Genomic DNA, 68,163 nt, shown 5'->3' on the forward strand with positions numbered 1-68,163 from the left:
TGACGAAAAGCCTATTCTCTAATAACCGCTGTAAAACGAGCCTGACGTGCTGTTTGTGCTCCTGTAATGACCGGGAGAAAATCAAAATATCATCAAGATAAACAAAACAAAATACATTCAGTATGTCTCTCAACACGTCGTTGACCAGACTTTGGAACACAGCTGGGGCATTAGTCAACCCGAAAGGCATGACTAGAAACTCAAAGTGGCCTAATGGAGTCTTAAAAGCTGTCTTCCATTCATCTCCTATCCCGCACGCGAACCAGATGGTACGCACTACGTAAGTCTAATTTAGAAAAAATGGTGGCCGATTGTAAAGGAGCGAAGGCGGAGTCTAACAACGGCAGTGGGTACTTATTTTTGATGGTAATGTTATTGAGCCCACGATAGTCCACACACGGTCGCAACGACTTGTCCTTCTTTTCAACGAAGAAGAACCCCGCACCTAACGGTGATCGCGATGGTCTGATAAGACCTGCGGCGAGCGAGCTATTAATATACTCCCGTAATGCCTCTTGTTCTGGACGAGACACCTGATATAGCCGAGAGCTCGGCAGCGGGGCGCCCACCTGCAGGTCTATGGCGCAGTCGTACGGTCGGTGCGGGGGCAAAGACCGGGCGCGATCCTTGCTGAAAACCTGTTGCAAATCGTGATAGCAATTGGGCACTCCGTCAAGGCAGATGACTTCAGGGGAATCGGTAGAGACACGCTCGCGCCCCCCTACGGCTGATCGCAAACAATGCTCGTAACAAAACGGGCTCCAAATCTCAATTGCCGGGCGCTTCCATGAAATAATGGGGTTGTGTGTCTTGAGGCAGGGTAAGCTGAGAATAACCGGAACGGCTCGGGAATGCATCAAATAAAACCGTCTGTGTTCGACGTGATTCCCAGATACCTTGAGCTTCAATGGCTCTGTGATTTGTGTCACTACCGCCAGAAGGCGTCCATCGAGATCATGAACACGCTTCTTTTCGGCTAGCTCCTCGATAACACAGCCTATCTCTGAGGCAAGGTCGGTATCGATAAAACAATCATCGGACCCCGAGTCTATCAGAGCCCTGATCCGCCGCGCCCGAGACGCCCCATAGATTTCTCCCTCAAGTTCAAGTCTCTTGGGGTGCCCTGGCCGTGAGTCGACTCTCCGAGGCTCGCGAGATTCAGCGCGGGGTCGTGACTCACAGTACTCGAAGGGCGCAGGTGGTTGAGGTTCCGATGGGCAGGAAGCGGCCCGATATCCCTGTAGGCCGCAGTTGGAACAAGCCTGATCATCGAACCGGCGCCGTCTCTCCTCCGGTCTGGAACTTCCGCCACCCAGCTGCATCGGCTCCTCCCCGGTGGCAGCATTCCGGGCTCGGGGGTGGTCTCCGGACCCAGCTGTCCGAGTAGTCTCGCGGAATGCCCCTCGGTTCGCCGTATGCCGGAAAGGAAACCAACCACCTGCGCGCTCCCGGCTCCTCTCTCTCAGGCGGTTGTCCAGGAGTAGAGAGAGATCAATTAACTCCTCCAGGTTGGTACTGTTGTCGCGGGTAGCCAGTTCATCCTTGAGTAAGGTGTTCAATCCGCGACGAAACAAACCACACAGTGCCCGGTCGTCGTATCCACTCTGGGCGGCCAAAATCCGAAACTCAATTGAATAGTCCGCCATGGATTGTCTTCCTTGGCAGAGCTCAAGTAGCCGGCCTTCAGCCTCTCTTCCCCGCACAGGATGGTGGAACACCCGACGAAACGCGGCCACAAAGCCGGGGAAGGAAGACCGGAGGCTCGGTTGTGCTTCGCTCACCGCAATTGCCCATGACGCCGCCTGACCAGTCAAGAGGCTCATGATATATGCAACCTTCACGTCATCATTAACAAACGGAAGGTTGCTGGTCGAAAACGAGCGAGCACTGGTGGAGGAAGTGCCCGCACTGACCATGCTCACCACCATAACGTGGAGGGTGTGGAAGCATCGGTTCATTAAACGAGGCTCGAAATCATCGAACCTGTGAGCCAGCATGGAAACCGCGCCGCGAAGCTCCGTAACGGCTTGGCCCTGCTGACTCATAAATTGCTCTAGAAGGGACAGAGCGGACAAAACCTTTTCAATGTCTGCGGGATCCATGGTGGCCGGAGTATTCTGTCACGTTGCGCACAAAGCGGGAAAGGAACCGCTTCGTACGCAACAGAAAAACGAGAATAAGTGGATCCCCGAAATAGCAGACACTGACAAGGACTTCGTCACAAAATAATATTTCTTACAAACAAAAACTCCGTCTCATAGAAAAACAGAAAACGCTGGTAAACAACAAGAACCAGGAAATACTATAAACACGACAACAGAAAGCGCTTGCAAAAAACGGCAAGGAGAAAGATTCGGTAAAAACTAGAAATACGCACGCACTAAGAGTATACACAAGGAGACATCGAAAAATGTATCAATTAGCAATAGTACACCCATAGCGCTTTCAAATAGATGGGCAACAGCAGTGGCTCGGCATGGAATACTCCGGCAAGGAGTCAACAGCCGGAGCGCCTAGATATAGCAGGTGTAATCATTGACAAATAGGCAGCAGGTGTGTAGGCAGCAGAATCGAAACGCCTGCCCCCTGCTGTCAATTACGGAACATGACACTCTTTAGTCAGCAGCATTTTACGTGTGAGCGCTCCACAAAATTTGCACCGGTGTAAGATATATCGCAACAAAATACGTCGGTGCAGCACCGATGCAAATGTGTGCCGTGTAAACACCCCTATAGATGAAACTACCACAAGTCTTTTGAATGTGGAAGGAAACCAGCCGAGCTCGTGACAACTGATGCAAGAACAATTAAATGAATTCAAATTAGATTACCTGTGCCCACTGTAACAGCCACTGGAAGACGACCATGCTGCACAATTGCTCCTTTAGACATCACCTAAGTCCACATAAAATCAAAGTGTGACTTTACCCACACAGACATTTGAAACTTGTGTGTATTCAGTTTGCTTTTTACACAGTAATCCAATTTCTAGTACAGACTGAAGTTGTCAATACTGAGAACGACTGAACTCACCAAGTAGAAAAAGTCTAAGCTCTCCTGTCTCTTCTTGAGCTCCTGTCCCTGAATGACGTACTGAGCTCGTACCGTGGCATCTTTGTCACAGGGGATCTTACCGCTGACCTGCATGAGCTTCAGAAAACTACTACTCTTTGAGTAGAATGCTGATACGCCATGGTAGGCTGCCCTGTACTCGGGTCTCTGTATATCTGGTAAATACGGCTCATCATCATCGACCAGTTTGGACTTGGCCTATTAACACAAAAACAAGACAATGGTGAGATTCTAAGCCACCGGCAAATTTCGGGTCAGCCGAATCAACTTTGATCGCTTCTGATAACTTGTTTCTTCCTAATATATCCTTCCATTGAAAACACTGCAGTTATCCAATAGCAATTTAATTTTGTATACGTCAGCATCTTTTTTTCCTTATGTTATATTTCTTTCTTCTTTTCATGTTCCATCTGCCTCATTTTTATTGGACTTTGTGGCAATTTGATTGTGTGTTCCTGCCTAGCAACAAGTGATCAGTGCACGATGCCAGGAAAAAGAATCAGAGCAACTGCTCTTTCTGCTCTATAGTTCCATCCATCCACCCATTTTCCAATCTGCTTTATCCTCACAAGGGTCACAGGGGGTGCTGGACCCTATCCCAGGTGTCTTCGGGCAGTAGGCGAGGGATACCCGGAACTGGTTGCCAGCCAATCATAGGGTACACACACAGACGAACAACCATCCGCGCTCACACTCACCCCTTGGGACAATTTGGAGTGTTCCATTAACCTGCCATGCATGTTTTTGGAATGTGGGAGGAAACCGGAGGACCCAGAGAACATGCAAACTCCACACATGGAGGCTGAGCCGGATTTGAACCCTGCACCTCTGCATTGTGAGGTCGACGCGCTAATCACTGGACCACCGGGCCACTCTCTGCTGTGTAGTTACAAAATATATTTCAGTTGCAAAGTTTCTGCCATTTATACCTCCAAATGTATTTTTGAACGAAACAGGGATGTCAGAGGACAGTAATGTCATTCCCATGGTTCACATTTTGTGCTTCATCTAATGTTGTCATATGAAAACACCAATGAGTTGTAATTATATCTCAAAATCGTTGACGTCCTGCATGATGTCATGTGATATCGCGAGGACTTGTGAGACGCGTGTGTGTGTGTGTGTGTGTGTGTGTGTCTCAGTGACACAGCAGAAGAATAAAAAATTTGAGTGAAACTCTCCTACATTCTCAAAGCCAACCCTTTTTTATTTTTCATGAATAAATCTTATTTTCAGGGAATTTAAGACTTTTATTATCAACCTTTTTAAAACATATTAAACATTACATATTATAGCAGGTGATCATTTTAAACAACAACTTAAAATGGTATGCAATCTCAAATGGTATGAGGAAGCATTTATGGGTATTTTTGTCTCTGCAGAACTTTCAAATCAAATGTGTTGGCTTTCAACAGGCACGAAGCACGGACACATCCAGTGACGATATCACGCCAGTTGCAACGGTTCCACAACAAATTTGTTTTCTGTCATCTGCCACTGCAGTTAACAGTAATCTCACTGCCCTCAGCGGTAGGGCGGTTTTTCTACCATCATCATCTGAATGCAGCACATGCGATGCATATTTTAAACAGTTTAAATCAGTTTTCCAGAGTCGTTACATCCCTAGCCAGTGCATGAATATTAAAAATGAAGAGAAGTTTTCTTCTGGCGGCCGACAAACAAGAAAGCCACTGTTCCCAAGTTCTAAAATTATTAATTTTATGATTCAACATCTGCTTAATGTTCTTCTAATGATTTCTTACATAAAAAATACTGTTCGGTACACAGTTGCAAGACAACAGAAACTTGTCATTTTACTAGTAGCTTTCAGCTAACCAGAATATTAACAAATCTCCTCTTGATACACTGACAGAATTTAACAACAATGCTTAACTACTGCGAAAACCTGCTTTTCATACCTGCAAAACTGTTCTCCTGCCTCTCTCTTTTATGAGGATGAGAGGAAAGGAAGTGGCAGTCGCAGAGCGGAGGGGTGTCGAATCAGTGATGTGCCTCTGTTATCAAATACCAACTCCCCAAAAATGTTTCCTCCCAAAGTTTTTGGCGCCCCTTCGGAGCAGCACCTCTTACGCCGGGCATATGGTGGATTTCCCCCCTTTTTGCGTCACGGGTACAAACCTTAAGGCTCACATGGTCCTTCCAGTTGCTGGTGTCCAATGAAAACGAGGCGACGCCTTTTGTGTTTGTGGTGAGTGTGAAGTTCACTGAGTCCGGGGCAAATAAGTACACAGGTTCATTGGCGACGGGTTTTTTGTCCGGACCCGTCATTTTGATCTGCAAACAACAATTAGGACAAATGTTTAGCCATTTAAGATTTCGGATGGACAAACCTGAAAATAGTCCCTTAAATGGCCAGGCAAATGAAACATGTCCACATAATGCACGTCAACAATGTAATATTAGGGGTGTGGTCAAGTACGGTAGGGTCTGGTTAGCGCTTTGGTTTCTTGGACACCATCCTGGCTACTGAAAAGCAGGCGGTGGCATGCCATCAGGGACTGCAAAGCCTTTTCTGCTGCCACAGACGTACTCATGCTCGCCACATCTCGTTCTTTCGGTCACAACCCATAGCTCGTGACCAAAGGTGAGGGTTGGAACGTAGATCGACCAGAAAATAGAGAGCTTCGCCTTTTGGATCAGCTCTTTTTTCACCACGACAGACCGATACAAAGTCCGCATCACAGCAGACGCTGCACCGAGCCACCTGTCAATCTTTCGTTCCCTCCTGCCCCCTTGTGAACAAGACCTCAAGATATTTAAACTCCTCCACTTGGGGTAAGATCTCATCCCTGACCTGGAGAAAACATTGCACCCTTGTGCGACCGTTTCAGACTTGGAGATGCTGATGTTTTCATCCCAACCTCTTCAAACTCTGCTACGAACTACTCCAGTGAGAGCTGGAAATCCTGGCTCAAAGAAGCCCACAGCACCCAAATTATCTGCAAAAAGCAGATGTGAAACACTGACGCCACCAAAGCAGAGCCCCTCAGTAACTCGACTGCGCCTAGAAATTCTGTCCATATAAGATTATAAACAGAATCTTGGCAAAGGGCAGCCTTGGCGGAGTTAAACCCTCATTTGGAAACTAATCCGATTTACTGCCGTTAGTGTGAAACAAACTCTGACATCGGTGGTATAGTGACGGAACAGGGGGTTCGGTACCCCATACCCCTGGTGCACCCGCCACAGACTCCTTGATGGACAAGGTCAAACGCCTTCTCCAAGTCCACAAAGCCCATGTAGACTGGTTGGGCGAGTTCCCATGCACCCTCAAGGACCCTGTGAAGGGTCTAGAGCTGCTCCAATGTTTCACGGCCGGGACGAAAACCACACGGCTCCTGCTAAATCTGAGGCTCAACTTCCCAATGGACCCACCTCTGCAGCATTGTTGGATACACCTTACCAGGGAGGCTGGGGAGTGTGATCCCTCTGTCGTCGGAATACACCCTCCGGTCCCCCTTCATAAAAAGAGGGACCACCACCCCGGGCTACCAATCCACGCAATGTTGCAGAGGTGTGTCAACCAGGTCAGCCCCACAACAACCAGAGCCTTGAGGAACTCCGGGCATATCTCATCAAACCGGGACTTTGCCACCGAGGAGCTTTTTAACCACCTCACAGTTACGGTCATTCAAATCTATCACAGTGGTGTATTAATGAAAAACATCGTCATCTCTCACATCTCTGGATTTGACCTTAATTGCTTCACTGCTTTAAAGTGCAATTTGTCCTTTGGCTTATTGGTTGGACTTGGTTTCCTGTTGGCTTTTACAGTTCAAAAAGAGTGAGTACCTTTCCCTCAAATGGGATGCCAGGCTTGTACGCTTCAGGTACATCTTCAAAAGTGACTGTTCTGATAACAGCACTGAAGCGTGTCCGCCCTGTCCCTTTCAGGATCACGCCTAAATGGGAAATAGGATAATCAATTAGAACCAGTTATCAAGTCATGTAGGTAACGAGATGGTAAGTAAAATATTTCGCCAACTTACCTGTGCCATGCTCTTCCAGTTCAGCATCCACCACAAAACTATCGGCATAAGTATTCTTATTGAGGGCAAAATCTGCCATGCTCACCGTTTCTGTAGCACAGCCACTGTGATCGGTCTGGAAGAGAGTCACAATTTTTTAGACGAATGCAGTTCATGGATTTACACAAAGGGACAGACAACAGAAGTTCGAGGTCAGCTACTCACTGTCAGTTTATATGTCTTGCAGATGTTTGTCTCCGATTGGAAATGCCAGTAAAAGCGAACAGCATTCCGACAAAACACCACCTTGACTGAACCAACAACTGGCTTTCCGTAAGTGTATCTGCACGTAGAAGCAAAAGTTATTTTCTTTATTATTAGTTCCATAACTCGCAGTAATTGTGATTGCTGTTCAGAAATTAAGGGCATTACATTGAAATAGCATGAGTTTCAGGGCTATTTACAAGACATTTTAATTGCTTCAGTTTAAAAATCTTTCTCTAGCTTTCTTTCTTCTTACAAAAAAATGAGGATGAGCAAATGGAATCAGATTAAAACACTTACTTCCCACAAACCTGAAGCGTGACCTGCTGGTCCAAGATTGAAATCACACTCGGGAGGTGAACAGTTACCTCAAATTTGGGCAAAACTAAATCATGAACAAGAATAAATGCTCATGAACCAAGAAGGAAGGTTAAGCGAGCACAAGCATTGCGTCACAACTATAGCAGACCATATTCCTTGATGTCAAAGCTGTGGGAGATTTTCTCTCCTTTGTCCGTGGTGGCGGTAATAACGTAGGTTCCTTGTGTTGCCTCTTCAATCATGGGATGGGAAAGATCAAGGATTCCCGCCGAAACAAATTTATCCAACCACTGAGCAATCCGATTGGAATTGGGGTCCTACATGGACACAGACAAAAGACAAAAGTGTGATGACTGACCCTCTGTCATCGTGGAGTTGCAAGTGACCATCACACCATCACAACTTGAAGGACAGCACAATTCTTTTAACTTCATGTGGCTCGTGATCAGTGAGAATTCCAGCTTTGATCATTGTCGAATGAAAAAAAAAAAGCTTCCATTCTTGTCCCTCTGTGTTGTGCCAAGACTATATGAACATATGCATGCACTTCTTCTTCTTCTTTTCCTTTCGGCTTGTCCCTTTTCAGGGGTTGCCACAGCGAGTCATTAATTTCCATCTTTCCCTGTTCTCTGCATCCTCTACTCTGACTCCAACTACCTGCATGTCTTCCCTCACGGCATCCATGAATCTCCTCTTTGGCCTTCCTCTCTGTCTCCTACCTGGTAGCTCCATCTCTAACATTTTCCTACCAATTTATCCCCTGTCCCTCCTCTGTACATGTCCAAACCATCTCAGTCTGGCCTCTCTCACTTTTTCTCCAAACTTTCCTGTCTGAGTTGTCCCTCTGATGACCTCATTTCTGATCCTGTCCATCCTTGTCACTCCTAAGGAGAATCTCAGCATCTTTAACTCAGCCACCTCTAACTCTGCCTCCTGTCTTCTGCCAATTGCTAGTGTCTCGAGACCGTACATCATGGCCGGTCTCACAACTGTTCTGTAAACTTTTCCCTTTACCTTAGCTCAGGGGTCCCCAACCTTTTTTGCCCCACGGACCGGTTTAAGTCAGACAATATTTTCAGGGACCGGCATTTAAGGTGTGGCGGATTAATACAACAAAATAATATGGTATGAGCTGCATGAAAACTGTTTTGTTTTCGAAATATAATAATAAACACAAGGAGCGTCTAATCTGGTCGCAACACTCTTATCGCTCTGGTAATGTTTAATGCCTTCAAAATACGATACAACGCAAATTCAAAGTGCATGAAAATGACGACTCACCACAGCCCAGAGCTTGATTTTCTGCAATCAGACAGTCCCATCTCGGGGTAATAGGAGACAATGACACCTCAAGTGTGTGGTTTATGTCCAGTCTACTTTGTAATTTTGTTTTAGTCGCTGTTGCTGCAGAAACTCCCCACCTCACACAGGTAGGATGTCGGAAATAGCAACAGTGCTATTGTGGCGATCTCAGAGTATTCAGACATAACTTTGATCCAGTTGTTTCGAACGTAACTTTTAAGGCCGCCGTCATTTGCGATCTCCAAGCAGCTTTTTTACTCATTTTGCGGGCTTCAGCATTTTGTTTTTGAGCGTCGTCGGTCACGTGACCGAGAAGTGTAGTTTGACGTGAGTCAAGCGTGACACAGATGGCCGGTCTCACAACTGTTCTGTAAACTTTTCCCTTTACCTTAGCTGACACCCTTCTATCACAAATCACTCCTGACACTTTTCTCCAGCTGTTCCATCCTGCCTGCGGTCTATTCTTCACTTCTCTTCCACAATCTCCGCTGCTCTCAACTGTTGATCCTAGGTACTTAAATTCCTGTATCTTCGACACCTCTGCTCCCTGTAAACTCACCGTTCCACTGGTCTCCCTTTCATTTATGCACATGTACTCTGTCTTACTACGACTGACCTTCATTCCTCTTCTCTCCAGTGCAGACCTCCATCTTTCTAGGTTTTCTTGTAGCAGCTGTCTACTCTCACTAAAGATCACAATGTCATCTGCAAACATCATGGTCCAGGGCGACTCCTGTCTGACCTCATCTGTCAATCTATCCATCACCATAGCAAACAAGAAGGGGCTCAGGGCCGATCCTTGATGCAGTCCTACCTCCACCTTGAAGTCTTCTGTCCGTCCAACTGCACACCTCACCACTGTTGTACTATTCTCATACATGTCCTGAACCAACCTAACGTACTTCTCTGCAACCCCTGACTTCCTCATACAGAACCACAATTCCTCTCTTGGCACCCTGTCATAAGCCTTCTCTAAATCTACAAATACACAGTGCAGCTCCTTCCTACCTTCCCTGTACTTTTCCAGCAGCATCCTCAGGGCAAATATTGCATCTGTGGTGCTCTTCCTCGGCATGAAACCATACTGCTGTTCACAAATCTCCACTTCCTGTCTCAACCTGGCTTCAACTACTCTTTCCCAAACCTTCATCGTATGGCTCATCAACTTTATCCCCCTGTAGTTGCTACAACTCTGTACATCGCCCTTCTTATAGATTGGTACCAGGACACTCTTCCTCCACTCATCAGGAATCTTGTTCGTGTCTAATATTCTATTAAACAACCTAGTCAGAAAATCAACCGACACCTCCCCTAAGCACTTCCATACCTCCACTGGTATGTCATCTGGACCAACCGCCTTCCCACTCTTCATCCTTTTTAATGCTTTCCTGACTTCATCCTTTCTAACCTGATCGACCTTCTTCTTAATCCTCTCTGGCTCTTCATTCCTACGTTCCCTATTGTTTTCCTCATTTAACAACTCCTCAAAGTATTCTTTCCATCTCCTCAACACACTTTCCTCACTCGTAATGACATTTCCCTCTCTGTCTTTAATCAACCTCACCTGCTGTACATCCTTCCCAGCCTGATTTCTCTGTCTCGCCAACCTGTACAATTCTTTTTCACCTTCCTTTGTGTCTAACCTCTCGTATAACTCCTCATATGCCTTTTGTTTGGCCTTGGCCACTTCTCTCTTCACTTCCCTTGTCATCTTCTTGTACTCCAGCCTGTTCTCTTCTGTTCTCTCACTATCCCATCGCTTCTTCGCTAATTTCTTCCTCTGTACACTTTCCTGAACCTCAACATTCCACCACCAAGTCTCTTTGTCCACCTTTCTCTGTCATGTGGCCACACCGAGCACCTTCTTTCCTGTCTCCCTAATCACTGCTGCAGTAGTCTCCCAATCATCTGGGAATTCCTCAACGCTGCCCAGAACTGCCCTTACCTCACTCCTAAATTCTTCACAACAGTCTTCTTTCCTCAATTTCCACCATTTTATTTTCTTCTCTGTCTTCACCCTCTTCCTTTTCCTCACCTCCATTGTCAGCTTGCACACTACTATCCTATGCTGTTTGGCTACACTCTCTCCTGGCACCACCTTACAGTCGTTAACCTCCCTCAGATTACCTCTTCTACATAGGATATAATCTATCTGTGTGGACCTGCCTCCACTCTTGTAAGTTATCAGGTGTTCTTCTCTCTTTTGGAAATAGGTGTTTACCACGGCCATTTCCATTCTTTTGGCAAAGTCTACCACTGCCTGTCCTTCCAAGTTCCTATCTCTAAGTCCAAACTTGCCCATCACTTCCTCATCGCCTCTGTTACCTTCCCCTACATGACCATTTAAGTCTGCTCCAATCACTACTCTCTCTCCCCTGGGAATGCTCTCTGTCACTCTATCCATCTCATTCCAGAACTTTTCCTTTTCTTCTAACTCACAGCCCACCTGTGGGGCATACCCACTGACTACATTCATCATCACACCTTCTATCTCTACCTTCACGCACATCAACCTGTCTGACTCTCGTTTTACTTCTACTACATGTCTAGCATATTTTTCCTTTATAATCACCCCTACTCCATTCCTCTTCCCATCTACACCATGGTAGAACAGCTTGTAGCCTCCTCCAATGTTTCTAGCCTTGCTGCCCTTCCACCTTGTCTCCTGAACACACAAAATATCTACTCTCCTCCTCTCCATCATGTCAGCTAGTTCTCTGCCTTTCCCTGTCATTGTACCTACATTCAGAGTTCCTAACCTCAGACCAATACTTCTAACCTTCCTCCTTTCCCTCTTTCTCTGTACCAATCTTCCTCCTCTTCTTTGTCTTCTTCTTTGACCAACAGTAGTCCAATTTCCAACAGTACCCTGTAGGTGAACAGCACTGTTGGCAGTCGTTTTTATCCTGGGCCCCGACCGATCCAGTATGGAAATCGTTTTATCAACTCGCATGTTCGTTTTGGCAAAAGTTTTACGCCGGATGCCATTCCTGACGCAACCCTCCCCATTTTTCCGGGCTTGGGACCGGCACTGGGGAACAGTGTACCCCCAGGGGAGGGCACTGCTCCCTAGTGACTGGGTATGGGCATGAACATATGCATGCACAATTTTTTGAAATTCATCTACCAATGTTCCATTGAAGTCTCTCTTGAAGCATCACACCCACCATATTATGTTTCAAATGAGAAACTTTCACTGTTCCTCTCAGCCACTCAAGAGAACATCATGCGTCAGTGTGGCTCAAAACGGGGATTCTTACCTGAAGGTCCACCACTGTGTACTGAAAAAGAACAAAGAAGTCAAACTTATTAGGTGCTAGTATCACAATATCACATACACACATACGTGCATCCATCGTTTAGAGGTGTCAAATTATCGCATTAATTGCGATTAATTAATTACAGTCGTATTTAGCGCATTGTGTTTTTTTACTCGCGGTAATTTAAGTTTTAATCTCTAACTTTCTTGTTTCTGTAGGTGGGTTGCCTTTTTCCAATATCTCTTTTTAATATGTTGGCTTCCTGTGTTCGAGTTGTTGAGTGTGGGAAAACAACTGTCAGTCACAGCCTGAAGCGGACATTGATTGGCTGTCATTATTTTTGGGCTTATTTAGCAAAAGCTGATTGGCTCCCATTGGAGTTGGGCGGGCTAAGTAAGCAGCAGTGAGGAGAGGAGAGGTGAAAATGGAGGAGCATGTGAGAGTTCTCGGCACAATAAATGGACAATTTACATTCCAAAAACACCCTGACGGCACTATTGATAAAGGTAGAGTGTTGTGCCTAATTTGTAAGAAGGAGTTTGCTTACCACCGAAGCAGCTCAAGTTTAGCCTCCTACATCAATGCAAAACACCCAGTCGCAAGTGCAGCTACGGTGAACGTTAGCCCCAAAAGTGTGAGCGATCGAGGGAGCCATAGCAAAGCTTTTCGCCAAACTAAACTCGAGGAGAACATGAGGTATGAAGTCAGCATAGCTGTTGTGTCCTCTGTAGCCTATTAGAAGTGGTTGATGTTTATTTCAGCACTTGATTTTGTCATGGTGAATAGTGTTATTTCTGAAGTGCTAACTTACAGCACTGTACTTTAAGGGTCTGTTTTCTTTATTATCTGAAGCAAGTTTCATGTTCAGTACTTGTATTGCTCAGAAAAATTTTCTTATTGTTTTTGATACGTTAACCTAAGCACTTTCTAAGGACCTGATGTTCTATTTTATTTTTATTTTGTAATTGTTTGGAGATGTACAAAAACAAAACAGTTATATTCCCCCTGGTGGTCGAAACTAAAGGTTGCAGGTAGGATTTGGGATTAGTCTCAAATACAGCAGAAAGCAAATGGCTTGGACTGCATCTGTTCAAGTCTGTATAAAAACAATAAAATACTTTATAATACCACTTTTTTGTGATGTGAATCTTTTGATCTGCCTCAATGCTCAATAATGTAATCAATTTAAAAAGAAAATAGCGGTTTTCGAAGGACTTTTTAGAGGAGATTAAAATATAGATTAATTATCCCAATTAATTACAGATCATAATGAATGAATATCACCATTTTTTTAATCTCTTGACAGCACTACTATCGTGAAACCTTTCCTGCATCCTGTTTCGTGATAACACGATAAGCTGTCCACTGTAGTAACCGCTGTCCCTGAAAGGGTTCATTACAGGTTGTGAGTGGACATTCCACCAACTTTCGTCACCACTTTCCTGTAGTTATCTACGCTCATCAATATTTGTTTTTATGTCAATCAGTTCGCTCAGCCAATGAAATGTCAAGACATGAATGGATGTCAACTTTAGCTTACGAAAACCCCTCCGTTCCTATTCTGATTGGTTAGCTGTGGTGTTATTTCGGAAGGCAATGAAAACGCTGAACATTTCAGGAAAGACACCGTATTGTTCAATATATGCATAATTCAGAGACTGAAAGGGTTCATCCATTTTAACTCAAGTTTTTATCGGACAATGCACTGTATTTAAAAAAAAAAAAAAAAAAAAAGACGGCTGCTCAAAGCAAGCAGGTACAGTATTTAAAACTGCTTGTGTTTCTGGATTGTCGATGAAAGAGTTGCTAAGGTGATATCAAATCAGGGATTGAAAAATAAATTGATGGATGTGATTTTTATTTGTCAAAACACCAATTGTTATGACACAGAATTATTTATTTGAACAGATCAATGCAATAACAGAAATATGATAGATTCAGAGTTCTTTGCAGAAGAAAACTTGTGTTTAATGAACATCGCGTTGACTATTTTGGGAAATGAACAAAACGGCAATTGCCTAAAAAATTGGAACTGTGTTTTTATTTTGTCGGCCAAAACATCTTAAACACCACACCGTTCCCATTTTCTGTTGTTTCACCTCACAAACTGTGTGTGACTATGATGCCATCACTGAGCCAAAATGTCAAAGAAGGAACAGAGAATGCAGTCCAAAAGTATAATTACGAGATAGCATTCTCCCTTAATGGTTGTGGAGAGTGTAGATGTGACATCGGAATGTGCAGACAAGTTTCTGGTGTATACTTGAGTGCTGCATTGTTTACTTTCCATGCCCAAGACTTGACCTTTCATCTTCTGGCAAAACAGAAAGGGCAATATTTTATCTCTGATAAGCATCAAGACTGAGAATGTTACAGAGCGTGCTGTACTGCATAATTTGTACTCAGATGGAGTTTAAATTGGATGAGCAAGGGTGTTGAGATCACTCGTTTTAAAGTATTGCTTTTAGTAATTTAAATTACTATTTAATTTACAACATTCCATTAAATATTTCTAATTTCAACTTTGGGCCCTGCAAGATTGATGACTGAGCTACCGTTAATACTGTAATAAAACATCACCCTCGCTGTTAGCTGGCAGGTTTTCATTCAAATAAAAGAAAACCAAATCAGACAAATTCAGCATGTGGTAAAACAGGGAAAGAAAAAAAACTGTGCAGTACTCTCAATCCGTTTTGGCAGATCTTCAACATGCACTGCAGATCGTTTCCCCACTAATGGAAAAGGCCTTGAGCCTGTATTGATTCAGATGTTTGGGTCAAATGCAGTATGAGGCAAATGAACTCTGACAGCATGTTTATCACACTACTCCACACAGCGTATCACACCCACGCCGGCTTCAAAAACCAACAAACAGCCCTCCGTTCACCTCCCACTCTCTTGAACAAAAATAGTGGCTTGTTCTTAACATTTACCAGAAATCACACCAGACAAAGTTCACCGTTACATCCACTTTAACAATCACTCAAACGACAGAAATCAATTGAAAACTTACCAGCCGGTCCACAGGGATGAAACTGGAATCCATGGAAACAATTCGGAACTGCACTGTAAAGAAACGGCAAGTATTCAAGCACTGCATTGTATACATTACAGGGAGGGAAAAGCACATTTGACAACATTCATTTATCCTGCTGTGAATGTCATAATTACAAATAGATTATACACAGTTTTAGACATTAACGGTGGCCGGATGGCCCGTGGGCAGTGGGCTGCAGTGTCAAAAGCCTATTCCCACCTTTGGACGCTGGCCCAACCAGGAAGAAAGGTAAGAAGTAAGTCAGATTCACTGAAAATGGCCCAACAGTGTATTTTTTTGTTTTGGACCAAATTGCTTTTATCACTGAAACAGCCCAGCAGAAACCATATGTTGTTATGAAATAATGTGATGAGCTCACGCATGACTTTATATCGGGGCATAAATTAGTCTCATGTGGCTAGCCTCAGCTAGCATAATCATCGCTAGCCGTAATAGATTCATACCAAGAGCAGCAGGGTCGCGGAACAGAACAACACATGATGATTTGTCGGCAGATTATTATGGATGTATATACTAAGACAATAGTGTTTGCTAATGACACAAACACGTCTGCTTTTTTTTTTTATTATCTTTATTGAACATGTCTGCTCACAATGGACGCACAATGGAGGCTATTTTTTTTTTTAATCTTTGAACACATATGCTCACAATGGACGCGCTTTCTTTTATCTTTGAACACGTCTGCTCACATCGGAGGCGTCACTTCTTCGTCTACCAAGGAAGTGTCACTTCCTCGTGTAAGGAAGTCGAGTGGCGCATTCAAGTGCACTCAGTTTGGTCGAGAACCGGTTTTCGATCGTAATCCGAGGCATAAAAAATAAAAAATAAAAAAATCGAAATTTTTGGTCGAAAACCGATTTGGTTGAGAACAGACGTTCGAAAACCGAGGTTTGACTGTATTATTATTATTATTATTATTATTATAGAAGGCGGCCCAGTGGTCAACTGGTTAGTGCATCGGCCTCACAGTACAGAGGTGCAGGGTTCGATTCCGACTTCCTGCCTTCCTGTGTGGCGTTTACAGGTTATCCCCGTGCCTGCGTGGGTTTTCTTCGGGTATTCCGGTTTCCTCCCACATTACAAAAACATATTTTTCAGGTTAATGTAATTGACTAAATTGTCTTTAGGTGTGAGTGTGAACGTGAATGGTTGTTCATCTACTGTATGTGTGCTCTGCTATTGGCTGGCAACCAGTTCAGGGTGTATGGATGGCTGGATTATCATAGAAGTGTTTGGACAATGCGGACCAACACCAAGACGCTTTACACCACCAACATCGCAGCTGTGGCTTACGTCTGCTTGTTTACAGCAGGGGTCCCCAACCTTTTTTGCCTCACGGACCGGTTTAATGTCAGACAACATTTTCAGGGACCGGCCGCAACACTCTCTGGTCGCTATGGTAATGTTTACACGGGCCATCAAAGTACGATAGACCGCAAATACAAAGTGCATGAAAAATATGACTCATTATCGCCGCATTTTATGTAGACTGGGCTTGGTGCATGGGAATCTCCCGTTGTGATCATTCCGCATTTTAAGTAGGACTCCTGACACTGTGTATTAAATTTCGCCTTCTTTTTCTTGAAAGTCATAGGCTCCCCCTCTGTCTCCTGGCTGGGCCTTTCCCCCTTCCCAAAGAAACTTTCCAAAGACCTTTGTTTTTTAATCATTTTGCTAGTACAATCAAACCTCGGTTTTCGTCCATAATCCGTTCCAGAAGGCTGTTCGAAAACCGAAACGACGCTCTTTTTAAAATAAAAATGTTTACTGAACACGTCTGCTCACAATGGAAAGCAACACAAGGAAGTGTCACTTCCTCGTCTACCCGAGGAAGCGTCACTTCCTCGTATAAGGAAGGCGAGAGGAGTCAAATTGTGCATTCAAGTGCGCTCAGTTTGTTCGAGAACCGAAATTTGTTCGTCATCCGAGGCATAAAAAACTCGAAATTTTTGGTCGAAAACCGAATTGGAGAACCAAGACGTTCGAAAACCGAGGTTTGACTGTAGCTGGATTTCATTTTAGCGGTAACCTATCACGTGACTGAGAAGCGCGCCTCCACCTGCCTCAAGTGACATATTGTAGACGGATGTAACAGAGGATACGGCAATTTTTCAAAATAAAACATCTTTCAGATTCCAAAATGAATAAAACGGAAGTAATTTAAGTTATGTATTCTTTCTCTGCGGCCCAGTACCAAATGACCCACTGACAGGTACCGGTCCGCGGCCCGGGGGTTGGGGACCTCTGGTTAGACTGTTAATGCTGGCTTTGATTTGTGAGTGCGGTTATTTTGTTGAAGCAGCATGGACTTGAAGAGGGGTGTGGGATTAGTGAACCGAGGCCACAAGCAGCTCTTCTGGCTCAGAAGTACTCACTATTGTAAATGTATTGTTTTACAAGTGCAAAGATAAATTTGGTTGTATTGCAACAAACTATTCCATCCCAAAATGGTCTCTCAACTGTTAATGTTTTGATTGTGGCGATACTTACCGGTCTGCCCAGGTTTGTAGATGGGTTTATCAGTCTGGATAATGTGGATGAAAGCAGGGGGCACAATGAGAATTTTGGTCTTTTTGTTCATGGTGGCACTCTCCCCTTTCACAGTGACGTTTATGGTTGCCACAGTATTAGTGCGCACTGCCGGGACCTACAGTGCCAAAAAACACACACGCAGACGCCAACAGATATATTGTAAATTGAGGGAGGGGACAAATGAGAAAGAGATGGAATTTGTCCAAATATTCTATTACCAAGAGGCAACAACAAACCACTCCACAAGGTCAACGATGAAATCACTCCATATTTTTAAGCATACGCTTTCACTTGTTTTTACAATGCAAGTGGAGCTGTTATTACATAACGAGGGGCAGCAACTGCTTCCAAAATTTCTAAGGGCCCTTTTTTGGTCCATATGTGTGTGCGTGTTGAGGGACTAAGGGTCGGGGGAGGGAATTTTTTTCCAGAGGAATGCAGGTACATTGCTGGGCTGCAGTAGAACGCAGCCTTTGTTGAGCTGCAGGTCGAGAAATGCCAGACCAATTCTGACACAGCTAGAGTTTAACTCAGGGTGAGGGGGAGAAACCGAGAGAAATCAAAAGCTATTATCACTGAGTGATTGGGGTCACTTGGGCGGTCATTGAAAAGGCGCAAAGCTTGTTTGGTTACATAACAACTCACTGTGGGGAGACAGTCCAGAGCAGTTATTTGCTAAAGAGCCGTGCCGATAGCTCGAGTCATGGCACCAGTGAGATAATTTGCTACATAATGATGGATGGACGAACGGAAAGATGGATAGACAGTCAACAAACGGACCTGAAAGTTCAGGCACTGGTAAAAGTCCTGTTTGGCTGCCTTCTCCAGGATGACGGCGCTGCCAGTGTCCGTGTCCAGGGTGATACTCAATGAAACGAGCTCCGTGGGCCCCTGGATGAGGGCACACAACGTTTCCTGTGACCCTCCTCTAACCCGGGAACTTACAGTCACGGCGAAGATGCTGCATGGACCGGAAAAACACAAACATTGAGCAAGTAAACAACTCAAGTGTAATGTGACTGGATTTCTTTTGAGACAGCAAATGTAGCAAAATATTGAAAAGTGAAAAATTATACATGAGGGCTCTACACTAGCTTTTGCACTGGTATTACGAGTGCTGCCAACTTTTTTTTGTTGGTCACACCAACAGATTTGGTCGAGCCATTTTTGTTGACAGGAACACATAACCATATTGGCTGATGTATCGTCATCTCAATGGGCATAGCGTGGTTTTGTATGATGTAAAGACTGACAGTGGCTGAAGATATACAGTACTGTATTCGCAAAATATTTTACGAGAACAGCTTTGTAGGCAACAAGCAGTGGATGACAAAACATTATTTTATATAACTTCAAAAAAGGACAAAAAAAGGAAACAATACAATGGCAAAAACTTAAAACATCAGTAAAAAGCAGTCAAATAATGGCTTTCAGCTAATAAAATTTAAAATTTGTTATATTTGTAGGTTATTAGCTCAACAAAATACTCCAATTGTGCCATTTAACAATTGAAAACAAAAACATTTGACATTTTTTTATCCACTACTGACGTTTTTATTCATATCCAGGAGTTAAAAAAAAATCTTAGGGCACCAAAGTATTTGATTTTTATTCCTCTTATGACTTTGGGGTGTATAAAATGTCATTGAATATTCAACGAGGCTGAAGAATGGAACCAAAAGTGGTTTGATTAGATATTAAAACCAAAGTGATGAGATGGACCATGATTGTATTCGAGTAAAATAGTGATTTCACCCCCATCATTCACACATATACACATTTATATTCACACATACACACACACACACACACACTCACACACATACACACTTATATTCACACACACACACACACACACACACACACACACACACACACACACACACACGCACACACACACACACACGCACACACATATGTATAGTGACTGGCGCACATTTCAATTCTTTTCCATTATACAATACAATACATCCTGATTTATATAGCGCTTTCACAAACACTGCAGCTGTAACAAAGCGCTTAACAAAACAGTTAACATAAAGTAAAATAATAAACACAGCACTGTCATGTTAGCAGCCATCTTATTTCTCATTATGTGAACAATATTCCGCATTCGCTTTTGTGAAACAAAAAACAATATTTCCAAGTAAGAAACTTTTTCACATCAAAATAACCCACTGCTGTGATTGTTCTCGATAAAGAACATCTGTATGAAACAGTAAACAATTTTGCCAAAGCCTTACTGTTCATATTCTTTTTCAAATATATCAGCTGGTCTTCATGGTTCGGCACCAAAAAAAAAAATATTTGCAGATTGTCCTGTTGCAATTTATACTTCCAATCAGGAGACTGTCAGCTTTGTGTTATAAACAGACTCAGCTTTAACACCGTGTGAATCAATTTGTGAGTAAACTGAGACAAGGTTGTTATTATTTTTGTCGTCATACTTTTACTGCCATTTTTTGAGGAGGGGGGGGGCGTGAAGTGTTTGTATAGTTGGTGCCGTGGCTCAATTAAGGTTGTAAATCACTGCAAAAAAGTGTTTACGTGCAAAACATGAGAGTTGAGTCACCAACTACCAATGAAAAGTGAATGAAGCAATATTGGTGAGTAAACAAATTAGTTCTTCATTCTCCAACTACTTTTAACCATAGACTGAAATACTTGCGCGCTGCATGAGAAATAAAGGCCATGTTTGAGGTTTCGCTTGGTGGGGGGCAGAGAATACCATCCATCGCCTCGGATCCCAAAAAGAAAATTACATGACGACGTCGTTGGATTGAAGCAGTACTTTGCAATGCAAACGGTCGATGCGACAACGCCAAACACACGCTCTCATATTACGCAAATACATCGGGGTCAAAATGCTGAGGGACAACGATAGAAAGATAATCTTCATTAGGCAGGACCTGTGTCCCGAGTTCATACAAACATCGTGCGGAGATCAACGGTATGACTCTCGAGATCACCCTGGTCAAGATTGGCTCCACTTACGTGTCATTGAGATGAGCCGATGAACCACTTTGCAAAAAGAGAGACGCCAGTATAACCGCCAAGGTGTGGACAGGTGCCATGTTTGCGCAGCACACACAGCGCGTTGTTCCGACTGGACTGAAGCTTTCTGCACTGGAGCCCTGGGACACCGATGCAGACTCTGAACAAACTTTTTGGACTTTGCTTTTTTATACCCCACCGAAAAACCGCACCCCCCCCACCCCTCGCTTCACGAACCCTCCCACTCGTCTTTACCCTGCAACCAAATAAATTTCACTTCCCAAAAGTTCAAGCTGCACTGGCCTGCTGCCAGTTGTCCACAAATTCAGAAGAATTTGATAGTTGTTGGGGGTGGAGGGGAGGGGTTGGAGCAAAATGGGCTTTTTTTCTTTCCTTTTTGGAGCTCCAGCCAGATCGTCATTCACAACTGACTGCTCACAATGTGACACAAATTTTCACGTTATGAAGCATTTACGTTGTTACGGCAAATCACTGTTACAGCAACTGTTTTTATTTTTAGGCACACCAGAAAACGTTTTTGGGTTTTTTTTTTTGTTGTTGTTTTTTTAACATAAAAATGTACAAAGAATTTTGGAATTCGCTGCCTCAAAGACAAGTAGCTACATGAGAAACAGTTCAAAATCCCGTCACTTTCATTCTGATCTCCACATTGGCATTTGGTCACATTATTTATTGACTGTATATTTCATATGTATTTTAAATTTAGATTGAAAAAGAAATGATACAAAAACATACATTACAAACATAGCCAAACAATATTGTGTATTTGTTTTCTGCAATGTAAAAATGCAAGATCCAGCAAGGTGTCTGACTGAGTAACAGAGTGACACACTATCAACAGTTTGCCCACTGTGCTGTAGCGCTTCATGAGGCCTCAACTACCCATCACCAAACACCTCACTCAAGGATCAAACCCATAACTTGCATCAACTTGCAACTTTTATAAATGCGCAGCACACTGACCGTTGAGCTAACCGTCCCCCCAGTGTTGGAGCCGTAAAAGAGCCGTTAAAATGACTGGCTCTTTAATGTATTTCAGCAATCTTTAAAAGTACCAATCTCCATCCAGCCATGATCTGATCCGCTTAATATTTTACTCATAAAATAACCACAGGCACATCACAGTTCAGTACTTTACATGTTTAAGTGACAGGACGAATTTGAGCAAGGCAGACGCTGAGCTCTGCAGACATATTTAAGTCACCAACTCATTCTGGATACCAGCTCACATTGTTGTCACACCATGGCAAGAGCAGTGACATTGCTCCACTGCACAAGTCGCAGTGATTGGTAGAAATAGATGTATCTGTCTAGACTGTCATTTGTTCAACATTTACCGGTACATGACCCGAGTTGCTTTGATTGGTGCATTTGGCAGCGATTTAAATCAGCTGTAAACACTCCCACAGCAGCGTATCCCATGCACCTGCAGATCCTTACTTACCAACATCGGTCTCAACTGCTCTGGCTCACAATTGTGCAGCCAGAGTTTCGCAAATCACGAAAATAGGAGTCCTTCGTGAGTTACAAAGAAATTAAATTGCAACAGAAAGTGCAGGTTCAACATTGTTAGGGCACCATAACGTGCAGAAAAGACAGGATGAATGGAAAAGAGAAGGAAGACCTATACTTGCCGCATGGGCCTGCAGACAAAGAGCGACTTAGCAGGAGAAGCGGGGAGACCAGAGCTGGCTAGAACCCGCCAACAGCTCCTGGTACCACTGTTCGAAATCTGGTTTGGGCAGTGGAGGCCTGATGCCCTCAGACCGGCACAGCAGAGCCCACAGAGCAGCAGCAGCAGAGTGAGGGAGATGTGGCTTGGGAAAAAAATGGTAAAATGAAGACAAAACAATGCAGAGATTAGAAAGCATTTCAAACAATAAGAAGAAAAGATGAAACATTTTTTTCAACTTGGAAATTTGTTCTTAACTGCAGTATGCTTTATACCCTCGAGCCGCTATATCCCTGTTTTACATTTCTGTATCCTAATTTGACGTGTCTACTGCAATGGCCCAGTTTCTCACAGTAGCATTAACATGTTCATCCTGTTCCGTTTTACTTAATCTTTCCTTTAATTGTAGCTCCCCTGCAGTTTGCATAAAGAAGCGATGTCCTTCCTTGAGCAGAATTACAAATCACTGCAGACACTTTCACTTGTTCATGTCATGACTCATTCAGCAAAGGACTTTATTTCTCTAGCCCCCCGTAAACATCACAAGATGTGGTAACTAAAACCGAAACCAAAAAGGGCTCCCCATGCATGTTAGCCCTCCGAATTAATGAGCAAAGAAAGATGAAAGAAAAATATACATGCTGTACTTGAAGATGCGCGTCCACTGTGAGAGGCGGAATCTAAAAAAAAAAAATTTTTTGAATCCGGATATCACCTTTTTTTTCAGACTTTATGTGCATGTTTATTGCTGAAATTAAATATTTGAACACATGATAAAATGTATGTCAGTATTTGGTTTGTTTACAATTACAGAGGTCAGGCATTTCCTTTTGCACACACTGCAGCAGGAGTTTTGGCCCTCTCTGCCACAAAGATCTTCTGTAAATCTGTCAGGTTGCGGGACTGTCTCTGAGCAATGTGGATTTTCAGCTCCATCGAAAGATTTTCTGTTGGATTTGAGTCTGGAAACTGACTAGGCTGGTCTTGAACATTTATATGCTTCTTACGGAGCCACTCCTTGGTTATCCTGGTTGTGTTCTTCGGGATCAATGTAATGTCAGCGGACCCATCTTTAATGCTCTCACTGAAGGGGTTTCTTGGCCAAAATCTCGCTGAACCTGGTGCCGTTCATCCTGTCCTTAAATTTTTTTCACTCACAAGATCAAGTATGTATTTTTATCCAGAAAATGTAGGTAGACCTGCACCACTCATTTGAAAATTACATGTCTGAGGCGGCCACCCTCGGCTGGCCTCTGAGCTGAAGATTTGATGCTCTGAATTTCAGTCTGTCCATCCATCCGTTCATTTTCTGCACTGCATATCCTCACTAAGGTGGTGTAAAGGCGTGCTGGAGTTTTCAAATTCCAACTTTGGAATTTCACAAAGACACGACAACTGGGTTTGTTGTGGAGCTCGCTGTCCGACATCAATCCTGCCAAAGTGGGCACTTAAAAAGCACATGTTGCACTGTGACGTAGAACATTCCAAAAGCCTACTTCGAGGGCTGGTCAGCCGATGGCTTCATGAACTGGCTGCCAGGCGGACGTGAACATACTGGACTACATTAGCGGCTGGCGTCCACAATATGCTGTTCCATGTCTGGCTGGAAAGAAACGGATTTGATCCTGCTAACCTCTTCTGTTTAATGACTGAAAGCTAATTGCTGCATTGACCAGTTGTAACTTTTAACACCACCGCATAAAAATTGCTGCGGGGGGGACATCCATGCCTGACTGCCTCCTGAGACTCAACATTTAGCTGAGCTAAATGGCCGAAAATTTGACAGAGTCGATGTATGCCGAGCAGGAATGTGCATATTCATTACTTTTAGTGCTAATTGGTGACCGTTTCAGACACTAGGTGACAACAGAATGTGCCAAATCAAGCAATGTTACAATACTCGCCTGCTATGATGTGGACAGGCAGAGATTGGGGGCGGGGGGGGATAACAAGCTAAGGTCCAAAAGGGGACATGCTAATTTGTTGTAAATCTCATCACAAAAAGCCCTTAAATAAATCACTCCAGATATTTATACACGGCTGAATTTTAGTACTGACATAATATTTACCTATAATCCTATTATATAAGTGCCAATCTACAGCCCGCCCAAGTGTCCCCTTGATACAGTGCAGTCATCCTTTACGGTGTTAACCAAGACGTCTTAGTGTATTAGCAATAGTAACTTTTGAAACAATGGTACCACCTTTTTTCATGCCCTCCGATGTAATTCTGGGCTAATTTCTCACCTTTCTCACCATCAGTGAAACCACATGAGGTGTGATTTTGCATGGAGCCCGAGTCCGAGGAAGGCTGACAGTCATCATTAGCCTCTTCCATTTCCTAACAATTGCTCCAACTGTTGATCTTTATTCACCAAGCTGCTTGGCAATTGGCCCATAGTCCTTTCCAGCTTGCGGAGGTCTACAATTTTGTCTCAGTTGTCTCGCCCTTAGTATTGGATGCAGTCTGACTGATAGTTCGGTGATTTCCGAGTACTTAATGTATAGTGGACAAGTTAGCATGCACAGACAGGAAGAAGCTTCTGCATTAGCATCTGTGGTGAGTATGATGTTATTTGTTCATTTAATGGTTTAATTATTGTTTCCTTGTCCACCCGGGTGGTATCTCCTTCAAGCTCGAGTATTGTACCACAGGCCTGGGAGCTTGAGGGTACAATCTTAGCTTTTTACAGTATTGCACTCTTCTGCACAAGGATGTCAGAAGTTGTTCCTGGTAGCTGCTGGAGCCATCCATCCAGTTTGGGGGTAGCTGCCCTCAGTGGGCCAATCACTAGTGGCACCACTGTTCCCTTCACCCTCCATTGTCTCGTATTTCTCCAGCTTTTCGTGTTCCTTTTTCCAGATTTTGCTATCATTTGGGATTCTTGAAGACTACTGTCTTCTCATGTTTATCCACCACCACTATGTCAGGCTTGTTGGCTATGACCAGTGTGTCAGTCTGGATCTGGAAGCCAGAGGATATGGATGTGTCAGAGGAGTGCAGTTCAGAAAGCATGAATGGGAACTCTGCCTGTGTTTTGGTTGTTCTTTAGCTTTGTGTGGCTTTCTCAAGCCCAGTTTTGACAAAACTTGTTGAGAGGTAAAGAACGTGATATAACAACACTTTTCAGAAAATTATAGTGCACATACACTGTCTTCTACATTACAGTATTAGGTGTACAGTGTTGTGCTTTGCATCGTTCTTCTAAATAAGGAGGAAATGTGCTTTAGAATAAAAACATTTTAACCATCAACAATAATATTAACTTCTGGATTCTATTGAACAATACTACGTTGATCACTACAAATAGTTTTCACTGATTATACTGTACTCAACACTTCATTATACTGTACTCAACACTTAAAAAAAATTGTATGTTTTCAAGAACTTCATGACGTAGAGATCATTTAATAAACAAATGCCTCAACCAAAAAACATCTTTCACAATCATGTAGCATTAACGTAGCAGACCATCTTCAATACTGTATCTCAACAGCTATTAAAAGTGTAAACCCATGGATCATTTCTGCCTGCCTCTCACTTGAGGATGCAATAATTGCCTCCCAAAGTTGCTATTTGGCTGTATACTGCCATCCATCCTTATAAATTTTACTTTCAGGATGCTTTGGGAGTTTTTCTTCCTTTAAACCCTCAGCAGCCACCGCTTGAAGGGTGAGATGGTACATTGTCTTGCATGATAGTTATGACTTCACAGTTGTACTTAGTTTCTTTAATAGTGGACAACACTAACAGAACCGACACCTCAAACAACACGACGACACAAAAAGCCCTCTCCACTGAGATGTCAGATGTCACATCCTGCACAGCTGTCAACCCTTATATTGTGTGAACCCATCGACAGGGGACACTGCAGACCATGTAAATTTGACCTCTGAGTATTTGGCTTCCAAAACCCATGGCTGCATCTTGCAGACAAAGCAGTGCTGGGGGTTGTACATGATGACCAGCATTCAAGGAAGAAATGGCTGGGTTTCTGCTCTCATCGCTAGCTTCATATACTCTATAAAAAAGGGTGTCAAACTCATTTCACATTGTGGGCCACATACGGCCTCGTAGATCTCGAGTGGGCCGGACCAGTAAAATTATTCCATACTCTGCGATAAATAACCAAAATAAAATGTATTTCCTTTATTTTGGTCGAAAGAAGCACAAGAACATTAGGAAAATGTCGAAATTTAATGAACATATCTTTTTCAAAACATTTCATGAAGCACCTTAGATTTCCTTCGACAAATGTGCAATTACTTTTATCATTCACAAATATGCATTGCAACTGATCCCACTGATTGCACAAAGGCACACAACTTTAAAAAGTAGTTGAAAAATATAGTAATGCACTTTAAGATTAAACGAGATTTATAAACCAAATAAATTTTTAAACCATTTACACATGCGCATGTAAAATCTAAATTTAATCCCTGCCGCCACCTTACAAACTAAGGAGAGTGCATTTAAAAGTGTAAAGAATAAAATATTCACATCCTTCATAGCATCTGCTGTGTTGGGTCTGTCTCAGTGACAGACTGAGACTGCTGTTGTCTTCTTCTCTGATCAAAACAATGTTGTTTTCTACTCTGATCAAAACAGTGTGTCCCCTAGCAGATACTCCATGAATTGCATCTTATTAAAATATTCATTCTGTGTCTTTTATGCATTTTTTCACTTTAAATTATCCTGCGGGCCTGATCGAACCTCCTTGGGGGCCAGTTCCGGCCCGCGAGCCGTATATTCGACACCACTGCTCGATAAACTATCCTCTTAATTTTTCTTATCACATACATACACACCATAAAGCATGATCTTAAAGGTGTTACGGGTACGTTCAAGGTAACTTCATTCTGTATATCGTCGCACACTTTGATAACTTTTATTTTTACACTCCTTGGTCAACACGGCCAGCCAACCATCCACTGGACAGCTACAATTCATAAATTAAAGGCTCTAGACTGAGACCAGTTTGGACATATAGGCATCCTCATTTCTCAACAGGATGCCTGAAAAAAAAAATAAGAGGATGCACCAGTAGAGATTAAGTCTCTGTCATTCCGAAAGCCTCCATTTGGCTCAGCTACATCATAAACACATCATCATTTTAAAATGTTTTTTTTTAATTGTGACAGCCCTTTGTGACTTCACCCATCTGATATAGAATGGTAATAGCTGAGAATAAGACAAGAACGATTGGCAAACTGCAGGCGAATACCTTCCCTGATGCTTCCTTGCTCTCTCGCAGTCTACAGTGTTTCCCACTGAGAAAAGAGCTGGACCTGAACCTCCAGTCTTGGATGAGTAAACTTTCTGCCCCTTTATACAACAAATTGCTGAATTCAAGCAAGAAGAGGCAATCATCTAAGATTTACTGTCAAGTCAGCAGCAACTTGAGTCCTTCCACTCAACATCTACTCACAGACAGAATAAACCCCTCAGCATTGACACCTTTGTTTGTGTGTGTCAAGACACTTCATCAATCTTGCACTTGAATTAACTCAGATTCTTGACTCAAGTACCAAAACCTGTTGGTTATGAGGATCAGTCTGATTTCCATCACATTAAAATAGGCATGGCTGAAATGAAATTTAACTGAACAGATTTGACACACTTGTTTGATGGCAGACTTATTTGAATCTCACATCTGATCTTTCACTGAAAAACTGAGCCAAAACTTGCATATGTTAATACTCTCATGCCGTTCTGTGTGGTCAAGGACGCACACAGTCGCTGATGCAATCTGTTCGCTTTTTAAAAAACAAAACATCAACAAATAGGACATTTTCACACCGGAGCTGTTGATGGCCACATCTCACACCCATACGCTCCGCACTCAGACTGACAATCTTCCCCACCATGGCTTGTCCCCTCTCACTGATGTCACCCCTCAGGGCAGATGAAATCCATCACCCTTTCACTTCTGATTTTAAAACTAGTTATCCATCAATTTGTTGTGTGCTGTGTATGTAATATGTGGAGGTGATTAAACATTGATATGGTCTCACAAAATTCACCATCATAACGGCCCTCCAAGGGAAACCGAAACTACCCTAACTACAATTTGGCCCATGACAAAAATGAGTTTACACTCAAGATTCTCGTGTTCCATTTAACCTGCCATGCCATGGAATGTGGGAGGAAACCGGAGTACCCGGAGAAAACCCACGCACGGTGAAAACATGCAAATTGTACACAGGAACGCCAGGTCCTGGAGTAGAACTGTGCAACTCTGCATTTTAAGGCAGACATGCTAACCAGTCGAGCACCTGTTAAGATTACGGTACTATATTACTTAAAACATTGGATCAGGAGTGATTTGTGATAGAAGGGTGTCAGCTAAGGTAAAGGGAAAAGTTTACAGAACAGTTGTGAGACCGGCCATGATGTACGGTCTCGAGACACTAGCAATTGGCAAAAGACAGGAGGCAGAGTTAGAGGTGGCTGAGTTAAAGATGCTGAGATTCTCCTTAGGAGTGACAAGGATGGACAGGATCAGAAATGAGGTCATCAGAGGGACAACTCAGACAGGAAAGTTTGGAGAAAAAGTGAGAGAGGCCAGACTGAGATGGTTTGGACATGTACAGAGGAGGGACAGGGGATACATTGGTAGGAAAATGTTAGAGATGGAGCTACCAGGTAGGAGACAGAGAGGAAGGCCAAAGAGGAGATTCATGGATGCCGTGAGGGAAGACATGCAGGTAGTTGGAGTCAGAGTAGAGGATGCAGAGAACAGGGAAAGATGGAAATTAATGACTCGCTGTGGCAACCCCTGAAAAGGGACAAGCCGAAAGGAGAAGAAGAAGAAGATTACTTAAAACATTGTCTTAACATTGTCTCCATAGTTAAAGGCTTTCTAACAGGGATAAATTGACCAGGGAATTATTTCTGTTGGGAAAAAATGTTTGGAATAGGAATCACCTTGAGACTAACATAGAAACAAGTTCCTGAATATGAATTTGCATTTAAAATATAACAATGAGAAGGTACGGGAAAACAATTTGCTCAAATTTGTCATGAGTTTTACACAAACAGCATCCTCAATCCACTCTGTCATTTCAGAGTGATCTCTTCGATTTAGTCCTTTTTTATTTTCATTTTCACAACAGTTAGAATCTGTTTCTTTTAGCGCCTTGCCTCCCCTGAGAGTGACTCTCCTGTTTTGTCTTGCAGCCTTTCATGTTTTCGCCCATCTCCTCCCCCAGCGCCCATGGCAATTCTTCATCTTTGTACCTTTGATCAGACCGGTTACAGTCCTTTGTCAATGTACGGCTGAACACTTCTGTGAAACGCTCGGCAATTTCACGTGTACCGCGCATCCCGAGTAGACAGGGTATGTTCAACAAAGTCTTTTTTTTCATATGTCTGCAGGCAGATTTACATTTGCTATCTTGCTATCTGCTAAAGAAACCCCACCCGCAATCGGGCATGTCGAGTTCCCAGCGGGAGGAACAACCAGATGATTGTGACGAGACATGTTATTTAATCTTATAACAGTGCTTCCACCATCATAGCACTCGCACCCTCCCGCCTTTGGAAGAGCACACATGCAGCAAAGTGAGACAGGCCGTCTCTAGTGGCAGTCAACCCCTCTGGATATTAAGATGCTGGTCCTCCTTAAAGATGTCACTCGCACTGATGTCAGTCTGTTGCTCCCAGTGGGGGTGGCTGCCATTAAAAGAGCTGAAACCTCCCGTTCGACTGAGATTCAAGCCTTCCAGTCACCACGTCACACACATTAGATTGCAAGAAGGATCAAAGACAATGATTAAAGGCTGTACTGGAGTAGAGGTTATTTTTTTCTCTCTCTCTGCATTCCCTAAACACTTCTTGGGAAATATGCAGCCTTACTGCTTGATTATTGTTCCGGAGCTCCGGTTAGAAGTTTGTAAGATGTGCATTCAGTTGCATCAGCTTGCAAGTTAAACAATTTGCTATAAACATGAAATTATAAGATTAAATATTCATATCCACACTTTGGAAGCAGATGCTAATGAGGTCCTCTAATAGTGAGTAGAAGAAGAGTTTAGTTTGAGTGTTTAGTTAGTTTGACAGCCCAATTTAAGTACCAAAGAAAGATACCGCTGTTTAACTCCGAAGCTCAAACATGGATTCTTTTCAAGAAACCCCGGCCGGATGAATCGCGATTCATCATCGGGTATCATGAAACAGTACATCGATCAGAAAGGATATTGCTTACCTGCCACAAACATAAAACCAACGAAAAAGACTGCGAGGGCAGAATGAAGTAAGCATGAGGACTTTTTTTAAAGAGCAACGTGAGTAATAAAAACTCAAACATTCAATGGGGCAGTGTGGTCTTTACCTAACAAGGAATGATGTTTACAACCATGTTAGCATCACTATGAGATTGTGCCAATATGATCAACACATGCACATATTTGAAGACAGCGGAAATTATCACCAGGCGCGATGTTAAACATCACAGGAGCTGCAACTGCTTTGACTCTTATGATTAAAATAGATTCGATGTGTCCTGTATTTTATCGAAAACTAGTCCCACGCTTGACTGGCTTTTATCACTCTGCATTGCCGCTTTATTCTCAGTTATCTTCAATGCACTTGAATACAATTCTGGGAACATGACAAAATAAGAGCATTTGATTCACGAAATATGACAACTCCTGTGTCAAAAAATAATTTCTAGTCCAGTAGGCTGTGGGACCTATGGTAATACTCTCACTTAAGGTGCACGAAAACAAAATAAAATCATGATCAATAAATTCGAAATATTGCAATGTTCAACAATTGTAACTCTTTAAGTTGCTGAGAACTGTTGACAATTGAAGCATGTCATATAGATTCATCGGTGTTGACTCAGCTACTCCTGTAACCATTTCAGAAGTCATGAACAGGGGTGGGGTTTTTTTGTTTGTTTTTTTGCAAGTCAAATATTTGCATTGGCTTTATCCAATATCGTGAGCGATGACGAGACTCTGAATGCTCTGATTCGCTCACAGACTCAGGTTGGTTGTTTTCTCTATCATGCTCAGTATCCTCCTCACTAATCCCTGGTATGAATGATTTTTGTTGAGGTGACATCGGTTGTACCTGAATGTTTATCCATCCTCAATCCTGATGTTGTAGATCCAAGGAGTTTGTCCTGGTTGGATCATTGTCGCAGGTTTCTATGTGCTCTCCATTTGCTGGAATTGGATGTAAGATACAGTGTGAAGTCGTGATTGGGGTGTTTGCTGGTCTGCCATAGTTCACATTCTGATGCTCTTGGCAACGTTCCTGCCTTGCTTTGATATTATCCTGGGATATACCCCAGGTTGTAACTGGAGGCTTGTGTTAGGCAGGATGGAGCGCAGTCTACACCTCATGAGGATTTGTGAGGTAAATTTGAGTCTGTCAAATGGCATGTCACACATCTCATCATCCCCACCAAAAAAAAAAAAAAACACCTGCTCCCCAAACCCCGCCACCAAGACAAGAAAATGTTATTTGTATTGTTTTAGCAAATGTGTCACGTAGCGAGGTGGTGGTGGACCCCAAAAAGCAGGCAAGAGGGAGGAGCAGGGTGTACTTGAAGATTTGTATGAAAACAGAGAAAACTAAATCCAAAACAAACAAAGTCCAAAGTATCAAACACAAATCATGACTGAACCTCAAAACTATCAATAACAAAAACATGATCAAAAACATAACCTAAACATGACAGACAGACAAACAAACAAACAAACAAACAAACAAACATGACAGCAGCAAAGAGCAACAATGACCCGACCATGAGTGGTCGGGCGGGAGTCCTTTTATGCAACTAATTACCTAATGACCAACAGGTGTGCAGCTGTAGGTGGAGCCCTACAGTGCCACCTGTTGGTCCGAAACCGAATCATGACAAAATGTCTTAAATGGAAAAACATAACTAGGACAAAATGTGATCAAAAAATAAACGGCAGCTTCTTCCATCCAAGTCATTCCTGGGAAAAGGAAAGTCAGCAGGCACATTGCAGTCCACTACAAACTGTTGTGATCTTTTTTTTTTTTTTTTTTTTTTAATTTTTCTCATTCAAAGTTTGTTTTACCCGCAATTCACCAATGGCACTGGCAAAGAATGAATCTGGAGTGCCAGGAGACGCATTTCAAAACGGTATACATGAGCTTCGATCTACTAAAATAGGCAGTGATTTCCTGATCACAATCTCTTGCATCTACTTTATTTTTCTGTTTCATTCACATTAGTGGTCGTTATGGCTGTTGCTCATCATGGCATGCGTGTGTGCGCGTGTGCATGGGTGCGTGAAAAGGGCGGTGAAAAGTAGTTTTCATGAACACACTGCCACATTTACGATCAAAATGTGACCGTCATTTGGTTGTGATTAGTCTGCTGTCGAAGAATTGATCATATTTGTCACATTGGTGTTCTAAGAGGGCCTTCGAGGCCTTCTCAACAGGCGCAAACACTATCAGAATCACAGACCTACATTTTACAACTTAAATGAAGGAGAAAAACATTATTTTGTCCAGCACTCTTTTGTCTTCATTTTATAGCGTGTGTCTTGGCTGCATGGATTCCAGTCCTCCATCCATCCATTTTCTGTTCTGCTTTATCCTCACAAGGGTCCCGGGGTTTGCTGGAGCCTATCCCAGCTGTCTTCGGGTAGTAGGCGGGGGACACCCTGAACTGGTTGCCAGCCAATCGCAGAGCACACATTGATGAACAACCATCCGTGTTCACACTCACACCTTGGGACAGTTTACAGCAGGGGTGCCCATTCCGTCAATTGTGATCAACCGGTAGCTTGTGGACTGGTCCCAAGGCGATCGCGAGGGGTGTAGGGAGAAAAAACACCCTAAACACACATTTGTGTGTCTCCGTGCATGTTAGGAACATATTTTTTGTGTTACTGCACACTGCACCCTGATCATCCTATCAGTCTCCCTTTCACAAAAAGTATTAAATAAAGAAACTAAAATAAAGTAGGTCATCTTCAACCTACGGTGACACATGACCTGCAGCACCGGAAGTTTTTAGCGCTCAGCAGTCTGCAATTGCAGCTTGTGATCAGAGCTGTTGAGCTATATCTTTTATCGATATCATTATTCTCATTCAGAGATTGTTTCATGTTCAATTAACCGAGGCCACGGGCAAAGAATGGGAATCTGGAGGGCAAAGAGAAGCACTTTAAAACGGTTCGCGTGAGCTACAATCGTTAACAGGCTGCCGAAGTGCGTCGCATGCCTCAGCGTCAGGCTATTGCTCATCATGGCATGCGTGTGTATGTGCAATTGTATGGGTACGTGCGCAGGAACGGGTCGATCGCGGGAGGTTGGTTGATCGATTGTAGATCTTAGGTCAAAAAGGTTTAAGCACCCCTGGTTGAGAGGATTGCATGAACCTGCCATGCATGTATTTGGAATGTGGGATGAAACCGGAGTACCTGGAGAAAAGCCACACAGGCACGGGGAGAACATGCAAACTCCACACAAGAAGGCCAGTTTGTAACAAGCCCGGGAGGAGGATCTGGAACTGTGCGTGGTTGAGGAGTTTAGTCATAATAATTTAAGATTGTTGTGCCTCAGACAGTGATCTTTACACCTCCTAAAATTATTCTAAAGACCAAAACATATTCTGTCTTCCTGGCCTTTTCTCTTCCTGCACACTTGGCGTGTGCAAACCAAATTTGACAATGGCAAGGCTGTGAAATCCTTTCTGTTGATATGCTGATGTTGTCTGTCTTGAATCAAAGTAAAAAGATACTGTATATAAAAAAAAGGTGCCTGAATGGAAGTATACGATTGAAATGAAGCACTATGACAATTCATTATGTTCTTTATTGTTGTCAATTTTATTTCATGATTGTTACATTTCAAATTGTAAAATACTGCTGTGATGAGTTTTATCTTCTTTAAAAACACCCCCCCATACCCCCACACAGACAGCACTCTTTTTTTTTTTAATTGTTTTTTCCTGCAGTTATTGGTCCCTTGCAATGTATCATCTTCCACTTTGAGTTGAAAAACATGGATTTGTCAACCCTATGAAACCAGTTACAGAGCGCAGTCTGATTTTCTTGGTTCCAGTGGGTTGAACATGTTAAAAGATGTCCAGTGTTGAGCGGAAGCAATAACTACAGAATGAAGTGAATCGCCCGATTTGAAAAGAAAGCAACACAGAAAGGGAAAGAACATCATTTGCAATCACGGCGATTCCCTTAAAATCCAAACCCCAAAAGAAAGAAAAAGACACGTCAACAAGTTGGATGAACATCTGATCTTCCAGATATGAATCTGATAGTCTCCTCAATGTTCACTGACCGCTCGTTGCTAACGTCGGCTGCAAAGCAAACACAATTTTTGTTATTTCTCCATCTAACTATGTACTGTCTGGTCACCCAGTTTGTACTGCGTAAGCAAAATCACTAATATCTTTTTTAACTAGTATAAGCATTTGATTTGATTGAAATTCAAATTAAAATGAGAGTGGAACCTTTGAAGCCAGTCAAATATGGAGCAACCTTTGAAGCCAGTCAAATATGCTCCATGGCACTTCATCTTCAACTGTTTCTCTGATTGTTTCTCCTACAGGACACAACACAAATAATTAATCAGTTAAACTGGCACCATCAATCACTGATTAACTGATTTGTGTGTGTGTGTGTGTGTGTGTGTGTGTGTGTGTGTGTGTGCGTGTGTTTGTGTGTGCGTGTGTTTGTGTGTGCGTGTGTGTCTTCAATTTGCACCATATCATGCAGGTGACTTACTCTTCTCACAGGGGGATGTGTACTCAGTCATGGCCACATCAGCTGCAAATAAAAATAAAATCAGATCAACATCCTCGACAGGGGAACAAGGAAAAGGAGCACACAGAAAAGAATATGAACTGTAAAACGTTGGATACAAGACTGAATTCCAAGCCGGTGTTCCATTGGAAAAATGTGGGAGACACATGACTGCAGCAGAAGAGCATCTTACTTGGCTGGTAGTAGTCGTAGACTTTGACCACAGCTGCCTTCAGGTTCTCGACGAGCATGTCCTGCTCCAGCGTCATGCTGTAAACCGCCGTCTCACCTTTCGTCAGCTGCAAACACAAAACGAACACCACTGAAAGGGCTTGCGCTTCTATTGCAAGGTGATAGCCTGATCTGCGACCTGAATGCTGCGGCATCATCGCCCTGTGCGGTCCATTGAAGGAAATAATGGAGGACGGCCCACATTTTGTGTCACTTGAAATGTGAAAGAACATATTTTTCGTAAAATAAGCCTCAATTTAAATTGACATGCAGGGTGAATCTGATCGAATTAGTTCCACAGTCATTGACTGACGATATCAAATTTGGGTAGGGAAAAAGCTCAGCAGAAAAAAGACGTTTTCTCCTCGATATCATTTCATGGACTTTGATGGACGTGTCTTTAGAAAACTGTCACATTTTAACAGCTTGAGGTTTCTCTGAAATCACTCAATCTCATCAATAAAACACAGTTACTCGACACACGATCACTTATATGTGACCCGGAAAGGTTATTGTCAAACATTTCATAAAAACGAGAGTGCTTTAAAAAACAACAACAACTGAAACTACTTCATCTGCCTGTAAAACGAACTAAATTATAGCGAAATGCCATTTGTTTTCATCACAGACAAATCATTTGCATACATGCTCTTTCATCGGCCTCCTTCCGATCAATTTGTGCAGGTGAGAGTGCTCGGGGGAGGAGAGGGGGGGAACGTACAGACAATTGTGTGTGAATCTGCAAAGGTGTGTAAAGGTACTGTAATGCGATTCCATTGATTTTGAGCATTGGTCATCGAATTTCAATCCAGGACATTTTAGAGATGAAAAAAAAGCTCCTACCCGGTCCAAGTAGATGTTGATATAACCGTCTTCCACTTCCACACGCTTCACTGATTCGTTGTTCCTGAGCTGGAGCATCACACAGTCAAGCACCATCAGCGTAGTTCAAATGGTAACAGGTGACACACCAATATTTGAGGGGAGAACAAAAAAATCAGAATTTACCATCTCCAGAGAGCTTTGATCCAAAATGTGTCCAGAGAGGAGTCTGATGTTAATGATGACCATGTTTGTCTCCTCTCTCCGACCCTGGTAACTGCAAACACAAAATGGTTTCTCTGCAACTCTCAAGAAATAAACAGATTCAAAATCAAGCATGGCCACAGACGTTTTGAGGGGAAAGAAATCAGAGCATGTGGTTGTTTTGTTGTTTGCTTTACTTTGCATATTTTGAAAAGTGAAACATATGAGGGGAACATATGTCTGTATTTTGTCCATATTTAAAAGGGCATTTTTGTCATACATCTGGTCAGGAAGTGCGTGCGTGGTCTGACGTTGCCTTGCAGCAGCACCAATGAAAAATGTAAGTTGGCCATCCCTGATCTTGATAATGCCGCCAGAGTGTTGGTTGAGTGTCCTCCAAATTGTCAGATAAGATGAATTCTTTTAAAAGAATGCAAATTGTGAATTCAAATTTCTCATCCGCGTACTTCACCATTTTGTCTCATTTGCCAAGATACTCATTCAACAAGAAAGTTGCGAACAAATGTGTCTCACCAAACTCCAAAGTATTTCTTTGACAGCATTATCATTCATAAAACATTATAGCAATTATATGTGGACGTACGATATGGGACACAGCAGAAAAAAGTTACCGATAATTGAGCTCAAAATGCTTTAGAGGACAATCCATGGACGCAAATCGTATTTGACAAAATGAGTCATCTGTCGAGGCAGAGAGAGACATGCACGCACACTTACGTGACATTGACAGAGAGGTGGAGCTGTGGCTTGCTGGAGCTGCACTTTGAAATGGCGTCCGCAGTGATTTCGAAGGCAGAAAAGTCAGGAGGAGGGGGGATGTTGTAATGCATGGAGATCTGGCAGGGAACACGACCAACGTGTGTTCTTTGAATACACTTCCATCTCAATCGTGCAGGACGCTTCAACTAGACCAGGGGTGTCTAATTCATTTTAGTCGCGGGCCAATTTGGAGTTACATCTTCCCTTAGAGGCCCATTATGACAGTGAGACCGCAAAATGATTACTTATACACAACAAATTAATACATTACTCGTTTTGAAATAAGTCAAGCCGATTAAAATAGTTTGTTCAGTTATTGTTCAAGTGACTTTAAACAGGGTAACAAAATGATTGCAAAATCTCAATGTTATTTATTACACGTGACAATTTGACATTTCGGTACAGATTTAGCAACACATTATTTGTATTTCGCAGGCCACATCAAATGACCCAGCGGGCCGTATCTGGCATCCGGGCCTTGAGTTTGACACATGTGAACTAGACAATCAAAATCGCGGGTACAGTAGGAATCAGATTTCCGCAGGTAATGTACGAACTGTGTTACAAGAAATTGGATCACGAGTGCAAGGTTGTGGAAACGTTGGCCCTTGAGTCGAGGACAAAGATCAGATTTTGAAGCCTCGAGCAACAACAGCTAACACCTGGACCAAGTGCTAATTAACTGGTAATTATTTGCTTGTGAAAGGCGTGCATGTGAAAAACTCTGATACGTTGCCAAGTGAGATCTTACCTGTGCCAGAACACAGCTCTGCCCCTCGGCTCGAACGGTGTATTCTCCAGGGACTTCGCTCAGCTCCTCCTCCTGGTACAGGAGCCGATTGCTCTGGTCCACTATGAACTCCTTTTCCAAACCTCCTAATGACGTTACCGTCACGACAGTCCTGCCCCCAACGCTGTACGTGGCAGCGGCGTATTTCGCCAGCGCCTGGAGGGCCACCACGGTGTCCTGAGGAGCGCAAGCACACAGAGTCAAAGTAGTCTGCCCGAATGGTCGAACCTTCCCCAAACTCCCGCTCGCAGCTTTGCTTACCTGCGTGGAAGAGAAGCCTCCGTACGGATTTTGCTGCTGCGTGAGCCAGCGCACGATGCCGGAGCTATAGTCCAAGATGTAATCTGGCAGGGCGGGCCCGGAGAGCAGCGCCAGCAGCACATAGGAGGTGATCTCCACCTCCAGAGAATCCACTCCTGTCCCAGAGACGCCTTCTCGGTGCCAGTGGCGGGTTCCCCCTGCCACGACAACATCAACGATCAACATGAATCAGAAATGACTGGGGAAACATTGCGTTGTTCAACAATTGAAATCAGCAACATGGAATCAAACGAGAGAATAGGGCAGCACAATAAAATGCGAAACTATAAAACTCAGCTTTGCTTCCAACTGTCAGAGCTAAATTCATATTTATTATTGTGACTGTCGATTTCAAGAGGCGCAAGAACAGAAATGATTTGAAAGCGAAGCCACACTGAGTGAGTCATATTATGATGTACCCATTGTACTGGACTGCTGGTGCAAGTAGGTGAGGAGTTTGGCCCTCATCTCCTCATCCCGAGCCAGGGTGAAAGTGTAGGACATCAGCGCTGTGGTGTACAAGTTGTCCATCTGGCCGGCTGCCTCCTTCAGACAACCCAGACACCTCTGGATCACAGGATCCTGTCACAGAACATAGGCAAAAATATCAGGGATCCAATTGTCTCAACGGGAACTCACAAAAATGACTGCTCTGTGCATCTTGGGGTGAACGGTTTGCTTCCAAACATTTTCAGAGAAGAAAATGTCCTCTTTCAGTCAGATTTAACGTTAACTTGCGACAGCCGTGAAATGACACACATTGGAGACAAATTGAAGAGGCTGATTGTTTCAATCAGAATTGTGAAGGAGTCTCAATGTAAGCCCCTCCTGTCTTGCTCGCGGCAGGAAGGTCACATCCGCTCCACAGTTCTCCGCCTGCGTCTTTAGGCTGTGAGCTCAACAAGTCATCGGCATAGCAAAAGTGTACCGTATTTTCCGGAATATAAGTCGCAGTTTTTTTCATAGTTTCGCCGGGGGTGCGGCTTATCCTCGGGAGCGACTTATGTGAAAAATTATTAACACATGATTACGTCATTTCACGTGTTATTTCACATTAAACCACAAGAGGGTGGTCTCGGCCTGTGTTGATAAATCTATGATGAGTCTGACGTAAGCGACGTAGAAGAGGAAGCGGTGCATCGTCTACCTCACGAGTTGGGGGAGTTGTTTAAAAGTGACACCGAGGATGAAGATTTCATTGGATTTGGTGATTTGGACTGAAACTGATAGTTTGGTAAACTTGTTAGCATGTTCTTGATGCTAGAGTTATCTGAATAACTCTTAATATGTTACGTCGTTACTGACATTACCAGGCATGTCAGTCATGAACGTTAGTATACTGTACACTTATTCAGCCTGTTGTTCTCTATTTTATTTTTATTTTAAATTGCCTTTCAAGATGACATGTATGTTTTTGATGTTGGATTTGATCAAATAAATTTCCCCCAAAACTGCGACTTATACTCCTGTGCGAATCATATATGTTTTTTCCTTCTTAACTATGCATTTTTTGGCTGGTGCGATTTATAATCGGGAGCGAGGTATAATCCGAAAAATACGGTACTTGGAATTCCACCCGTTGTAAAGGCGGCATGGTGAGCAGTGGCTTATTTTCACGAAAGAAGGGCAACCACATTAAAGCAGAGTGTGATTTTAACCAGCTTGGTAAATTCTGTGTTAAGTGCGCTGTAATTTGGTAGTTGTGGAAAAATTGTGCATGGAAAAAAAATCGACTGCCTGACTTGGGTGCAAACAGCAGAGGCACCATTGATTAATTTCTTTAAAAAATTCTAAATCTTCCCAGAGTGACATTTTCTCAAATGCTAATCCCATGTTGAACTGCGCTCGAAAAAAAACGAAACGACATTTGACACCACCGGCCAGACGCATCTGCTGTTCTATTGGATGAATAAAGGTGAATAGGAAGGTTGGCGATCGCGTCCAGGAGGACGCAGACAGCGAACAGCTAACATCACAGCTGGCAAGGTGCGATGAACACAAAAATGTCCACGTATTATATCCATATTCATACGTTGAAAAATGAAGATCGAACCAAGCATGACACCCGATGAGGTTGGCGGCCAAATGCTTTCAAAATGGGAGTGACGTCACACTCACTTCAATGTCGGAGTCCATTTCCAACAGGGCGGCAACGACGTAAGCCGTTAGGGACACGTCGTCACTCACTCCTCCCTGATGAGACATTAACATATGCATTCATGAATCATATATATACTGCACTTCTTACATTGGTCCTGGAACATTCAACGAGCAGACAGGAGCAATAAACCGAATAATATATATTGGATATAGACACACTAATTACAAAATAAGCCCTTTTCAGGAGACGCCAAAAACAGCATGCGTGGATTGCATTGTCAAAGAGAGCAAGCCATTTTCAACAGTTAAGATGCCGATCGTGGTTTGAGCTATTCTCATGACGCGATTACATATCAAGTGAAGACCGAATGTGTTAAGCAACGCCACAGCCTAACGGCTTCGATGATTTTCTGACTGCGTCACATACACGCCACATCAAAAGTGGACACTTGACAATGTAGGACAAAATATAATGATTGCGGTCTGTGGACGTGGACAACATTGCCAGCCCAGCTGCCAACACGAGCCAAAAAGAAGCAGGCGGTGGTCACTTGGCACAGCTGCGAAGGAAGTGTGTGGATTTGTTTCCAGCTGTTGAACCAAGGTGGCAATACTTTGAGCAAATAAAAGTCCCGGCCGCCTGAATGGCTTCCGATGTTCATGCACTTGCTTTTCGTTCATGTCAGAGAAGGAGATTTTTTACTCATATTCACATTATGTTATATTAAGTGTTGATCTGCGTTTTGCATTATTGCTATGGGGGCGGCGGGGGGGGGGGGCGCTGTAGAGTAAATATTGAAGTTATTCTACAATATATTGCTCCATCTTCTGATCGAATCAAACCCCTCCAGGGATGAGCATTAGAAACTGGCGTGAGCAATAAACATTGAAGACTGTTTTTCCACAATCACAATCCAACAACTGCTCGCATGACGAAAACGCATGGCAACAGCTCGTCTCTGCAAAGTGATTTTGTTTGGGTTTATGGATTGGATTGGACATCTCATTAAAAAAAAACCTTTCCGATACGGATCCAGTCATTTTGGACATAATCAAACTCAATACCGATCTAATGGATCGCATTGGACCATCCCTACATCAGATTGTATCTCTTACGATTGCGCGAGTGGTCACATTGTGGCTGAGAGTTTTGGGTTCATCGCGTGCAAGCATGTCAACGAGGATACTGGCGTCATCACCTTAATGCCATTGTGGAAGAGTTTGCCCACAGATTGGATGCAGCCGTCACTCCCTTGCTTTGAGTACAACCACTTCTTGGCATCAAAAATGTGCTTGGGATCGACAAAGATGTAATCCTTCGCTTCACCAAATGACTTCATCACAAAGGTGGTCAGCCTAGAAAGGGAGAGAGAGAGAGAGAGAGAGAGAGAGAGAGAGAGAGAGAGACTTCTGAAAACAAATCAAAGCGCAGCGTGCCTGTGGAAGTAACACCAACCATACAACAATCGCATCTCGACCCTGTGTGTGACGTGAAGTCTCTGAGCTTGAGTTCAGCTGAATCTGACTGAGGGGCAGCAACATTTTTGATTGCAAACGAAAATATTCACAATATGAATCAAATATGATCACAGTGTAACCCTCCAGGATCCCCCTGCAATCTCGTTACCACTGAAGTAAAAATTCAACCAGAAATGAACAATCAGATACAAATACTCAGTGTTCGTTATATGTGCACATTCAAAATTTGAGCAAATCAGACTCTTTGAAGGGAGTGGGGATGGGCAAGAGGCAAAATAAAATCCTTCCTTTCACTTCAAGCTTCTTTAGGTCCCTTGAAAGATGCTATAAAAAGCCGAATTTATTGTTATTATTTGTTCACCTAAAAGCTCCCAACCCCTTGCAATGTGGATGTGATGAATGCAGCCAAGATTACTGTCCTACATTAGCCACTTCAAGAACGCAACACATTGAAGCTGTTTCGTCCACTCTTTCAGCAAATATTGATATGATTGGACACTTGAGTCCTCGTTTCCACAAACAGCCATCCCCAAGTGCCAAACTACGCAGCATCCATTCAGGAGAAAAAAACAAAACGGTGATTGTCCAATCCCCCCTCAGGCGTGTTTTAAGCCAACGAAACGCAAATATTTCTTGGCAGCAGCCTCGCAAAGTAAATGGCTGGAGTATTTTCTGGTGCCAAAACCAGAAAGATAGGCACGCCAGAAACATACGTCGGCTGCCATTTTCAGTCTCGTATCAAATGAAGTGTGAACTTTAAGCTGAATAAAGTCACCGCATAGTAAAGGAGTAAATACTTCAAAATGTTCTCGACCATCTGATGCAACTGCACTACGTTGTGTGTTCCTGAGACATATTTGATTTGTTTCCCCCAAAAGGTCAATCATTTGAAATTGTTGATACAAAGCACTGATGAACTCTGCGGCTTTCCTACTGACCAGGTGTTGCCAGATGCGTCGCTCTTCCCAAAGGCGCTGTAGGAGCCATCGTCATGCTTGTAGGTGAGCTCCCTTTGGTATCCTGGAACACACATGCATGCACAAACACACACGTCACATTTTGGATTGAGACCAAACACACGCACGCTGCCGCATGTGATGTGACTCGGCTTGGCTTGGATATTTTCTGTCGCTTCCAAGACTAATTTTATCAACCACAAATGCCCACGGAGAGAATCATACGGCCATACATTTTTGAATGCAAGTCATGCATCTGAAATAATTACAAACCGAGTAGCAAGCAAGTACAGTCTTGAGACACGTTCATTGAGAGGGAGGAATAAATAATAAGTGCCTTCCACGATCTTATTTTCCCAACGGTTTTGATGATGAAAGGTAGTTTGCGTTTTATTGAGCTCCTCGGTGGGAATAATGACTCACCGCTCTCGAGGAAGCGCGTTGCCTTGTCCAGAATCTCCGCAGTCAGTTGACCGGTGATTTTCAGGTAGTTGAGAATGAAGATGTTGGGGGCAAAGAGCAACATGTTCTGCTCCCCGCAGCCATATGGCATCGCCAGGAGTTGGTCCAGGTTCTTCATGGCTCGGCCCATCAAGTCACCTTTGGCAAAAAAAAAAAAAAATCTAAAGAGCAGTTCTCTGAAAAGAGCGCAAACAAGAGGGTTTTTTTTTTATTTTTTATTTTTTTACCAAGTACAGAGACAGTGGCTCTGACAGATCCTGGCACAAACACTTGTGGCAATGTAAGAGAGATGTTCTTTTCCGCCGGTCCCTCTGGCAACAAAGAGTATGCAAAAAGAATGCGTGAATGAGTACTCAGACCATTGAAGGCTTCCACTTTCCAAATAGAAGCAGCGTTAAAATGATTTCAAATACTACGAGAAAGATCAATGGGAAACTTTAAATCAAAGTTCCTCAAGTTTCATTTCACATTTCCTCTCGATCCAAAAGAGAAAAGATGAAATTTTACCATCGGATCTCACGAACCTTTTGACCGGTAAATAGGACTTTCCAAATTCGAATCAAATTGCGGCCCGTGGCGCAACCTGCATTTGGGATTTGCAATGACAGGTTGCCATCCTGCTTACAAAGAGCAAATTGTGTTCGCATCTGATGAGACTCGACTGCAATAAGAGCAAGTTCAACTGGAAAGGTTTCCTTGATTATAAACAAATGGCAACTTTGGGATTCTTGAAGGTGAAGAAAAGATTGAATACTTATTAATTCCAAAGTTACAAGCGTTACCGTTTGAGTTAATCAAACATTTCAGAAAAGAGCTCGCACATAAATGAAGGTAAATCTGGATCATGACGAACCCTATTTTTGCTATGACAGCAACAAAACAAAAATTCATCGATCAAACTTTCCTCTGTGTAAAACAAGGAGCTCCTAAACGGTGTCCGGCAAGACAGTCCCGACAAGTTCTCGTTGCAAAACCGTACCTGCAGCGCAGAGGAGCGCGTTGTGACTGACTGACTGGGGCGTTCCTTCGGCCTACAAGAGAAACCAACATGGGAAATGTTCCACGGGAGTTACCGGTACTTGCACAACACAACAAGCCAGAGCCCCGACCCAAATACATTTGACATGGCGTAGGGCTCTTCAAAAGGCCAAGCAACCTTCTGCGACCTTGATTGGCGTCCATCTGTGTTTAGTTCAATGAGACATTGCATTTCTACGGCCTCAAAGCAGATAAGGCCAACAGATTCAGAAAGAAAAGCTCACTCGACGGCTGCCAAGAGAGAATGTGATTTTCTCAGAGCCCTGTCAGTCACGTGCCCTTGCAATCACCACCACTTCCACAATCACATCTGCTGACGTTCTGTCAGCGCAGTCAAGTGCAGTCAGATCTGGAGCATCTGACAGGAACTGACCTCCACCAGCAGGCTGTGGACCACGGTGTCAATGCGGCCCACGTCAGGGACAGAAGCCACCTCATTGCCGCACAGAAATCTGGTCCTCATGGCCTCGGCGCTCACCTTCAGATCGATCTTGCCTGAGTGCAAACAAACAGTCCTATTCAGAGGCTGCGTGAAGGCATGCGTCTTCACTCCAACCTTCAGAAAAATTGACAGTGTACATCTTTCTGGACTCATTCATTTTTAGGGTTGATACGGACCCCGCCCCCACCCCTTTCTAGGAATTTCACTTTTTCACCCAGGTTCCAGTCTTATTCACTGTCATTAATTTCAGGCATGATCAGTATGTCAACAGTCGAGTGTTCTTCGACCTGTGAGTTCAAAAAGCATTCTACCTAATGAATGATTCACTGAAAATCACAGTCATCATAGGGAGATGCAGAAGGCAAAATAATTTAAAGTGATGTCGTTATTCATACCAAGGGCGGTTGGAGTGACAATCCAAGTTAAGGTTCTGCTCTCCTCACTGCACAGACACACGGTGTATTGGCATTCGTCGCAGTTTTTGAAGGTATACATGTCCGACTGAGCCAGTGTCACTTTCACCTGCAGACACACAGCGACATATTTGCCAGTGTTAGAAGGCAAACATGTACAAAAGAATACAGCAAGTCCTTCTGGAGGTTCTCATCTCTACTAGCACAGGGGGTGGGGGGCAGTTACAATTCAAAAATCATATATGGTGCCATTTTTAACAGGTGTGTCTTCACTTAAATAGCCATTGTACACAAACCGCAAACAAAGAAAGTTTGTATGCACAATGCATAAACCACACGGGCGGTCTTGGCTCGTTCTCCCAATGCTTATTGCAGACTACGAGAGTCTGTGATCCAGGACAGAGATGCCAGTTTCCATCAAGGAACCAAATAAAATCATTTTGAATCCTATCCAAAATGTTACTTCTTGAATGAGTCATTGATATTTACCATGATGCACTTGGAGAGATAGTTGAAGACAGTGGCTTTGAGAGTAAACATTTCCCCACGGATGACAGAGTAGGGCAGCGTGAGACTGACAAAGAAGGGCTGGAAGACAGTTAGCGCCGTGGTGGGCGCAACGCCGAAGCCCACAGACGAGACGCAGAAAGCTCCGGCGGCCCACTGGGTGATGGTGTCTGGGACGGTCTTCTCCACATTCACTGTTCCTGCGTCTCTAAACACACGCAAGGCATTGCACACACACCAAGTTGCTTTGAGATCAGACCTCACAGAACTACTTAACTTTTCAATAAAGTTGTGATTATGTGCCATTTGAACATATTTACCCAACAGGAACGAGGTCCCAGATCCATGTTTCTGGGAAGAATGTCCTCAGGGTCTCCTCCTTGTTCTCCTCGGGTTCTGGTCCTTGACCAGTGTGCTCTATCACATTGGTGGGCTTCAAAACCGGACCATCTACGCCATCACCTATGAAGATAAATTCAAATACAGCAATGCTCCGTTTTCTGCGCTGGAAAATTTGATCTTTTTCTACAAATAGTGGCTGTTTATTTCCACAGTTGAAGGAGTGGAACTCTTCGAGTGGTGGAATTTGGGAACAAAAACTAGACGCGTTCAAATGAGAAATCAGCAAGCAGTTCATGCTACAAAATCGCGATATAGTGAGAGATTGAAGTTTTTACTGTTGCAAGCCCACCTTCACTGAAATACGGATCCCTAAGTAGGCAGTTGTAGGGTTTCTTCACATCAGAATTTGTCACAAGCTTGACTCCAATCCCCTGAAATCAAGAATGACATTTATTCATCAGTTATGGAGTTTGCTTGGTGAACTGGGAAACTGTCATGTTGGAACGTAAATACACATTCTGCATTCTCGGTTGAATTTCCCAAAACATCTTGGTTAAACCTAAACCGTTATATTGATTACCTGCGACTAAAGTGTGGGTTACTGCCTGTTGTACAAGACCAGGGGCCTCATTTATCATGCGTGTGTACGCACAGAAGTCTGCGTGAAGCATGCGTCCAACGTTCCCACGCAAAGTGTGGAATGTATCAATCTGCATTTGTCCGCGAGAAATCCACCCACAGCTCTGACCGTGTGTACTCCCAAAACATGGCGGTGGATCAGCGAAACGAAAGCCTGAACTGCAATACATCACAGCCATCGATTAATCGTAACCAAATTTGCTGAAAGAACCATCGCGCAACAAGTTCAGATAGGAAGTGATTTCTTTCAATCAACGCACAAATAATCTGCGAACTGCATCATCTGCAGGAACAAACTCACACTTCATTTTCTGGTGCCGGTCCTTCACTTTGGAATGCCCTCCAGCTATATATCGATAGAATTAATCCTATGTGTGACTCGTCCAATCTTAGTCCAGTCATATCTGGTATCTTTGAGTTGAAAACGGTTGGTCTGGGTTGACGCAGCACGAGGCACCTCACTGATTGCTCCACTTATTCACATCTTCAATTTGGCAACGTCATTTTAGTACATTACGTCAAGGTGTGGTCCATGTATACCTGACGCTCAAATCATTCAAAGTGAAAAAAAAAATCCTCATCTTCCATCCACTGTGAAAAAGAACAATGCTAACAATAGAAAACACATCGTTGCTTTCAGCTACGTTCGCTTTTCTCTTGCACACTTCTAACACTCAAGCATGCAAATACACAAACACATCACAACCGTAGCATTCATGACACCGAAAGTGACACGGGAAATGGGCTATCCAAAACACCATTTTCAAAATAAAAGGACCTTGCTTATTCTACAGATTATTTAGACTTTTCAATGAGTTTGCAACAGCAGGTCACCGATTGTGAGTGCTCCCGATATTAACGTCCCCTAAAAATAACACAGGTCAATATCAGTAGTACTTGATGTAGCCTCCGTTAGAGTCAAGTCCAAAGCCTTACTTTGAAGATGCTGAAAACATCATTTTTTTGAGTGATTCGTCCAAAATAAAGTGAGCTCTCTGCCACCAGCATCTCTTCTTCAGGGAATGGTATGGGCCCCGGAAAGCAGGGAAATGGCTCAAAGTCTTCAATCTCATATGGGTATCCCGTCAGCTTCTGCAGAGGCAGCTGATTGTACACCTACACCAAGTGAAACACATGATCAAATCAGTGACTTCATTTGAAGTGCAACTTTCTAATTTTGAGGAGCAATTTTTGGTAGCAGGTTATCCCAGGGAGGACAGCATGATGACGGACAGGTTAGCACATCTGCCTCACAGTGCGGATGTCATGGGTTTGAATCTGGTCTCTGGACTCCCTGTGTGGAGTTTGCATTTTCCCCTTGTACCTGTGTGGGTTTTCGATGGGTCCACTGATTTGCTCCTCTATTGCAAAAAAGTGCATGGAATGTTGATGGAACACTCAAACCCTCGGTGTGATTTGTTATTTGTCCCTGTGTCTTGGAAAATACGCTACCTTTGATTTTGCAGGCCAAGCCTCCTGGCTGACGTGTATCATAACAGAAATTGATTCGTTTTCAGTTGCTGGTTCTATTTAGCGAGTCTGATTTTCTCTCTGGAGTCAAGACACTGATTAAATCGGGCTGCTAATTTGCTGCTGAAAGTTAGATGTTCTCCGCTTAATGCGGTTCCAGACAGACTTGGGTGAAAAGTGTACTCCATCACACAAGCCATTAAAAACGGTGATGTGTCAGTCTTAGGTTAGCCCCAGCGAACAGATTTCAACCCTGAACATTCTCTTTCTGAGGCAAGGTGCTCTAGTGTGCAACCGTTACATAAAAAAACAATGTGTTTTCTTCGAATTTTTAGAAATGGGGTTGATGCATGTTTTGGTTTGAAGTAGAAGTTGTCTTACAGAGTCAACAGTGAGTTCCTTCTCTGACTGCAGCAATAGGATGCTCTGGTCAATGGCTCGAACAGAGCACAAAGAGCCAGGCTGAGCCTGGAGTTTCAATGTGGTTTTCTCCGCTGGAAGCTCCTGGACGGACGGGAACTCAAGAGAGACCTGAACAAAAGACAACAGTTGGGGTCAGTGGCGATTTCAAATGATCTCTTGCTTTACACCATTTACAACATTAATTTCATTCAGAGGGTAAGTATGTATCATTTGTGCTTGGTCATCACCAGGTACAACCTTGTTTTTGAGACAGAGTTCGATGGGGAAGTCCTGGCTGTCAGCCACAGCCTCGCCACCAGGCAACACAGTATAAACTACAACTTGTGCAAAGGGCGCCAGGTCGATCGCTTGATGGAGGGGGATGGTCACCTCCCCTTTGTTCACTGACAGAGGCAAGAACAAGACGTTGCAGAATGAAATCCACAATGTTTCAACCAGGAAAAAAACGGTCACTCTTCATGGTTTTGCAATGAAATTACATTCGAAAGCATGTTTGACTGACAAGTCAAAACATCCAAGCAGAAGAATGAAAAAGCTATCGATCTATCTATCTATCTATCAAATGATCAAAATGTGGAAGAAACCCATTCACAATGAAATCATTTCACATTAAAGATTACCTGAGCCCACTGTAACAGCTATCGGGAGATGACCATGCTCCACAACTGTTCCTTTGGACATCACCTAAGAAGTACAGATAGAATCAAAGCCAAGTGTGACCTTACCCACACACGTACGTTTGAAACGGGTGTATTCTGTGTGCTTGTTAGACGATGCTCAAATTTCTTGTGCAGGCTGAAGTTGCCAGTACAGTGACCAACTGGACTCACCAAGTAGAAAAAGTCTAAGGTCATCTGTCCCTCCTTGAGCTCCTCTCCCTGGATGATGTACCGAGCTCGTACCACGGCGTCTTTGTCACAGGAGATCTTCTCGCTAAACTGCATGAGCTTCAGAAAACTCCTACTCTTTGAGTAGAAGACAGGAACGCCATGATAGGCTGCTCTGTACTCGGGTTTCCGTATTTCTGGAATGGACAGTTTGTCATCGTCCAGTGTGGATATGGCCTGTGAACACAAAAACAAAACAATGGTGAAATTCTGAGCCAGTCGATATTTTTGAAATTTAGGATGACGTCGGTTGTTGTGCTACGTGGCAACGTTGCAAATTATAGGCAATCAAAATGCACACAGAAGTTTTCACACAGACGAAAAAGTCAATTTCCAGGTTTAAGCGGGGGAGAGACATCTGGCCGCCGCAAAGACATAAAAATACAGTATGTATGCACTGGATCCGACAAAAATACGTAACCTTATTTACAATCTACTTGCAGATGAAAGCGTGAAGCTGGTGGCAAAAATGTACGGCAGCGGCCAGGCATGGCTACAGGATCTTTTATATTTTCTCTCCTGGGGCTGGGGTGGGGGTGGGGGGGAACTTGACCATTGCACGGGGAAGTGGCGCGTCAAAAAAATTTTTTTAAAGATTTATATTTTGGAATATCAAATAAAATGCTGGAGGGCTTGACTGGGGCTCCACATGTTGCTCTGATTGGGCTATAGCACCACCAAGCTCCAGGATGATACCTTTGGCCGCAATAAGTCGCGCTATTATAGTGAAAGTAAGCCATTTTAAATCAAAAAACTGTCGTGATCCTGTCCGCTTTGCTTTGTTTTTCCAGTATCCAGCTGGAGACTGGGTGTTTCCCCCTGAGCCACCTGTTTCTCATCGTGCCTCGTTACCAGCTGCCTTTAAAAACTGCCCCACCGACAACTGGCTGTCGGATTATTACAGCCTTGCTCACGATGCGAATCTCCAAGTGCCTTGAATGTCCTAGACCAGGCATGTCCAACTCCAGTACTGGAGGGCCACTATCCTGCCTGCTTTCCAGCTCTCCCGGCTGCAACAGACCTGATTCAGATGATAAGCTCATCAACCAGCTCTGAAGCAGCATGATCCTGATTTTTTAAATCAGGTGTGTTGCTCCTGGGAGAGCGAGAACACAGGTAGGACAGCAGCCCTTGAGGACCAAGTTCGGACACCCGTTCTCACCGTTCATTGTTTTTGCCTTATACTGTAGCTTCTCTTCACATTTCTTGTTGACGTAGTTCCTTGTATTTCCTTTTTCTTCTTTCCTCGGTTAAAGTACAGGTATTCTCCTGTGACAAGCTCTTTATGTTTTTATTCAAATTTGCCTTTTGTGAGCGTTTTTTGATTTGTTTCGTTATTTCCTGGTTCTTTGTTTCCAGCGTCTTTGTTGGTCTTGCGTTTTTGGAAAGACACTTTTTTGAAAAAATTCAAAACCTTTTCTGTGTCTACACTTGTGGAATCCACCTCTCTTCAGATTATTCCCGAGATCGAACAAAAACTTTGATGTAGCGGGACGCGGAAGTTTTGCCATGCCTGTTTGTGTTTGGAAATTATGTGTGTTGTGTGTACTTTTGGAGTCAGGATGCAGAGATCCCATCGATTTCTGCAACCTGCCTTCCTTGACACACTGGATTTCCGGTACTCTTTGGGCACTCTGAATAACCAAACAACACATTTGAACATCACTTTGGGCACTTGGTGACTATTTCAGAACGCACCCACTCCCAGAGTGGCATTATGGCATCAAAATCAATTTCAGAACACATCGTATTGAACGGGGTGTAGTGGTGCTTGTCCAAATTGTAATCTCATAATATACAAATTACATTTGAGTATAAATCAGAGGATGAGCCAAACTATGAAACCAAGTTGACTTATAGTCCTAAAAATACGGTCATTGCAGGACATTAGATGATAACATTTTGCTCGTACTTATCTTGACATATTTAGCCTCTGACTGTGTTGGTTAAACAAACAAACCAAAAAACCAAAAGGACTTCATTCCTCAAATGTGCACCACAGCAGCCAAAAAACAACACATTTGTCACAAACCTTGAGGTTGACATAGCCGCTCCAGTTGCTGGTGTCCAGAGTAAAGGAGACCATGCCTTCTGAGTTTGTGGTGAGTTTTAAAGTGAGAGAGTTCGGGCTGAATAAGTAAACGGGCTCATTGGCGACAGGTTTGTTGTCCGGTCCAGTCAATTTGAGCTGCAAACAAGAAGATTGGGGAAAAAACGTTGAGCCATTTCAGGTTTTGGATGGATACACCTTAAATTGGTCGCTTAAATAGCCTACAAAATGAAACATGTTCCCATCATGCACGTCAACAATTTAGTATTAGAAGTGCGGTCAAGCATGGTTGGGCTTGGTTCGTACTTTGGTCTCTCTGGTGGCATCCTGGCGACCGAATAGCAGCAATTACAAAAAGCGCTAATCGCAGCGCCACCATCTGAACTTCCCTTCTTTGACCAGCTCGCTACATTAGAGACTCACAATCATAAATGATCACGAATGAATTAAACTCCTGATGTTGCCACATTACTTTGAACAACTAAGCATTTAAATTGTATGGACCCAAAATACTTCACCATATAAGCCAGTAAAATCATGAAAATACATTTATTATGATTGAAGTTTATATTTTCGCCTTTTAGATGTTTTTTTAGGACTATGGTAGAAAGGACTTGCAGCTATGTTAAGCATAGCTGATCTATTGTCAAAAGCATTGGGATGAAATAGTAAATATTTGATATTTAAAGCAAAAAAAACCAAAAAACTGAGCCAATCAACAAATTGTATCATTTCATTCCTGGAGAAGCCTTGTCAGAGCACTCTAACCAGTACCCACCTTAGCTTTTTTGTTCTTTGAGTCACAAGAGTGCTCGATTGGTTTGAGATCTTTTCTTTTGAAAGGGGAAGTCAACCCAAAAATCTTCTTTACAATAATATGGTCTATGCACCCCCATGAATCTAAACAGGGAATTTTGATTCATGTTGCGAAATTTGAATCAGCCATCTCAGGGGGCAGTTGTTTTGCCACTTGCTGTCAACTGAAAATGACCTCCAACTTGCTCAGGACTCAGGTCACGACCAACGACGGCTCACCTGTTTGCTGAAGCTGAGCCATGCCTGGTTACCTGAGCCCTGAGCGACTGTGATGTCATTTTCAGTTGACAGCAAGTGACAAAATGGCCGCCCTCTGAGATGGACAAAAACGGGTGGATTTTACTGTAATCAAAACAATAGTAATCAGAATGCCATGTTTAAAGTTATCAAAAATGGGGTTGATTTCCTCTTCAAGTATTCGTGTACTAAAACCTTTTCAAGAAAATTAGAGCTGAAATGTTCAACGTTCTTGACATTGTGATGACTGTCATCCAAATCGATGACCGCTACGGTCCAAATCTCTCTGGATTTGAGTGTACTTGAACCGCTTTTGAGGGCAATTTGTCCTTGGGCTCATTAGTTGGACATGGTCTTATGTTGGCTTTCATACCACTTGAAAAAGAGTGAGTACCTTTCCCTGAAATATGATGCCAGGCTTGTAGGATTGGGGCACATCTTCAAAAGTAACTGTTCTGACAACGGCACTGAAGGGTGTCCGCCCTGTACCTTTCAGCATCACACCTAAATGGGAAATTGGATTCATCATTCGAACCGGTCATCAAGTGGTATTGGCAACATCATGGTTAGCAAAGCGTTTCACTGGCTTACCTGTGCCACGCTCTTCCAGTTCAGCATCCACCACAAAACTGTCCTCATACAAATAATTGTAGAGGGCAAAATCTACCATGCTCACATTTTGTGTAGTGCAGCCGCTGCTATCGGTCTGGGAGAGTGTTACAATTTTAAACTAATGCAGTTCATGCATTTCCACGAAGGGACAGATAATATTAGTTCGAAGTCAGCTACTCACTTCCAGTTCATATGTCTTGCAGATATTTGTCCGAATCGGGGAATGCCAGAAATAGTGGACGGCATTCCGACAAAACTCCGCCTTGACTGAGCCAACAACTGGCTTCCCGTAAGTGTATCTGACCGGAGAAGCAAAACGTAAGCGCAATCAGACAGTTTTAACTTTATTATAGCTCACGTGCAGCAATGGTGAGTGCCGTTCGGAAATTAACATTTCAGACTAATGACAAGACATTTGATGTCAAACATTTTCACTCAGTTTTAAAACACTTACTTTCCACAAATCTTGAACGTGACCTCCTGGTCCAAGATTGAGATCACACTCGGGAGGTCAACAGTTACCTCAAATTTGGGCAAAACTAAAGAAAGAACAAGAATAAATGCTCATGAACCAAAAAAGGAAGGTGAAGCGAGCACAAGCATTGCGTCGCAACTATAGCAGACCATATTCCTTGATGTCAAAGCTGTGGGAGATTTTCTCTCCTTTGTCCGTGGTGGCGGTAATAACGTAGGTTCCTTGTGTTGCCTCTTCAATCATGGGATGGGAAAGATCAAGGATTCCCGCCGAAACAAATTTATCCAGCCACTGAGCGATCCGATTGGAATTGGGGTCCTACATGGACAGACAGAAAAAAGACAAAAATGTGCCGATTAGCCCCCTGTCATCGTGGTGTTGCAAGTGACCATCACCAGACAACTTGAAGAAGGACAGCACAATTCTTTTAACTTTCTGTGGCTCGTGTTCAGTGAGAATTCCAGCTTTGATCATTGTCGAATTAAAAAAAAAAAAAAAAGCTTCCATTCCAATTCCAATTAGCCCTTTGTTGTTAAATGTGGGAAAGCCAATTTTGACAACAGCAAAAATTCCTGGCCAATGGAGGCGGCTCCACTCACTCCCAGTCAATCAAGTGTCGGAGAGTCGCAAACAGTCTTCGACATTGCGGAAGCGGCAATGATTCGCACACACACACAGAATACGTTTACAAGGAACTGCAGGCAGAACTCCACAGGTGGATGACGTCATGTTGGCAAGTCATCACAGTCCAGATCACCACTATAAAGAGGGCAATTGGAGACCACCTCTGACCGCTGTGACACCCTCCACTCGCATAGCTGTGTCACGGCCAAGGTGGGTGGGTGGTTTTCATATGGGGTTCTATTCATGCTGTTGTGATATCCATGAAAGAAATACAATGACATCCATGACACATGTTCGTTGAGCGTAGAATCTGTCTGCCTATGCCTGGATCAAATTCACCAAAGTCACATTACTCTCACTGCGCCACAACTTGGACCTGGTTTTACCTGCTCTAAAGTCACGTCTACTTTTTGTCACCAAATTGTCATATGCGCCCGGGGCGCGTAAAAGAAAAATAACCTCAGTCAACCGTAACACCCAGCGTGGCACAAACGCGGTCTGCCTATTTCCCAAACACGGTAAACTAGACTTGCCCTGGCAGCGACCTGAAGGTGCGCCAGTTTTTACGGCAAGAGCATGTGCACTGTCTATGGAAATACAGCCTAAGTTGTTGATGTGGCTCAAAATGGGATTCTTACCTGGAGCTCCACCACTGTGTACTGAAAAAGAACAAACGGACAAGTCAGACTCGTGACTGGCAGTTTCTTGGAAATACGTCACAACATCACATCGCAGTTTAAATGTTCATGAAAACATATGCTGGCAATGACATTTGAGGAATCTTATTGGACACTGACATTACCATTTGCAGGGCTTCAAGCAAAATAAAAACATAATACATAAATATCCTGAACTAGAAAGACGCAACCGCGCATACTTCCAAATGCAAATGCTTAATTTATATTTGTATGTATATTTTTCATACATTTGAAATAATTATATATCTGAATTATAAAACATTATCCCGTCGAATTAAGCACCCGTACAATATCGTATGTGTACCTTGAGCGAGGCGCGCGTGAACAGTATCTGAAAATTACTTGGCATTTGATTTTACAAAGAAGTGTTACACATTGTCTGGACAAGATTAACATGTCAATATGGCACATCAAGCTATCCATAAAGAGCCCTTTACTGTCAGTAGCTACTTGTCGGAGCACCCGCAGCATTGTTGTATGTTGGAACGAATTTTTTCCAATTCATGACACGCTGGCATTGGTGCTCTTTGATTGCACGTAGTGCATTTTAGCATTCTACCAGCTCACATCTCCACTTCCCTGTCCGCAATCAAAAATGCTGGGTTGTGTGTTCGAACCAGGTGTTGGCTTATGAAATGTTCAATCCATTTTGGAGCTGGGTGAATATCCCTCAATCTAATTTGAATTATTCTTTTGTCCTTTACTCTACTGCCAATGGGATGTTTTGCCACAAACGTCATGATTGACAGACCAGCATCCACCCGGTCAATTCAAATCGCCACACCTGTCCAGTCCAGACAAATCACCAGCCGGAGAAAAGATCCTTTTGGTACAGTGTGGTAAATTTATGAACACCATAAACAAAATCTAAATCCCATGTCTGTGCTTTGTGATCGATTGCAGTAGTATGTTGTATTGTTGAGACTTGTTGCTCACAACATGGCTACCAATTTGGCATTATCGTTGAAAGGCACATTCATAAGTGCTTCTGTTTTTTTCTCGACCATTCACAAATCACTGAATGAAATCTGTTCACGGTGCCTGCCGTCATGTTCGTTTTGAACTCACTGGCAGTAGTTCCGATGCAAAGATCAATTGGCAGACGATATAGGGAATCTTCGTAAAATATAAAGTAACGTGAGGTGCAGTAATTATGATACATTGACAACTGACTTTAAAATGCCTCAGCTGGATAGGATGTTCACAACTTGTGCCCAACTGTCTCCTCCCGTCTCGCGTGCTGTCTTGCGCTTTTTCATTTCCACACAGGGTGGAGTCACTTCAAAACAAATTGAGAACTTACCAGGCGGTCCACAGGGATGAAATTGGAATCCATGGAAACAATTCGGAACTGCACTGTAAAGGAATGTAGGCAATGAGAAAAAGTTTCGAGCAATTGCTTTAAATACATTATATGCAGGGAAAGCCGGAAGGAGGGCATTTTTCACTCTGTTCGGTAGGTTGTCGAGGTCAAAAATTTCTACGTGAAATGTATTTGGAAAGGACTCAAATTGTGATATGATGACTTTGACCACAGCAGGAGTAAGTAAAATCTGTGAAAAAAAATGTGCACTCTCTGGCCCCATCTAGTGTCTCAAATTTGGTTTGCAATCAGCGACCACGCCTGAGGAAAACTAACCAATCACAGAAAGAAGGCGAGACTGATGAGGCGTTCAATTGTTTGTCGTGCACTGGCATGCACACTCATGAGCGGACCTGTGACCTTGTATTTCAGGGGCTTTTTCTGAAACTGTGGTGGAATATCCACCGCCAGAAAATAACGAAATGTCCCTTACTCATTGGCCAACAACTCGACAGCGTGAATAAACCTTCGGCAAGGATTCCGATGTGATGCGGAAATAGCAACTGTTCTCCTTGACAGCTCGGTTCATCACCTCTTTTGGAGTTTGAATTGATTCAACGTTCCTGCCTTACCCCAACTCAACTCTCAATATTTGGACTGTCTGATTGTGGTGATACGTACCGGTCTGCCCGGGTTTGTAGATGGGTTTATCAGTCTGGACAATGTGGATGAATGCAGGAGGCTCGATGAGGATTTTGGTCTTCTTGTTCATGGTGGCATTCTCCCCTTTCACAGTGACGTTTATGGTTGCCACAGTATGAGTGCGCACCTCCGGGACCTACAGTGCCAAGGAACACACACACACACACACACACACACACACACACACACGCACACACACACACACACACACACACCCAAACACACACACATCCAAACACACACACACACACAGGCAAGACAACAGAGAGACTGTAAACTTGTCCAGATATGATGATCACCTGTCTCTGTTCTCTGCAGGTGTAGAAGTGGATTTACACTTGGGTCGATGACAACGCACCTGAAATTTCAGGCAATGGAACAAGTCCTGGTTGACATCCTTCTCTAGGATGACGGTGCTGTTAGATTTTGTGTCCAAGGTGATAGTCAAGGAGACGGGCTCCGTGGGCCCCTGGATGAGGGCGCATAGTGTTTCCTGCGACCCTCCTCTCACCTGGGAGCTCACGGTCACGGCAAAGATGCTGCACGGAGGGAGAGAGGGCCAATATTGTGCTAGTAAACAACTCAAGTGTCACATCGCTGCAATTTTTGGGGCAGACAGCATATAGAGCAAATTATGGAATCGTCAAAAATCAGACATCTATTTTCAAGTCAAAGTTTGAAATGAACGTTGACGATCTTCATTCATCTGTGGGAGCAAGTAAGTCAAGTGCTGCAGCCAGAGTTCAGCTGAGGCAAAGGTCAAGATTGGCTCTACTTACGTGTCATTGAGATGAGCCGATGATGCACTTTGCAGAAAGGCAGATGCAAATATGACCGCCAAGGTGTGCAGGACAGGTGTCATGTTTGCGCAGCACACACAGCGCGTTGTTGCGACGGGTTGGTGAGGCTATCTGCACCAGTGCTCTGGGACACTGATGCAAAACTTTTGGGCTTTGCGTTTTTTATACACCACCAATCCACCACAACCGCCCGCCCCAGCTTCATGAACACTGCCCCCAACATTCCCTTTGACTTTGCAGTCCCCACCCTGCTGCCAAACGAGTTTTACTCCCCAAAAGTTCAAACCGGACCTTCCAGCTCCAATTCTGGGGAATTTGAGAGATGTGGGGGGGAGGCCCGGACGGGTGCAGTAATGCGCGCGGTGGCCGAACCAGTATCACAGCTGTCCCAAACCTGAGGTCGGAATGAGTTCCACGATGCAGGTTCGTTACAAAAAAATTCTGCCCACCTACATGTCAAAAGAGAGGATATCAATGGATGAATAATTGTACCATGAATAAAATGAGCCAAAGTTTGGAAGACCCTTCTATGAATTAAGCATTTTATGTCACTTTTTGTGACGCGACTTGACCCAAATTGGCTTGTGCAGAAATCAAGAGAAGTAAATGGGAATGTTTTAATCATCACAATTTTTGCTCTTTTATCATAGAAAATATTTGAAGTAAAGAGTGACACCAGAGACACTTTTTAACAGCGATGGCCATCAAAAAAGGGCCGACAAAGTAAACATTATTCAATGTTGAATCATGTTATTCACAATTGTCGCTGCACAAAAGTTAATGTTTCACTCGATAATATTCTTGCAGAAAAATTTGACCCAGCCCAGTCAATATATTAATTTTCTCAAAGTCACACTCTTTAGATCATGCTAAAAATGACAATTCAAAGTCTTTGATGGCAACTACTAATGGCTCAATAGTAGGCTAACTTAAGCCATTGATCATTGTAACAGATTTAAAAAGCAGGACAAGGGGGCCTTAATTATCGAACTCACTTTGTCACGGGGGCCATGAATTAGACTATGAAGGAGTACACAAAAGCAAAGCTACTGCAGAGGAAATGGCATTAGCTAGCAAATTAAGCTCAGCAAAATGTTTTTTACGTTGCTTTTATCCTGCTTCATTATAAGCGTGAATGACATGCAGGTAGTTGGAGTCAGAGTAGAGAATGCAGAGAATAGGGAAAGATGGAAATTAATGACTCGCTGTGGCAACCCCTGAAAAGGGACAAGCCGAAACGAGAAGAAGAAGAATATTGTAAGCGTGAATGTCATTGTTACGGATATGTGTAAATCAGTGGCGGATGCTGGTCTGTCAAAGAGGGGAAGCTCAGTTTTGGCCGATATCATAAAATGTGTCCGTTTATTTATACGTGAATTCTACTCTCCGTTCCTTTTCAAGAAAATGATCTGTGACACTGTCATACCAACAAGGCGTCTTTTCCAGGTTCTTCACTATGGTGATATAAGTCAGTCTGCGAACACAAGCGACTACAATAAAACACACCAGAAATAAAAGATTAATCTGTCACTAGTCGTTATCAACAAAGAGAGTATTGCCATTGGAGATTATTAGAAGTCTCCGGTTCAACTCAGAACAGAATGAGAATTGAAAAATGCTCCCTCGGATGCCTACACCAAAAGATCGGTGATTGGCTCATTTTGCTGTCAATCATAACGAGATTCCGCCTCAGACAGATCATCCAAATCGGCATGCAGAAAGCTCAGCGTCCAGGCGGGGCCGATACACGCCCACTGTCCATAGACTCCCAGAGACGCCGGGCGTCCGTGGGCGGGACAAAAACCAGTTTGTATCCAACGACTCGTCTCCGTTCAACGCATTGGGACAACCTACCCTGAACTCTCGAGACGCCCGGCGTCCGGGCAATTGACTCTCTGCGGACGCTCGGCGTCCACCGTTTAAAACACGACGAAGCTGCGGGAATGAATGATAAGGGAGTCGCGTCGTAACCAGTAAGAAGAAGCTGATTCGGAACAAAAGTTGACAAAGATGCTGCACGGAGGGAGAGAGGGCCAATATTGTGCTAGTAAACAACTCAAGTGTCACATCGCTGCAATTTTTGGGGCAGACAGCATATAGAGCAAATTATGGAATCGTCAAAAATCAGACATCTATTTTCAAGTCAAAGTTTGAAATGAACGTTGACGATCTTCATTCATCTGTGGGAGCAACTAAGTCAAGTGCTGCGGCCAGAGTTCAGCTGAGGCAAAGGTCAAGATTGGCTCTACTTACATATCATTGAAATGAGCCGATGATGCAATTTGCAGAAAGACAGATGCAAATATGACCGCCAAGGTGTGCAGGACAGGTGCCATGTTTACGCAGCACACACAGCGCGTTGTTGCGACGGGTTGGTGAGGCTATCTGCACCAGTGCTCTGGGACACTGATGCAAAACTTTTGGGCTTTGCGTTTTTTTATACACCACCAATCCATCACAACCGCCCGCCCCAGCTTCATGAACACTGCCCCCAACATTCCCTTTGACTTTGCAGTCCCCACCCTGCTGCCAAACGAGTTTTACTCCCCAAAAGTTCAAACCGGACCTTCCAGCTCCAATTCTGGGGAATTTGAGAGATGTGGGGGGGAGGCCCGGACGGGTGCAGTAATGCGCGCGGTGGCCGAACCAGTATCACAGCTGTCCCAAACCTGAGGTCGGAATGAGTTCCACGATGCAGGTTCGTTACAAAAAAATTCTGCCCACCTACATGTCAAAAGAGAGGATATCAATGGATGAATAATTGTACCATGAATAAAATGAGCCAAAGTTTGGAAGACCCTTCTATGAATTAAGCATTTTATGTCACTTTTTGTGACGCGACTTGACCCAAATTGGCTTGTGCAGAAATCAAGAGAAGTAAATGGGAATGTTTTAATCATCACAATTTTTGCTCTTTTATCATAGAAAATATTTGAAGTAAAGAGTGACACCAGAGACACTTTTTAACAGCGATGGCCATCAAAAAAGGGCCGACAAAGTAAACATTATTCAATGTTGAATCATGTTATTCACAATTGTCGCTGCACAAAAGTTAATGTTTCACTCGATAATATTCTTGCAGAAAAATTTGACCCAGCCCAGTCAATATATTAATTTTCTCAAAGTCACACTCTTTAGATCATGCTAAAAATGACAATTCAAAGTCTTTGATGGCAACTACTAATGGCTCAATAGTAGGCTAACTTAAGCCATTGATCATTGTAACAGATTTAAAAAGCAGGACAAGGGGGCCTTAATTATCGAACTCACTTTGTCACGGGGGCCATGAATTAGACTATGAAGGAGTACACAAAAGCAAAGCTACTGCAGAGGAAATGGCATTAGCTAGCAAATTAAGCTCAGCAAAATGTTTTTTACGTTGCTTTTATCCTGCTTCATTATAAGCGTGAATGACATGCAGGTAGTTGGAGTCAGAGTAGAGAATGCAGAGAATAGGGAAAGATGGAAATTAATGACTCGCTGTGGCAACCCCTGAAAAGGGACAAGCCGAAACGAGAAGAAGAAGAATATTGTAAGCGTGAATGTCATTGTTACGGATATGTGTAAATCAGTGGCGGATGCTGGTCTGTCAAAGAGGGGAAGCTCAGTTTTGGCCGATATCATAAAATGTGTCCGTTTATTTATACGTGAATTCTACTCTCCGTTCCTTTTCAAGAAAATGATCTGTGACACTGTCATACCAACAAGGCGTCTTTTCCAGGTTCTTCACTATGGTGATATAAGTCAGTCTGCGAACACAAGCGACTACAATAAAACACACCAGAAATAAAAGATTAATCTGTCACTAGTCGTTATCAACAAAGAGAGTATTGCCATTGGAGATTATTAGAAGTCTCCGGTTCAACTCAGAACAGAATGAGAATTGAAAAATGCTCCCTCGGATGCCTACACCAAAAGATCGGTGATTGGCTCATTTTGCTGTCAATCATAACGAGATTCCGCCTCAGACAGATCATCCAAATCGGCATGCAGAAAGCTCAGCGTCCAGGCGGGGCCGATACACGCCCACTGTCCATAGACTCCCAGAGACGCCGGGCGTCCGTGGGCGGGACAAAAACCAGTTTGTATCCAACGACTCGTCTCCGTTCAACGCATTGGGACAACCTACCCTGAACTCTCGAGACGCCCGGCGTCCGGGCAATTGACTCTCTGCGGACGCTCGGCGTCCACCGTTTAAAACACGACGAAGCTGCGGGAATGAATGATAAGGGAGTCGCGTCGTAACCAGTAAGAAGAAGCTGATTCGGAACAAAAGTTGAGCACGTTGTAGCGCATATTTAGTCAATGACATGTACACAATGAAATTTGCATTCATATATTTGATCACTTATTCTTTGACATTTTAGGGGAAGCCGAGCTTCCCTTACAGTCCGAGAGCAATCGCCACTGGTGTAAATTTTATTTCATGAATCCCTGACTGTGGACGGTATGAGAAAAAAAATGAACAGATACGCAAATGGCCGCCCCTGGCCATCCCACTGAAAAATTTCTGGCAGTGTCGCTGTTTATACAAGGCAGAAAATGTGAGTTTGACTCACAAATTCCCATGCAAATGCACTTCTTTTCAAGCATTGACCATTGATTTTGAGATTGTCTGTTTCCTCAACAACATACAGCGAAGGCTGGGAAGAGATTTTTCAGTCAGGCATCAAGGCCTAATCTTGGACCTCAAAGCACACTCAACAAAATAAAGCAATGTAATGGTTTTTTTTTTGTTTTTTTTTGAATCAATGGGCACCACGTAACAAACGGGGTTAAAAAAATTGACAGATGTTCGACTTGAATGATCAACAAGGAGTTACGGAAAACTCATGGCGGTATAAGCTGGAGCCATGACCAAAAAAAGACACAAAATAACAAAATAGACCCACAATAGTGGAGCTGGATAACGATAGCCAAGAGGAAGAACTAATTTCTAGAGGTGTTGTTGAGATTAAACAAAGGATGACTTTCAATCAAACCAAGATGCTTGTCATCGGCACCTATTTGAGTTTTGAAAAAAAGAACTGTTCCACAAAGCGATTGAGTAAAAATAATCTTGGACTCATATTTGACTCAAATGTCTCTTTTCATATTTCTAGAACTGTGTTTCTTTTCTGTTCACCTTCACAAAATTGTCCGGGTCCGTCACATTCTATGCAATGTGCTGCAATATACTGTTTTCGGTTTTTCCTACGTCGAGCATTAAAAGTCAGTAATTAGTACAGTAATTAGATTCAACTCTTTTTTTTTTAACATCCAGTATGGCTATCGACATTCTGCGTTCTTGTCAAGAAGTGGAACGTTTTTCTCCAATGTGACATCAATGCGGTCTGACTATTCTATCCTGTGAAGCAGTTGCCAAAACCTTGATGTCAATTTTGTGGATGAGTGCCTCAGGTGCATCGGACAGAAATTTCCATTTATTTAGTTAAGTCTGCAAAGGAGCAAGATTGTCACCAGTGAACTTCTATTATCATTTGACATCTTTGGGCTTTGATCCCATCTGAGATCAATCAACTACATGAATGAACCAGTTAAAAAAAAAATTACAATTTATTGAGTGAAAACCTTTCGCTTGGCTGTTGAGAGCCAACAAGGACAGTTCAGTCTGAATGTACATGTATGATTTCTTTATTTATTTATTTATTGCCTGTACAAATTCTGAATTGATTTGCCACATCAGGGCAGCGGATCTCAGCTGCTGATACCCTGTGAGTACTGCAGGTGTCACCAACGTGGTCAACCAGGTCGCGCCCAAGGGTCACATGAGTAACCCACAGGCCTGTTCTCTGAATTGGTTCACCAGTCATGAGACATTGTAATTTTCTGTGAAGGGTGTATCAGTGGTCATTTGAAAATGTAAACACTGGCACAGATTTCTAGAAATAAAGTGGTGCACATGTATCGATTTTTTTACGAATTATTCTGAGAAATCATGAAACGATCAGTGTCTTCACATAAATATGAATTATTATTATTTTATTATTATTATGATTAAAGGTCATTTGAGAAAGACGTCTGTGTGAAAATGGCTGCAGTAGCCAGTTTCAAAAAATTTGGTGACCCCTGCTGCACTGTGCATTTTTCTTGCACACCACAGAACTGACCACACACTTGCAGGCAGGCTGAATAATACGGCATGCAAATGGTGTGGAATGAAATGGCTTTATTTGGTTTGAATAAAGCAGGAGTGGGCAATTAATTTTCCAAAAGGGCCACATCAGAAACCGCAACGTTTTCCAAGGGCCAAGACAACATGCTAACCTCAACTTTGTCTATACAGTATTATTTGAAAAAGTATACTGTCTTGTTTCAGTAAACGGTCACGTGTTTGTATGTGTTGATGTAGTTAGGAAATGCATATTTTAAACAAAATGAAAGAGGGTAATTAAAATTATATCTTTAAAGTTTAAAAATGACTCAATCGCCGTTACTTGTCAGCACTGCCAAAAAGTATATTATTATCAGCCGTGATGTATTAATGATACGTTGATGGCTAAAATACACCCAATGCAGACAGTTTGTGAAAATGTAGATTTACATACAGTATAAAGGGACAAAATCATGGTCCTTTTTCCACCAGGAAGAATGTTTTTCACATTCGTACCATGATTTTCGCTTTTGTCTATTTCAGAAAAAGTGCAGGAGAGATCGGAAAAGCATCGAAATCCTGCAAAAATGTTAGATGATTGTGGACTTCCATCCTTTGCCACAGCGACCCAGCGTGTTGCCTAACTGCACTGTGTCAACCATCATGACCTTCGAGTTCCTTGGAGTTGCTGTTTCTCTGGAAGTCAGAGACCATCATCAACTTCATTCTGAAAAGGCCCCAGCAGAGGACTACCCGAGGCTGCTGATGAACCGGCCCGCCACAGGTGATCTTGAAGCAGGTCCATACAGCAATTTGGAATCGGTCCTTTGGTCATCCATCAGAGTCTGGTTTGGCACTGCCACAAAAAAGGACAACATCTGCAGACAGTTAGGACTGCCAAGAAGAGCATCAGTACTCCCATACCCACTCTGAATGTTTTGCACATTGCAACAATTAAAACAATCCACCCATCCATTTTCAGCACTGCTTATCCTGAACAGGGTCCCGGTGGTGCTGGAACCTATCTCAGCTGACTTCTTGCAGAAGGCAGACTACACCCTGAACTGGTCGCCAGCCAGTCGCAGGGCACATGAACAACTATTCACTCCCACATCCACACCGTCACTGTGTGGTGCCGATTCCACGCTTCCACGCACAAATCAGGTGAGTGTTCTTCTACACCATCCATCCATCCATCCATTTTCTGATCTGCATATCCTCACAAGGGTCGTGGGGCATGCTGGAGTCAATCCCAGCCGTCTTGGGGTAGTAGGCGGGGGATACCCTGAACCGGTTGCCAGCCAATTGCAGGGCACACATAGACAAACAACCATCCGCTCTCACACTCACAGCGAGGGACAATTTAGAGTGTTCCATTTGCCTGCCCCGCAAAGAGAAAACCTACACAAGCACTTGGAGAACATCAAGTCAAGTCAAATCAAGTCAAGTACAACTTTATTGCCAAATGTGCAGTATGTGCAACATACAGCACAGATGAAATTTCTTCCCTCTCAAACAGACAACAAGACAACAAGAGGAGCTGCTGCGGGTGCCCGCGCCACCATCAAAAGAACAGTTAACATAAAATGACAAAATAATACAACACAACACATAAGACACAGACAGTCGAGCAATCTTAACTACTTTACATGCAAACTTCACACAGGAAGGCTGGAGCCGGAATCAAACCTTGCACCTCTGCACTGTGAGGCCGAGTAACCAGTAACCAGTTGACCACCAGGCCGCCCTCTTCGACACCATCAGTGACAAATCAACTAAAACGAAGGCAAAATTCATTTGAACCCTTCACGTGCTGGTCACGACCTCTTCCAGTTTCTTTGCTCTGGTAAGGGCTATCAAACTATGCTCACTGAATCCAGCAGACATATTAGTGTCTTCTTCCCTCTTGCCATCAACTCCCGAAACAGTTGACTCATAATTAATTCTACGTATATTGCTTGACATCTGTCCACATCATTAACACATTTGTCAATGTCTGGAACTACCGCACAAATGGCATCCTCTGTGATTCTGTATACAGTACTTAAGTGTGATGTCCTAAATCTAGCTGGAGTTGCTTGTTGTTGTCATACTGGAGTGGCTCAAACTTCGGGAGAAAACTTCCCTGTGTGCTTATAACGTGTGGCCAGCATAGATGATTCTGATTTTGATAAGCCCGTTCGTCAAGAGTGAGTAATTATGTACATCCATTTTCAATCAATAGTTTAGAATTAGCCAATGCAGGCCTCTATTTTCTCTGACCGATTCATGTGTCACTCACCCTTTGTTGTGGGTCATGCCGCCCAAGGCGCATGAAGTATATTCATCTTGCTCAATCCATTTTGCCTGTGTCCACTCGTCAGTCCACTCTCTTCTACATCCGTTTCCCCTGTTGGTTCCTTAATATTGAATAACTCACAGACTATGTGACTATTGTAAACACATAAAATATGTTGAATTGCTCCATGTACAGCACTTTGTATGCAGCGATGGCTGTTTGAAAGTGCTCTCTAAATACAGTTGAGTTGAGTTGAGATAAAAAGGGCCAAATTGGGTTGTTCGCTGTCTGGGTAAAACGGGTGGACTGGTGATTTACCCGCAGCCTTTTGTGGGTTATTCTGCTACGTTACAGGCCGAATTTTGACTTTTTAAAATTCAGTGACATAGTCCTTGACCAAATCCGGACGGTACCTTGGTTGAACAGGCTCAGTTGGTTTTTTTTGGAAGTCGTGCGAGACATTCCGGTCAAACAACGGTGAAGTCCCACTCCCTGCCCAGGGGCCTCAAATCATTAGCAGCCCCACTGTTTAAGGTAGGTCAGCATACCGATGTCATCCGTTGGCCAGATGAGCTTGTGTGACCGGTTGGGTCGGTGAATACAAACTCACTCTGACACTTTGACCGAAGGGCATTTCGCCTGATGCTTATCATCGAACCATGACTTCAAACAGCGTTGCCTCTCCTCCACTGAGATGGAATAGGGCTTCAACAAATAAGTATGTCTTGCTGGAGGATGTAGGGGCTCCAGAGGGAGCTTCAGTTCACATCCAAGCATGATAAATGCTTGCGTGTTGCGAGTACAGTGAAACTCCTCTACAACGAAATCATGTTTGCAGCAAGAAATTTTTCACAACAGGGGGCTTTTCACTGTAGCAAATTTTATCTCAGATGTAAACACACACACACACAGACACACACACACACACACACACACACACACACACACACAAAATGTATGTGTGTACTCTATTTTTATTCCAAAACGTAGTGCATAAATATGAGCATACACTTATTTGACACTTCATATAGCCAGTGTAGAAAGAAAAAAATGGGAAAGAAATTGCGAAATTTATGATCAGCATTCACTTTCACTTACATCAATTTCTTGCATAATGTCTTTTACTTTGCTTACTCCATCTTTCATTTTTATTACTTTTATCATGTCTTCAAGCGTGAATGCTTTTCCTTTCCTCACTCCTTGGTCTGCAAAGGTCCGTTTTGTAGCCATTTTAGCAATGTGACGTTCGTGCTGCGTCTGAAACTAACAATAACAAATACTTCCTGGACTACTGCGCATGTGTAAACCAGTGTGGTGGTTGCTGTTGCCGTTTACGAACGAAACAGCAGAGGTCAGTGTGGCATGCTGAGGTTGGATTAGACTTTTGCGGAAGGCTTGTTTTCATTGTAGTGAATCTCGTTGTGAGGCAAGAGCAGAGAAAAAGATTTCGTTTTACGGAACAGGGGGATTTGTCATCGTAGGAGGAGCAGAAAAGTGGGAATGGCTTTCATGCATGAACATTTTTTCACACTGGGGGGTATTTTCGCCCATATAGGTTTCGTTGTCGAGGAGTTTCACTGTCGCAGGGTTATTGCAGAAGTGCAGCGGAGAAAGTGAGGCTGATGCACTCTGGGCCAGTTCTTGAGGATTTGATTGAATCTCCCCACACCACAGTTGCTCTGGAGGTGGTTGAAGGCCGTTCTGATTTGAAGTTGACCAAGGTGAATTGAGGCCCCTTATCAGTTGTCATAATATAAAGCATGCCCCGGAGAGCAATTAGGGAATAAAGGTTGTCAGCAGAGGTCGGCATTTACACCTGTCCCTCAGTTCCAATGAAAAGTCCATCAGTCTTTCACTGATGGACAGTGTTGTGTCCAAGGACCGGCAACCCGAGGCCAAGGCCAAGGCCAAGGACTTGACTCCGAGGCCAAGGCCAAGGCCAAGGACT

The 68,163-nt window shown here is 43.3% G+C and overlaps 2 protein-coding genes across 2 annotated transcripts in view; both read right to left on the bottom strand.

The window, feature by feature from the left end:
• Nucleotides 1-20,977, bottom strand: part of LOC109510783 (alpha-2-macroglobulin-like protein 1) — a 61,473-nt gene extending 40,496 nt beyond the window's left edge. The window contains exons 1-13 of the mRNA XM_019861359.1: nucleotides 20,793-20,977; nucleotides 18,579-18,759; nucleotides 17,757-17,913; nucleotides 15,222-15,274; nucleotides 12,209-12,229; nucleotides 7,795-7,963; nucleotides 7,626-7,710; nucleotides 7,287-7,404; nucleotides 7,083-7,197; nucleotides 6,886-6,995; nucleotides 5,212-5,367; nucleotides 3,034-3,270; nucleotides 2,832-2,895 (exon numbers count right to left, since the gene is read on the bottom strand). Of these exons, the coding sequence (XP_019716918.1) occupies nucleotides 2,832-2,895; nucleotides 3,034-3,270; nucleotides 5,212-5,367; nucleotides 6,886-6,995; nucleotides 7,083-7,197; nucleotides 7,287-7,404; nucleotides 7,626-7,710; nucleotides 7,795-7,963; nucleotides 12,209-12,229; nucleotides 15,222-15,274; nucleotides 17,757-17,913; nucleotides 18,579-18,759; nucleotides 20,793-20,872 (1,546 nt within the window). The 5' untranslated portion in view covers nucleotides 20,873-20,977. The remainder of the gene's footprint in view (nucleotides 1-2,831; nucleotides 2,896-3,033; nucleotides 3,271-5,211; nucleotides 5,368-6,885; nucleotides 6,996-7,082; nucleotides 7,198-7,286; nucleotides 7,405-7,625; nucleotides 7,711-7,794; nucleotides 7,964-12,208; nucleotides 12,230-15,221; nucleotides 15,275-17,756; nucleotides 17,914-18,578; nucleotides 18,760-20,792) is intronic.
• A 13,365-nt stretch (nucleotides 20,978-34,342) lies between these two features.
• On the bottom strand, nucleotides 34,343-57,992 carry LOC109510782 (alpha-2-macroglobulin-like protein 1). The gene is made up of 37 exons (XM_019861357.1): nucleotides 57,823-57,992; nucleotides 57,402-57,582; nucleotides 57,023-57,179; nucleotides 56,342-56,394; nucleotides 54,979-54,999; nucleotides 53,866-54,034; nucleotides 53,696-53,780; nucleotides 53,423-53,540; nucleotides 53,221-53,335; nucleotides 53,024-53,133; nucleotides 51,559-51,714; nucleotides 49,470-49,703; nucleotides 49,260-49,323; nucleotides 48,877-49,022; nucleotides 48,598-48,747; nucleotides 47,683-47,862; nucleotides 46,457-46,538; nucleotides 46,086-46,227; nucleotides 45,748-45,973; nucleotides 45,241-45,367; nucleotides 44,777-44,898; nucleotides 44,345-44,396; nucleotides 43,593-43,676; nucleotides 43,327-43,503; nucleotides 42,886-42,967; nucleotides 41,668-41,824; nucleotides 40,487-40,561; nucleotides 38,788-38,950; nucleotides 38,330-38,526; nucleotides 38,030-38,245; nucleotides 37,237-37,355; nucleotides 36,481-36,571; nucleotides 36,316-36,384; nucleotides 35,435-35,540; nucleotides 35,224-35,265; nucleotides 34,978-35,041; nucleotides 34,343-34,796 (listed from the first exon to the last, which is right to left on the bottom strand). The coding sequence occupies exons 1-37, from the start codon at nucleotides 57,903-57,905 to the stop codon at nucleotides 34,787-34,789; spliced, it is 4,425 nt and encodes a 1,474-aa protein (XP_019716916.1). The 5' UTR covers nucleotides 57,906-57,992; the 3' UTR covers nucleotides 34,343-34,786.
• Nucleotides 57,993-68,163: the final 10,171 nt, after the last annotated feature.

The sequence above is a fragment of the Hippocampus comes genome, unplaced genomic scaffold, assembly GCF_001891065.2.
Source record: "Hippocampus comes isolate QL1 unplaced genomic scaffold, H_comes_QL1_v1.1 scaffold122, whole genome shotgun sequence".
NCBI classification, from domain to species: Eukaryota; Metazoa; Chordata; class Actinopteri; order Syngnathiformes; family Syngnathidae; genus Hippocampus; species Hippocampus comes.

What these genes read in the sequence shown, in the direction of transcription:
- LOC109510782 (XM_019861357.1), bottom strand. Translation starts at nt 57,905, where the DNA reads ATGACACCTGTCCTGCACACCTTGGCGGTCATATTTGCATCTGCCTTT. An exon ending in TCATCCCTGTGGACCGCCTG is followed by an intron (nt 55,000 to 56,341) that starts GTAAGTTCTCAA and finishes GTTCTTTTTCAG; the next exon opens with TACACAGTGGTGGAGCTCCA. An exon ending in TGTCACTCCAACCGCCCTTG is followed by an intron (nt 44,899 to 45,240) that starts GTATGAATAACG and finishes GTTTGCACTCAG; the next exon opens with GCAAGATCGATCTGAAGGTG.